This window comes from Uloborus diversus, unplaced genomic scaffold (assembly GCF_026930045.1).
Source record: "Uloborus diversus isolate 005 unplaced genomic scaffold, Udiv.v.3.1 scaffold_465, whole genome shotgun sequence".
Taxonomy (NCBI): domain Eukaryota; kingdom Metazoa; phylum Arthropoda; class Arachnida; order Araneae; family Uloboridae; genus Uloborus; species Uloborus diversus.
Window position 1 is genome coordinate 68,585 of NW_026558643.1, and position 72,089 is coordinate 140,673.

Genomic DNA, 72,089 nt, shown 5'->3' on the forward strand with positions numbered 1-72,089 from the left:
ACTTCTAAGTCCTGCACCCTCACACAAGAACACCTTCACCGTCCTGATTAACTGATCCCAACTAAGTTCTTTAGATTTAATTTTTCATTTTTTTTAATTTACAATTATGCAACAATTTAACTCAAAATGTTGAATTAATTTTTATCTTTAAGTAAGACGTTGTTCCAAAATGTTTTGAGCTTATTTATCATTGATTTTAGGGCTAAAAACGTAAGCTTTCTGCTTTTCGTACGAACAAGAAAATTTCTGCAGGAAGAGGTACCATTTAATCCAGGTAATCAGAGAACTTGGCGAATAATTTTAGGGGAAAATTAAACGAAAATGTTTCATTCAATTCTGCAGAAAATTTTTCATCACTCAAAGATGTATTTTTCATAATTTTTTTTAACTGTAAATCTCCGATTACGTTTTGTTATCTTTGCATTTGACATTTTCTTATACCTTGTTTTCGATCCGATTCTTGTCTTTAAAGCATTTTATCAAGCACTTCACTATAGAATGGTATAAATTAACTAATTTAGAGACATTTCAAACCAATTTACGGCTACTGAGAGAGAAAAAACATCAAATTTCGAATTGTGTTTTTGGTTTATGCGCATAGCTGCCATTTTAAAATAATAAGCAGAATATTAGGTCATAAATTAACAAAAAATTAAAGCCAACTGACTTTACAGTGTGTCATCACAATGCAAAAATAATAAAAAAACAACTTATGATAATTTTAATCATGAATTTATTCGATAATATTTCAGTGTGCGATGACTTTTGTGGCGTATTTTTTTCTCTGACCCTTCGTCTTTTGACAAATTTCAAAAATAAAATCAGGCAATATTTTTTTAAAAAAACTACTGGGTGTTATTCAGAATGGCATAGGAATGGTGTGAAAAAAAAGGACTTCATATTCAAATTCAGTTTTGCGTTATTTTGATTTTACTACAAAATTTCAAGGTGTACGAACACTTTTGGGAGCCATTGTATCTCATTTTTAAGTTATCTGACCCCTCAGATTATACTTTACAAAGTTACAGTTATTCTTGTTTTCTGAGCAATCACGATTGCTTATTGCTTTCATTTGACTGTTTTGATGTGCTATCATTTTATTTTCCAGCCAGCCTCCTCTGCAGCACCACCGTCGACCGGATCCTCACGGTGCTGCTCCTCTAGCGAAAACCATCTCCAAGTAGCGTCAATATCCTACACTTACGCGCATACATACACGCACGTACAAACAAACACATACACACACACATACATACAACTACACACATACACAAACACATACACACACACGCATACATACGGACATATACACACACACCTACACTCAACTACTCACACACTCATGCCTGCACACAGACCCAAACACATATGCCTACACACATACACATCCCCCCTACCACAAACACTCATACACACAACTACCACACACTCATACCTGCACACAGACACAAACACACACGCCTACATACACACACACACTCGTGATTGCGAAAAACATAATTTGAATTCCAGATGTCAAAATTCAAATATATTTTTTTTCTCAAAATTACGATTTTTTCATCACTTACAGATATATTTTTATGCCAAAATTGTTACCTTTCATCTATTATTGCAGAAAAAAAGCCAGCAATATTTTATAGTTTCTATCAAAGACTCAAAGACTTTAAACTAAAAATGTATCTGAACACAGGGTCGGACTGGGTCCTCAAAAAGGCGCATACCCCAATTTTTCTGAAGGCGCATGCCAATGGGGGGGGGGGGGGCACGGAAAGGATATAGACGATCATTTTAGGGGAGCAATCAGTGGCGGATCCAGACGATCCTGTTGAGAGGTGCGATTGAGTAATTTATTAAGGGGGGGAGGGGGGACTAATGAATAAATTTTTTAAAAAGTTTAAGAACTGAAACATGTTTTTTTTTTTTTTTTTTTTTTTCGAATAAGGTGCTTCGTTCAAAGAGTTTGAATGAAAGTTATAAGTGTTTCGAGTATTACACACACAAGAATAAAAAATTGAAAAAAGAATTTTTACTAATATTCTAGATCTATTATCTAAGTTACACCCTTTAACTTTTGATTCGTTTGAAAACTTGTGAAGTTTTTTCAGTTGTTATTCAGGTCCTCAACTGTACTTTTTTCCTTATAAAAGAAAGGTTGCAGCACCAAAATGGCATCTCTTTTTAACAGTTTGCGTACCGAACATAATGAAATACTAAAATTGAATTTGTAAGTAAAATTTGAAGATCGTTTTGAATTTATTTGTTGATTGAGTTTTGTTTAATATTCGCCCAAAGGAAGGCGTGTTTGCAGGTTTTCTCCCGAAAAGTTTTGTTCGGAACGCATTTTTAGACTATTTGGAGGTTAACAAGTGAAAGGGAGGTTTGGGGGTCCCGTTCCGGATTTTTTTTTTTTTTTTTTTTGACATTTAAGGGTATATTTATGAAAACACAATAATTTGCTATCTTTGTGTTCTTGAAGGGAAAGATGAGAGACATGAGTTCACCCCAGTCGTTTTATGATAACTTCAAAAACGCAAGTATTGCTAAAAAGGTTTTTAGTATTGGGGGGGGGGGGGTTCCCCCGGAAAAATTTTTGGAATTGAAGTCCTAAAAACGCAATTGTAGGCCATCTTTGATGAAGTAGCAGAAGACATGGGGTTCAGAACTTTTCAACAGAAACTTTTCGATGTAGGAGTTCCAAAAACCTGTTTTAGACGATTTTGAATGATGTTGAAAGATGAGGAAAAAAAGACATGGGGGCTCCTCTCCGGAAATTTTTTGAAATTGAAGTCTCAAAAACGCAGTTGTAAGCCATCTTTTATGGCGTAGGGGGAAGAAACGGGGTTTGGAACTTTCCATTGGAAATTTTTGGAAATTGGAGCTTTGAAATACAATGGTTAGCCATCTTTGGTAGCGTAAAGGGAAGGGATGGAGTCAGGAGTAAACCGACAAATTTTCAATATTGAAACTTCAAAAACATAATGTTAGTGGGTCTTCATTAACGTTAGGAGAAGGACTCGAGATCGAGGGCTGTCCCCCGGAATTTTTTCGGAATTAAAGTTAAAAACGTAATTGAAAGCCGACGACATTTTCGAAACGATTTCGATTAACGACATTTTCGAAAAAAATTTCGATTCTGGCGATTTTTTTCGAAATTAAAGCTCCAAAAATTCAAAAGTTTTGACAATCTTCGATGGCATTGGAGAGAGGGGGTTGCGGGACTCTCCCCTGCAAAATTTTTGGAATTAAAGTCATAAAAACACAGTTGTAGACGATTTTTTGTGATGTGTTGGGGGTGGGGGGGGGGAGAGTTTGGTGATCTTTTCCTGGAATTTTTTAACACAACTTTTGACAATTTTTGTTTATTTTGGGGAGGAGAGATTTTGTGGACTTCCCATTGAAATTGTAAAATCTTGACTGTAGGCCATCTTTGTTAACTTTTAGGAGAAGGCACGTTTCACTAGTTTTTTCAATCATGTGCCAAAAACGGCAATTTACAAGAAATAATGAATAAGTACATTCGGAATTTCGGAAGTCGCCCAGTGATTTGATTTCGCATCTTCTGAGTGATATTTTTTCCACTAGGCGACATTGATGTCAAGTGAACATTATGTTATAAAATGCGCACTGCTCCATATCTATACGAAATTCAACTTTTCCACTATGAAATTCATTAAAAATAAGAGTAGAAAAACTCACTGACAAACGCCTAGACAACTGTATTCAAACGGCAACCACTACCGACTCTACCAATAATAATAAACTTGTTCATGTAATTCAAAAATGCAGTTTTAGACTAACTTCGATGATGCTAGAAGATAAAGAGAGAAGGTCTAGTGGCCTCCACCTCCAGAAATTTTTTTCAATTTTAATCCTAAAACGCTATTGCCGTCCGTCTCTAATGACGTTAAGGGAAAAAATGTGATTCGAAACTTTCTTCCAGAACGTTTTCGAAATCGAGGTTCTAGAATAGGCAGTCTTTTTGATTGAAGATTCGAAGGTCTCTCCCTTTTCTTTTTTTTTTTTTTTGAAATAAGAGTCTTAAAAAACGCTCTTGTTAGTCATCTTTGGAAACATTACGGGAAGGGAGGGGAGGGGATAGAAGGAACTTTTCCCGGCCATTTTTCGAAATTGAAATTCAAAAAACGGAAAAGTTTTAGACGATAACATTAGGGAAAGCGGGCTTGGAGGAAAATTTTCGAAACTTCAAAATGAGGGGAAGGTATAAGAGCTTTCGAATCAATTAGAAAACTTTCGTTCTGAATTTGCAAGACAAGTTTTTATTTTTGTTTTTCAGCGAAGGCGTTTGCATTGCATTTCATCTTAAAAAGTAGGAAGGGCGCACCTGCCCTCGGGCAGGTTGGCAGGCGGGCCAGTCCGAGCCTGTCTGAACAATATAATATATAGTGAACAATTCATTTTAACACATATCCAACGTTCTGTTTTTCCACCCTCCTGTTTCATCTATTCCCCTTTTTCTAGTTCTCATAAAATAAGAAAGTCTTCTAAATGCTACGCTGTCGAAGCCTCCCCTTTCCTCCAAAATTATTACAGAGCGCCTCAAATTTTGTTTTCAAGGCTCAATTCCCTGAAAATTTCCGGAAGAGAGTCCTTTGAATACCTTGCCCTCCAACAACATAGGAGATTATGTAATATTCCGTTTTTGGGACTTCAATTTCAAAAAAATTGCTGGACCCCCAACGCCAACAAATATGATTCACAGTCGCGTTTTTCAGCAACTACAATTTTCGAAAAAATTAAGAAGAAACCTCTGAACTTTTTCTGATTACATCATCTGATTATTTCATGAAAAACGTTCTCTATTAGGACTTCAATTTTGAAAAATTTCCAGAGTAGAGCCCTAGTACAGCCTTTTCCCCTGCCATCATTGAAGGTTGTCTACAATTACGTTTTTAGAACTTCTAATTCGAAATATTGGGACAGAGATGTAAATCGTTCGAAAAATCGATCGAGGACAATCTTTCGAGTCATATTTTCACTAAAGGCAACACATATGGTATATAATCGCGTTTTAAGACATTAATTTTGAAAAAATTTCAGGGAGGGTATTCGAACCTTTTCTCCCCTTAACATTATCAAAGATCACCTATAAGTTTTAGAACAAGAATTTTGAAAATTTTCTGGGAGAGACCCAAAACACCTCTTTTTCTACGTGCTCATCTTCGAGTACTAACCGATTCCTTTTCAAAACCAGAAGTTTAATCTCCTCATTCTCTCCATAAACAATTGTATATACCATATTCAATAAGAGATGGAAGCTTCGAAGCCAATTTTTTATGGGGAAAAACGTTTAAAAGCCTCCCCCCCCCCAAAAAAAAAAAAAAAAATATTTTCTGGTTGCGCCTCTGCTTCTGCCCCTTAGATTCCAGACACTTCTTATGCTGTGTCCCAGCTCCCCCTACTTCTACAAAGTTCCTACGCCTCTGTCCTTTTAACTCCCCATAAGGGATCGTTGCCACTTCTTATCCTAATGACCATTGTAGGAAAAGACGGGACGAGAAGAGATGGCCCTGGGGCAGAGGATCTCACTCCCCTGAACACCACACCACGTAACTCACATTACAACGTAGATCTTTTACAAGCAAATGAGCCGCATCTGTTTTTTGTTCATCAGGCAGGAGCAACCCTGAAGTTTGCCCCGATTTAGCTGATAATGATGTAGTACAATGTACAGTACTCAACTGTCAGCTCACATAGAACATCTTAACCGTTTTTATTTCCATAAGTGCTTCGAAGCCCCGTCCTGTCTATGTCGGAAGATTTCCAAGTTTTATTGAACTTATTGCTTAGGGGCCTTCCGCAGGATTGTAATTATTTATTATAATGATTTATTTTGTACTATCTTGTAAACAGAATGCTTTGCTTAGATTTGTTAGCGATCAATTTTTCTTGTTGGTATTGTAAAAACGGTCCGTTCACTAAAACGCTTCGCAAAAAAATATTTATTGCGGTTTATAATTATTACACAGTAGGGCATGCAGTGGCGTACGCAGGGGTAGATTGACAGAGCTTCAGCCTCTTAAATTAATTTCTGGGTAAGCCACTGGAACATGCAACATGCTATTTATTTAACTTATTTTCTTTGGCTGGTGTTCATTTCCAATGTTACGGGGTATTGGATATTGGATGCCTCCAAATTATAAGAACATTCTTGACTCATTTCATAACTCTAGGTAAAAAAAAAGGGGAGCGAAATTGCAAAACTGCATCAAATAAGGAGTCTTGTGATTAAACTAAATAATAAAATATGCTAACTAGTTAATGCTATCTATTTTTTTAAACTTTTTATATTTTAATATATGTCTTCCCTAACAGAAAAGAAAAATTTCATAAATATTCCTGAGTTGAATAATGTTCATGTGCAGGGAAAGAGGGGTCTTTAAAATAGAATTTAAAAAAAATCAGTTGAAGTATGAGTTATTCTGCAAAGGTTATTTTTGTGTTAAACTACTTGTCTCATGCATGCGATCGAGCTCGATTCCCATTATGGGAAGAATTAAAATCGTTTAAATTCGTTTTTTTTTTTAAATATATGTGTATGTGTATAATATACAGAAAGAGAGATAAGAGGAGGAGGATTCAGCTTATGGTTTAAGATGGATTGATTAGTCATTACTAAATCTAAGTATTCACTCTGAAATAAAAAGTTCGGGGGGTTCTCCATTTTCTATTTTGCAGCCATAAAAATGCATTTTAGACGAACTTTGGTAATGGCTATGAGAAGAAAAGGTTGGACTGTACCCCCCCCCCTTTCATTTTTCAAAATTGAAACTTTACAAAAGTAGTTGGTGTCTGATTATGTTAGAGAGGGGGTTTGAAGGCTCTTCCCGGAAATGTTCGAAATTGTAGCTCTAAAAAGGCAGTTTTGGAAGATCTTTGGTAATGTTAGAAGAGAGAGAAAAATTCGTGGCCCATTTGGCCACTTACGGAAATTTTTTGAGTTTGTAGTCTTAAAACCGCCTTATAGGCGATCTTTGGTAAAATTAGAAAACGAATTTCAATAGAAAACCTGAATTTTGATGAAATTTTAAAAAACTTAGCAAGAAAAAAATACTGCCAAAATCTCTCCTTATTGTTTAATGTGCTGACCCTTTTGTCCCCCTTTACTTCCTAAAAATCATTAATATTGTAAGCAAATGTAGCAATTTTGCACATATTAAGCTACATTTTTACTTAATTTTCATATGGACGAATTTATCACTGTTCGTTTACTATATTATCATTAATTATATTTTAACTTGAAATAGCAAAACCGCTTTGAAAATTAGTAACATGGAGTTTTTTTTCTTATTTGCTCTATACCAGGGCTTTCTAAACTTTATAGCCAGCGGACTCCTTTCACAGACCAATATTTAGGGCGGACCCCCCTGCCATTAAGGTGTATATATATTTGTAGTTACTAGTTAAATAGCGTGTCGAAAATCATACATAACACAAAGAAAAGAAACAAAACCATTCCAGGTAATTTTATTATCAATTTCTCACTAACATGAGACTAATGGAACATCTGAAGTTTCGTTTCCAGATCTTCGATTTCGCAAAATTTCCAGGTGAAGCCCCCAAATACTCAGCGACATCGAAAATTGCTTAAAAGTGCGTTTTTGGAGCCTTAATATTTGAATATTACTGGCCCTACTAATATTACAAAATATGGTCTTACATCGCGATTTTAAGACTTGGATTTCAAAAAATATTGTACCTATACTGCTTTTTTCCAATATCAAACACAATTTGGTTTTTTAAACCATACTTACAAAAAAAATTAAGTGGAATAGCTCCTGAATATAAATTATTGCTTACGTTTTTAGGACAAAAAATTTTGAACATTTTTCCAGGGCACAGCATCAAAACCTTCTTTCCGTAAATTTTTCAAAGATTGTCTACAACTGAATTTTTTAAACTTCAATTTCGAAAACTTGCAGAGGGAGGAGGAATTGATTTTGATCTATTAAAAAGAAATCGATCGGGACAGTCCCTGAGTTCCATCACTTACCCTAACGTCAATAAATGTGGTCTATAATCGCGTTTGTGGGCTTCAATCTCTAGAAATTTCCGCTGAGATCGCTGTACTCCCCCCCCCCCCCGCCAATATCAGCAAAGAAAGTCTAAAATTGCGTTTTTAAGACCACAAATTTTAAAAAAAAATTCCGAGGGAGAACATCCGAACCTTCCTCTCCTGTCAGATAAAAAAGATTTTCAGACAAGATTTTTTCCAATGTGTCCCGCTCCCCACTCCAAAAAAAAAAAATTATTTCTGATTGTGCCACTGTACATAGGTGCTTCTCAAACACATCCTGCTCCCGCAAAATGATTTATAAAAAAAAAATTTGTTCCTTTTTTTTTCAGTAAAATGCTATTTATAGATTTTAATAAATATTAGCTGATTATTTAAATCAATATTTGGTTATTTATTTTTTCTAATTAATTGATTAGTTATTCAGCTTAAAATTAAAATATGAAATATTTTTTATAATTTATGTTTCTGAATATTAATTAAATATTTAATTTAATAATGAATGTGAGGTTTTATATATATATATATATATATATATATATATAAATTGTAGAGCGCCGGTCTTTTCTGGATGCCCGAAAAGAATTTCATTCCCAGTTCGACCCTGTTTACCAGACATAAGCAGAGGCGTAGGAACTTTGTAGAAGTAGGGGGAGCTGGGACACATTATGAGAAGTGTCTGGTATGTAAGGGGCAGAAGCAGTGGCCCCTTAAAATAATTGGTGGAGGGGGACTTTAATTTTTTTTTCTACATATGAAATTAGATTCGAAGCTTCCATCTCTTTTTTATCTTGTATCAATTGTTTGTGGAGAGAATGAGGTGATAAAACTTCTGGTTTTGAAAGAAGGTCAGTCAGTACTCAATGATGAGCACGTAGAAATAGAGGAGTTTCGGGGATCCTCCCCCGGAAATTTTTCAGAATTCTTGTTCTAAAAACGAATTTTTAGGCGATCTTTGGTAATGTTAAGGGGAGAAAAGTTTTGAATACCTTCCCTGAAAATTTTTCGAAATTAATGTCTTAAAAACGCGATTGTATACCATATTTGTTGACTTTAGTGAAAGGATTGTCCTCGGTCGATTTTTCGAATCGATTTACATCTCCCGTCCAATATTTCGATTTTGAAGTCTTAAACGTAATTGTAGACAACCTTCAATGATGTCAGAGGAAAAGACTGTACTAGGGCTCTACTTTGGAAACTTTTAAACTTGAAGTCCTACTAGAGAGCGTTTTTCAATGGTGTTATCAGAAAAGGTTCAGAGGTTCCTTCTAGTTAATTTTTTCGAAATTCTAATCGCTAAAACACGCGACTGTGGATCATATTTGTTGGTGTTAGGGGCCCAGCAATTTTTTTTTAATTGAAGTCCCAAAAACGGAACATTACATAATCTCCCATGTTGTTGGATGGCAAGATATCCAGGGACTCTCTTCCGGTAATTTTCAGTTAATCGGAGCCTTGAAAACAAAATTTGAGGTGCTCTGTAATAATTTTGGAGGAAAGGGGAGGCTTCGACAGCGTAGCACTTAGAAGAATTTCTTATTTTCTGAGAACTAGAAAAAGGCGAATAGATGAAACAGGAGGGCGGAGAAACGGAACGTTGGAAATGTGTTAAAATGAAGTGTTCGTTATATATTATATTGTTCAGATAAGTTTTTGTAAAAGTCTTTGATAGAAACTATAAAATATTAATATAATAATATTGTTGGGCGTTTTTTTTCCACAATACAGTCGAGTCCCGACTTACGCGAGGGATGCGTTCCAAGACACCTCGCGTAAGTCGGAATTTCGCGTTGTGGAACAAGGTATGCTTGGTTATTTTTTTATAAGCATACCCAATTGTTTCAGACGTTTGTAAAAAACCTTCATATTGTTTCAAACCATTTATTAACTATATATTGGAGTATCTTTTACAAAGAACAGACTTTTTCTGTATTTTAGAAAAAGCGTTATTATTTGACATAAAATTCTGTAATTCAGCACAAAATCAATGATTAATGGGGGAGAGAAACTTAAAATAAAGCAGTATGGTACTTACAGTGTGTACACTACAGCATTATTATAGCACTTAACAATATCGATATACTAAATATATTTGTAATTTAAAAAATGAAGAAGGTTTATGCAGCGCGATCAGACTGTTATCAACGTTCAACGTATTTTATCAACGTTCACATGTAAAATGAAAAAGAAAAAAAGTTAAGAATCGGAGTGGTTATTTGTATAAACTAAAGCAAAGCGTTGTTTAGACTAATACAGTGGGTGAACTTCCGCTTTCAGTGATGCTAAAGGGATGAAAGTCCATTAACAAAACCAATATTTAGTGTCAACGAAGCCCATTCTAACTCTCTGCCGCTCTTTTCCGGAAAATTTCATGTTGCAGGCGAGTAATTTGAGTCCGCATTAAAAAAATCATTACTCATGAAAAACTCGCGTGATAGCCGTTTCGCGTAAGTCAAATCGCGTTGTAGCGGGATCCGACTGTAGTAGATGAAAAGTAACAATTTTGTCATGAAAATATATCTGTAAGTGACGAAAAAACCGTAATTTAGAAAGCAAAAAAACAAGAATAATTGTAACTTCGTGAAGTATAATCTGAGGGGTCAGATAACTTAAAATGAGATAAGTTTTTGGAAAGTTGAAATTATTTGAACAAGTACAAACAACCTTAGCAATCTTTTTTAGTTATGTCTGGAGCATCCATGCTACTCATATTTAAATGCCAAACTGACTCATCACCCCCATCTTGCTAGACACTTAATCTTTTGTTCCAGAATTATAAAGAAATTAGCCCAAAAATCAAAAATAGGATGTTTTTTCTAATTTGTGTGGTCATAAAAATGTATTCTAGATGATCTTTGTTAATGCTAGGGTGGAAAAGTGGCCTGGGAGCGTTTTCCTCGGCATTTTTTGAAATTGAAACTTGACAAATTTTATATTTTTTCTCTAATTACGTTAAGGAGGTTGGTATTTTAGGGTTCTTCCTGGAAATTTTTCAAAATTGTTGTTCTGAAAACGCAGTTTTAGACATGATTCGGAGATGTTAATTAGAGGAGAAATCCGGGGCCCCCCTCCCAGAAATTTGTCGAACATGAACAATCTAAGAAACGCAGCTGTGTGCCATCTTTGGTATCGTTATGAAGATTGGAAATTTTTCCAAATTGGAGCTCCAAAAACAATTTTATTTGACTTTTAATGATGTAATGGATGAGTTTTCGGGTGCTTTATCCCACTAATTATTTGAAAGGTAAGACCTTAAACGAAATTTAAGATTATTTTAAATTATATTGGCGGAGGTGGAGGGGCTGAAGCTCATTAATAAAATTTTCGAAGTTAGTTGTCAAAATGCAGTTTTAGATGATAGTTGGCTATGTTACTGGGAGAAGAGGTTCGGGATCCGTCTTCAGCAATTTGACGATAGTGAAATTCCAGAAACGCAATTTTAGATGACTAGTTGACCCACGCGAAGCATTCGAGTTCAAAGGAAGAATTTTCTGATTTCAATGCAACCTCGAGATGCTATAGACCAAAGCAATGCGTAGTAAAGCAGCATAATAAATTGAAATTTATCCTTCTGCAAAGTCAAACTTCGATTTACCCTCTTAAAATCAATGTTTTGTTTCCTGATTTTAACAACAACAGATATTCAGCTTAGAAATTTGCATATTAGAAGAAACTTGGATTAAAATTCTGCTGAAAAACAAAAACCCATTACAACGATATTTTTAGGCCCAGATTTGAACTCCCACCCTTTCCCTCATTAGCACGCTGCTTTGTCTAACCAAGCCAATCTGTCTTCGCTCTCAGTTGCTATTTATTTCCAAAATTATTTGAGTGGTTTGGTTCTTCCATAATGAAATTTTCAATTTCTAGCCTTATATTTTTATTTGTTTGAAATACAAGCGTTTGCGGCCCCCGTCAATAAAGAAAAAAAAAAAAAAAATTTGAATTTTTTGGTAGTTCAGACTTATCTTAGTTTTTACACTTTCTTTTGTTTTAGATGTCATGTCTCCAGAACATCGCGATAAAATTTTCGTTTAATTTCGCCTTTTGTATTTAAACACTTAGAACTAGCAAACCAGCAGTGGTGTGACTACTCATGACATTTTTAAATCTCGGCTTACTCTGTTTCAATTTTTTCTCTAATTAAAATGTATTTTGGTGGCACATATATTTTTCTCTACTTAATCACTATTTTCATGATGATATTTTTACAAAAAAAAAGAAAAGAAAAAGAAAAAAAGAAATTTAAAAATGCCGGCAGCCCCTATGAAGTTATGCTTATTTACGTATTCATTTTTTACTTGACTGACGCTTGTCATAGAGTTGTACTAAACACTGAATACTTTCTTTTCGTTAAAAAATGTTCGAAACGTTCGTTTCAGCGCTCCTCGGAGTTAAATCATAATGCATAACCTTGCTTGGATGTTCCTAAATAATATTCAGAGATTGCATTTGCTTTCAAATTTTGCAGAAAAAACTCTTTTCGACACTTTTATTCTATTTGTTCACTTATCATTTCTATTACATGTTCTTAAAATCGTGAAGGTTTCCTTTCTGCTTTTTTTTTTTTTCATTACTGATATGAAATTGGTGACGCCATTTCTGAAAAACTGGGCGGGGGGGGGGGGGCAGCAAAACCTTTCTTGGTGATGGCTCTGGTGCCCCCCCCCCAAAAAAAAATGTTTGGTTATGCTACGCCTCTGACTGGTACTGATTTTCGCAGGTCGTGGAGTAGAGTCCACTTTCCCGCATTTCGGCAATCAAGAGTGTTTAAACAGTGAAAAAAAAAGGTGAAGGTGAATTCAAGTGCACTGACCTTTCCGTCTGCTCACTGCTTTTGTTGCTCATTGGGTAGAAATTCCGAAATTCCCAAAAAAGGCAGATCACATTTTTGAAATCATGTTTGAGGTAAGCAATGTACGGCAAAAAGCAGCAGTGCAAGAATTTTCCGGGGGAGCTAAGCCGGTCTGAAAGATTCCAGGGGGAGCTCAAGCTCCCTCAGCTCCCCCCGTTCCGACGCCTATGGACATAAGAATTGAAACAGAATTTGGTTTTACTTATGTAAGAACAAAACAGTACGAAAATACTGGTAGCAAAGATAACTTATTAGTTATAAAAATTCGTAATAAAGACATATATGATAATTATGCCTATGTCACTCAGTAAAAATACGCATTTCATGTAGTGAAGGAATGTTTCAAGTAGGTGCAGTGGTTTCGGAGATTACCCGGAACATATAAACATACAAGATGGGTTCTCTGCTCGGTAAAATGTTCTTAAAATTGGAATAGAAAAAGAACAAAATCGAATTTTTGAAATATCGCTTCGAGGTGCAAAACCCCCATGCTACAAACTAATTTTGTGCCAAATTTCTTAAAAATCGGCCGAGCTAAAATTTTTACACATACGATGAGCTCGTGAAAATCGCGAAAATTAAAGCCTTCCGAAAATAAGTGCTTTTTTACAACGTTAAATTTCCAAAAGTGGCTCATAATTTTAAGTTTGGGAACCTGGCATTACTTCATAGTTACATAACGATGATTGCTTGTGGATGGAAAGAAAATTATGCGAAATTGAGAGAAACAGCATTATCTTCCCTTCTTTACCTTCCTTATCTTAGATCTAGGATAAAAATTTTATCTTTTTGATAAACTGAAGCGTTAAGGTACACCGGTATTTTTTCTGTATGAAATAGGACGGGAAAGTTATTTTTTCCCCCCTGAGCATTCTGTTGGCAGTGGAAGCAAAACTGGTTTCTTCATCACTTTCACTAGGTTGTGGAATACATTTTTCCAGCATTTTTCTTTTTTTGAATTTGAATTGTACTCTTTGCTTGCACAAGTAAGTAGCATTTAGTCGATGTTTTTTCATGAAAAATAAATTATTTGAACCATATCGATTTAAAACAAATTAATGGTAGAAAATGCTTTACTGGACAAATAAGAATTTAGGGGAACATTCATCTCTAACATAATCTATCGCGTTTGATTCAATCGAATTCTGAAATCAAACTTGTTCCCTTCTAAACTGTTCCCATTTGATATGTGTTGCTTTCCGCAGTTGTTCTTTAAGTCAAATAAAACAAACGTCTTGGCGTTAGTACTAAAAATATAGAACAATTGCTATCTATCGAAAAAAGAGAGAGAGGATGCCTTTTTATCCATAGGTTCTTTTTTTTTTTTTTGCATTGAAAAAGGTATTCCTTGTACGCCGAAACACGTCACGTGTCTGGAGTAATCTGCAATTTGTGCAGATTACTCCAGACGTTACGCTCTTTTTGACGTTGTTATTTCTTACTTTACTTTTCAGCACAAAGGTAAATACTTATCTAAAATTTTTGGTTGCGGCGGATAAGCTTCAATCTGAATTCTGCTGGGTCAAAACTTGCTGCAAGCGCAAGTGCAGTAAAAACTTTAGCATTAGGCAGTTTTGTTGCAATGTGCATAGAATCAGGATCAGGGACCGATAAAATGATCTTGCAATTTTAGCCATTTTATCGCCTCTAAAAAGCGGGAGCCCTAGACCACGGCCTAGTTAGCCTATTCAATAATATCAAGCCCTGTCTTCAAGATAATCTCATTTATGACAAAGAAAACTGTTAATAAATTAACCTTTGGAAGAATTCATACTACGTGCAGTGTAAATGCATACTTTTTAATATTTAAGTCTTTTCACTTTTTTGCAGAAAATGCTTTCCGACGCATCATTATACAGCAAGCATCGCAGCATGCAAATCTGTGACACCGAGACCTTCATAGATTCCCTCCTTCCTAAGATGCGCTGGGGCAGGTGTGAGCAGGAGATAGTCATGGATGTTGGATGTGGACCAGGGAATTCTATCAACCACTTGTTTCTTCCGAAACTTCCAAAAGCAAATAAGGTGGTGGCAATCGACGTCCTTCCAGACATGATTGAGTTTGCTAAGAAAAATAACGCTCACCCCAAAATTGAGTATTTTCAAGCGAATGTGGAAGACAGGTACGTCAGAGTAATTGCATATCAGCATAAAATGGAAATTCTGTACATCTTTTTTTTTTTTTTACCTATTTTTATTTATTTATTTTTAAGTTTCAATCATATAGCTATCCTTATTTTTTATGTTACTCTTTCGAGTTCCTTCTGATCTACTTAAATTAACGGCAAGTTGACGAAGGCTACATCCCTATTTACTAATTATTTGGAAAATTATCGGGTAAATTTAACCCTATCGATTACCCCACTTGTGGCGTCAGCAGCGAAAATGAAAACAGAGTCTGAACGTCTTTTAAGATTATTTTTATAAGAGAGAGAATAAGTCAACATTAAAAAACAAATTAACTCACCCCATGTTTTCGACCATGCTCTTTCAGAAAACACATTTTTGGAAAATGGGAAAAAAGCAATCCAACAACTTTTAGTCTAAGTTTAAAAACATTTTTCTAAAATTTTAGAACTTTATTCATTAATACATGCTGCTTTCAAAGGGGAAAGATCGCGTTTAATGCTGGCTTTTACACAAAGATGACTGAAATTTTGAGATCGAGAAAATTTAAAGAGGTCTAAATTTAAATTTTGACTCATAAAATTGCTGTTTACTACACATTTATGGGAAATTTTAATCGTTTTTTTTTTTTTTTTTTTGGCTTGTTTGCTGAACATGCGTCACTGGACACAATTTTCACTTTTGAGGTAGACCGTGCAACGCCGGACAATTCAGCTAGTATTTATATAAATATGAGAGAATACTATTTCGAAAATTCGACACATGACTACACCAATCAACTTTTGTTTCCGAAATTGATGCAAATATTAATTGCATTTCAATTGAATAAATAATTAAATAAAATAAGAACATTGCAATATCAATTTATTTCTTAACTAAGCAAATAATAAGAATTGATTTTTTTTTTCAATTATTCGAAATAGTTAATTATCAACTTAAAGAAAAAAAATATAATAGAATACAGTTTAAAAGCAACAATCTTAGTTTAAAATAAAAATTTATACAACTATTCTCAATATCATGCAGCATATATTTTTTTTAAAAATTACCATGGAGAAAGGAAATTAATTTCGGTTCCCCTCCCCCTGTAACAAAATATGTAGGGCCCCTCCCCAGAGGCCAGCATTGTACTCTTAGTGCTATGTTTTGTTTTTTTTCTTTTAATTTTTTGGGCCGTTGGGCCCTCTGCACTGCCGGGTCTGTGGTACGCAGAACCGGGCCTGTGTGTATGAAATTTAGTGTGATATTTTAAATATTTTTCTTGGAAAATCTTTCCCAAGCAGTTTTTAATGTTTTCCTTTAGATCAACACTTCTCCAATGGGAAAATGGTATCACAAAAATCATCTCTATATATTGTTTCAACTGGCTGAAGGACCACAAAAAGGCTTTTGAAAATATTTTCTACGTCTTGAAACCTGGAGGTGAAGCAGCATTACTTTTTGTTCTCGCTACTCCATTTTGGGACAGCTATAAAGAGCACGTTGAAAATCCTAAATGGAACAAATATTTAGAGGTAAGTTCATATACACGGGCCCACACAGAGTAGGGGGGGGGGGGGGGGATTTTTGCGCAAGTTTTGGCATCAAAATTTTTGAGGGAGATTTTTTTTTGCTTCGGGAGCTTTTTTTTAACAAGAAATTTTTGGAAGAAAAAACATATTTTAACTTAGTCAACAAGAAATAAATGCATAATTAATATTTTTCGACACATACTTGTATCAAAATTTAGTAACCGTACCTCTGTTTTAATGAAGACAACCTCAAAAACCAGATGTAGTCAGTGACCGTTCCAAACAAGTTTCAAACGATTTGAAGGTTTTTAATTGTTTTTCTCTTCTTTATTTATTGTTTGTAAGAATTATGACCAATATGCTCTAGCTTTTCATGGATTCATTTGCACCGAGAAAATCGTTAAGCACTAGTTTGCACAAATCATATTTTTTAGCCTTCCACTCTGTAGTTAATATATATTTTTCATAAATTGACTTAAATATGCGTAGAATTTTTCATTTTACTCCATCCCGTTTTTCTGCCATTTTTAAATTGACTGTTCTTTTAATTAATCAGTAGAGGATGTTAATGAAACTTTCAATGATGTTGGATTCCACTGAAGGAAGTAGAACATTCTGCTCTCACAGTATTTTAATTATTTGTTTTTGAAATCGCTTTCACCATCTTTTTGAATTTCGATGTGTATTCCTGAATCCATATTTATGATTTTCAGAAAATACCTGTTGCGCGTGGCAAATCTTTTGTGGCTATGCGATCTCAATTTTGAAAAACTTCCAGTAGAGCACCCCCGTAACCAAAAACCTTATTGAATCAGTTTTGGAATGTAATGAAAATAATGATTAATGATGACGTTGGAAGAGTTGTTGAAATTTTGGATGAAAATTCTCTCTTCTCCCAAACATTTCTAAAAATCGTCTAAAACTGCCGTTTTGCAACTATTATTTCGAAAATTTTCGGGGGAGTGCCCTCGAACCATTCTTTTTATAGAATAACATGTGATAATCGACAATTGTATTTTAAAAGATTCAATTTCATAAAAGGAGGGGAAAGGCCTCCTCCCTTTACATTATCAAAAATTGTCTAAAATGCATTTTTAAAACTAAATTAAGAAATTTTCTGGGGTTGAGCCTTTGAATCTCTCCTTTTCATCACCAAAAATCTTCGAAAACTGCATTTTTAGCGTTACAATTAAAAAAAATTTCGTTGGTGAGCTCCCGAATCGCCCTTCGATTAACATAATTAGAGGATATATAACAATTGCGGTTTTACAATTGCAATTTCGAAAAATGGGTGGTGGAGCACCCTCAAACCTCTTTTTTCCCAGCATTACCGAAGATCGTCAAAAATGCATTTTTAAAACCAAAAATCCCCAAACTTTCCGGGGGAGAAGCGTATTTAATGCGGAAAAAAACGACACCTTTGATTTGGTACACCTCCTTACTTTTTTGGCCTCGGAATAGCCATTTGCGATAAAAACACCGCTGATCCAAAAGAAAGTTTTAACCAGGGCTGTGGAGTCGGAGTCGAAGAGTCGGAGTCGGACTGATTTTGGAGTAAAGGAGTTGGAGTCGGAGTCGTTAGAAAACATGCCGACTCCGACTCCGGGCTTCTTTTTTTTCTTTCCTTTTCACTGACTCTCCTTACATTTTTTAAAAACTGACTACCAATTGGTTCGATTACATGTATAAAAAGATACTAATGAGAAAATAACTGCCATTATGGCAATCAGCCAGCTTGAGTGCTTACCGAACTTTCTGTAGCCGTCCCCTATTTTGCTTGCTTTTTAACGGAACTAATAGCAATTGTCAGCAAACGGTTTTGTTGCCTAACATTTTCAAGTAATCACTTTCAAATAAAAATAGAAATATAGTGTTTTGTTCGATCTCAGTTATAAAATAGTAAAAGAAACGCAACAAATTAGTAAGTCGAGGCCCGTAGCTAAGATTGAAACGTTTAAGGGTGATCGACAAATTCAAAGAAGTTCTAGTGCGAAAGCACGAATCCAAAAGATTCGATGAAATATTCTAATGTTTTTTTCTTTATTAAGACTTTCTATAAGCTTGGTTCTCACTAAAAAGTATGGAACAAAATAAGTGTAAATGATTTCTTGATTACAACACTCAATAATTGCAGTTAATCTTAAAATCTTCATATTAAGGTTAATTCTAATGCAGCCAATAAAGTTTAAATTAAAAATTTAGCGAAGTGGAAATATAGGTATAGTAAAAGCTATTCGTACAAATTTGTATACCGCCGCATTTCGTGTAAAATTAGCTCCTGACGTATATGTGCCCTATTTTCGTTGAAATTTTATTGATAAAATATAATTTAAAATATATTCACGAAAATTTTCAGAATTAAAATGCTTATATTTTTTATAAACTCTGAAATTAACTTTGGGTGTCATCTACCAGATGGGTGTCACCCGGGGCAAACCACCCCCTCTCAAGAACTTGGATTTAGAAAAAAAGCTTTTTTTCTCTCAAACTACAGTTTTCAAAAATTGAAAGCACACGATTTGATCAATATCTATTTGTTAAACATTAAAGGGGGGCAAATTACAGATAATTCTTTTCAAATTTTTTAAAGGGATTTTTAAGTCATCTCACTTTTTAACTCGTAACTATTGGAAAATGTGATTTTTAAATTGAAATTCTAACGTAGTATGCGTCTTGGGTTCACAATAAAAAACAAAAAAATTTTATAAAAAGGAATTAATATTTCAATCTTTGCTTAGAGGTTTTCCCCCTTCCCCTGAAGGGAGAGGGAGTTGAAAAAATACAATTAATTTTCTTTAAAAAAATCCGGAGTTGGAGTCGGAGTCGGGCGTTTAAAAATCCAGGAGTCGGAGTCAGGGTCGGAGTCGGAAATTTTCCTTCCGACTCCGCAGCCCTGGTTTTAACCCCTTTGACAAGATCAAAGAGAGACAAAATCGCGTTTTTGGGCCCTTAATTTTGGAAAACGTTCGGGTCAGAGTCCTCGATCCCTTCCATCCTCCTTAATATCACTAAAGGTAACTTAAAATTGCATTTTCAGAATTTTGATTTCAAAAATTTATGGGAGGACAGCTACCGATAACCCACCCCTTATGCTGTCGTACCAAATGTAATCAAAAATCATATTTCTTGGACTTCGATTGCAAACAATTTTCTCTAGCGTACCTCTTTCCCTTGTCTAACGTTGTCGAAGAGAACTTTAGAATGTGTTTTACGAAGGGAAAGCTCCTAATTTTCCATCTCCTTCTCGTAAACTCACTCGAAGAAAATTTGTAATAGCGTTTTTAAAGTCTTATTGTCAAAAATTTGAGAACCTGCTCAAACCTTCTCGTCTCCCCCAGCGTCATCAAGCATAAGCCTATTATAAATAAAAAAAAATTTCCGAGTTTGAAGCTACCCACCTCATACTACCCACTCCCCTAACATGTTAGCATGCATCCCAAAATTAGGTTTTTAAAACTTCAATAACAAAATTTTCCAGGGACAGTCCCAAACGCGTTTTCAAAGCTTCAAAAATTTATAAGAGCTCATGAAAAGTTATTGGTGGTACATATTATATTTCATGATAAACTAGAGGGCAAATTCTTCATGTGATTGGTATCTTTGGCAATTGCGACATTTACAACACCACACATCGTTTTCTGAACCAACAAAACTTGTACATTACTGAATGTTGATTAGATGATATTATGGTAATAAATTGAATTATCTGAGAAAATATTTGCTAACATTTTGATAAAGTAACTTTAACTCTTGGTAATTCAGTAAAATTACTGTTCAAAAGAAAAAAATCAAAACAACCCATAGTGTCGCCTGCCGCCCCCTCCCGTCTTCTTCTTATTTTCCCCCCTTCCCTATTGCCATATGTCTACCAATGCGCAATATGCTTCAAATACAATAGCAACTGGTGACGTTTTGTCGAATATGTGTGCTCCCCCCTCCCCGAAACAAAATCCTGGCTACGGTCTTGGTGGGGCAAAGCATCTATGAATCCTCGAAATTCCGCCAGTAGAACAACCAGAAATTACCCTCTGGGGTGATGTTTTTTTATAGTCATAATCACCCTTACACAGTGGTTGGAAAAACTATTTTTTTTTTTGTAGCGAACTACAGCTACAACTACTTTAGTACAAATGTAGTTAACTACCACTACAACTACTTTTTTCAAAATGTAGCAACTACAAACTACTTTTGAAATGTAGTCACTACTTCGCTACATTTAAAAAAAATAAATAAATAAAAAGCATACACATACACAGTTTGAAGATTGAATGAAAATGGTTGAGATTAATATATTGGTTCATTTGAACATGGAAATATTACTAAAAATTATTATTCTTTCTTTCCTTTACAGAGCCGATTCTTCAATTCAAACATTTTTTTACGATTTTTGCGATTATTCCCTGCAAGAAAGGATTTAAAAGTGGAAGGAATTCAATCTTCAAATTTTTAATCCTTTAATGACAGTAAATATTTGATTCAAGAAGTGCAACTCGGCTATTTGAAAATTTAGATAGATGCAGTCAAAATTTGATAAAAATTTTACATAGACATACATTTATAAAATTGATTTAGATGATCAAAAGCATCTTTTAAACGAAAGGAATTTTTTTTCTCATTATAGGAGTTATTTTTCTATTAACTTATATTTTGTAGAATTAATTAATTGATTTTGAGCTTTAAGCTAGGGGTGGACACCATCTCTTTTCTTACGCCCCTGATAAAATGAAATAAAAGCATTTTTTAGTTTTACCGAATAACCTCAAAAACTTACAACATTTAATAATTGACTTTTATTACTTTAATATATCAACACTCAATCAGTAAAAAAGAAAAAAAAAGAAATAGGAAAAATATTCCAAACGGTACTACTATTTTTTAAAATTAAATATTAATAATTTTCCGAAATATGAAACAAAACTAAAAATGCTTACTTTACTTCAATGTGCAATTTTTAAATACCCATTAAAATTATAACTATGCTTCCTTGACGAGGGGCATAATTATGCTTTGCATAGAAAAAACATTAGTTTCAATACCCAATAGGTTGTTGGGGAACTAAGATGTAGTATTTTGGTAACGGAAGGACATCAAATTGTCTTTTTCCTTAGTAATGGAAAAATTTCATGGTTGAAAAAAAAAAGAAATTTTAAATTACCTACCAAAAGTTTAACTAGACATTCAAAAGATAAAAGTTAACCTAAATATTATATGCTGATAACGAATTTATTGAAATTCTAGTGTGTCACAAAAAAAGAGATTACAGAGCAAAAGCTCTGTAAAAATATAAAGAGAAAACTTGATTTTGTCCTTTATTATTTGGAAGTCATAAAACTGTTTGGGAAAAACATATTAAATCCAAGAAGTTCATTTATTTCTGAAGAGAATGGCATATGGCAAGTGACAGAATCTTAAGTTTTAAAATTCATGTGTCATGTCGCCTTTTTCCTGGAATTCACCCATTGTTATAAATCGGCGTAAATATTTCGTTTCACGATTTTTCTGGTCCCCATTAAGAGGACTCATCAGACAGAAAATTTCTAGCTTTCGGAAGAGAGAGAGAGAAAGCTGTAGCGTTTTCCTTCCCCTCCACGTGGAGCGGCTGAGGGTGGGACCGTGTCTTTGATCTTTCAGTTTTTCCGCTTCGTGGCTAAAGGAGGGGTGAAACGGCCGTCTCTGACGTCATCCTGGAAGCACTGACTTGCGTATTTCCATAGCTCAATACTGGTTTGCATCTTCGATTTTAATTTTTCTGCTCGCACTGTTTATCGCACGGGCTCCCTTTGCCCGTGCCCTGGGCATGACATTTCCAAGAAACAGGCCCCCTTTGTTTACTTCATCTGTCGGCTCTCGCTGATTGGGTTTAGCAACCTTTTCCTCAAGAATCCAACATTAGAAGGTGGGAGGGCAATGGGAGGGCAATTTTTCATACTTCATTTAAATTATTTTTAAAAAACTATCCCAGTGCTTTGAAATAAATTCTTTAATTCTTAGTATTCCTTCCTATATTGTTTTCCCTTTTTCGTTCGGTGAGGGGGGGGTGTAGTTTATAATGAATTTAAAACACAGAAGCAAAAATAAAATAACTAATGACTAAAATTAAGAGCAGCTGCAACATAGGTTTTGGTATAATTGGAAAAAAAGGGGTCAGACAGTGATAGGGGTGGACGGGCCCGTCGGCCGATGCGCCCTCAATGCACCTTCGTTATTATTATTTTATTTTTTGCACCCTCAAATTTGTGTGACTTCGTTTTTTTTTTTTTTTTTTTTTTTTTTTTTTGCACCTCTTCAATTCTGAGCCTCTTCTTTTTCTTTTTTTTTCTTGCTTCCTCAAACCTAAGCTCAGTTTTTCTTTCATCCCTTGAACCTGTGTACCTTCGGTTTATTTATTTTATTTTACTTAATTTTTTACGGACTAAAACCTGTGCGCTTTAGGGGTGTCCCCCTCCTTAAACCTGTGGACTTTCGAGGTTTTTTTTTTTTGAAACCTTTGGGAGTCAAGGTTGGTTCTATCTTGGGGAATCCTGTTCGCCCATGAATAGTTATGGATTTCAGAGTGGTTTTTTAAAAATTACTTATGAATTCAAAACATTATGCATTTTTTTGTTATTTCATAATCAGTGATGTTTATTGAATGAAATTATTTAAGAATGTAAATTAATTGGAGATTAATAAAAAATATGCATATATTTGATGACTTGTGCATCTTTTAATTCGTATTAATTCGTATAGCTTCATAATTATTTCCGTTTTATACTTGCGTACCTGAGTGGTTATTCTTTATTTTATTTTTTTCGAGTTTAAAATCTTCTTATGAAACATACTTACCTGTACACAAGAATCAAAATATTTAACAAAAATTGCTTAACATAAGTTCGAAATTTCTTCAATTGAGCATCAAGTCGAAAACATGAAAGGGTTGGCGGTGCATATCTTTGATGTTCAGTTTCGTATAACGCATATTTTTCCATCTAGAGTTGCGCATATATTCTACAAATGCAATTATTTCAGTATATGTATTTATTGCAGCTTATTTCATTTATTTGAATCAACATCAGTAATTACATAGTTGATCATACTTTGAATGTTCATCAGTGGTATCCATTTGAAAAGTCACAGCCAATAGTTCTTGGAAATATCAGTTTAAAGTAAAGGTTTGGTCTTAAAAATATTTCATCGGATAATATTTTTGGGGGGTTATTAAAGAAACGTTATGTATCAACCAGCTTCTGATATTCCGTACTTATTCCTCTATAGTTATTTTAGTATTCTGCAAAAATAATATTTTAATATATGTATTTATTGTAGTCATTTATGTACACAGCTATATGCATTTTGAATCAACATAGTAGTTACAAAATCTTTCCATTATACACGAGTAACAGTACTTGGGAAATATCTGCTTGTAATAACAGTAATTGCTTTAAAAATGCTTCATGAGATATTTAATTTTTTTCATAAAAGACGTATAAATGAAATATTACCATGTGGTAATCAGTTTCTGAGTATTTGTATTTTTCCCTCTATGTTGTTGTATATATTTTATAAATGTAAATATATAACTATTTTGAACTAATATAGTTGCTATATATTATTAAATTCAATCATTGTTCATTGAAAAATTCGTTTTTTACTTCTTAGAATTAATATTAATTTATTATATTATTAATATTAATCATGATTCTTTCTCTCTTCTACAATTTTTTGAAGACAAATTTTAAAGTAAATGAATAACAGTAATTTCTCTTTCAAATCAGGAAAAGATTTTTTGTAGTAGTTTACGAATTTAATGACTGAAATAGATTACCATTTTCTTCTAATAAAATTATTTTAAGTTGTAGTCAAACTTGGTTTAGTTTCATAATAATTATCGTTTGAAATCACTCATGATCAAGTTTTGTTTTTCCATTTTATTCGAATTCAAAATAATTCTCGTAAAATATGGGTGAGACACTAGTATCAAAAAAGGTAAATTAAGACACGAAGACTTATTTTTTTTATTTTTTTCCAAATTATGCTTTTATGTCCAAAAATAGGAGCAGAAAATTTCTAGCTTTCGGAAGAGAGAGAGAGAAAGCTGTAGCGTTTTCCTTCCCCTCTACGTGGAGCGGCTGACAGGTTTTGGGGGACGTCTTCCCCTCTATGCTGTCACCGCTCAAAATTTATTGGCAGGGGAAGAGGGTCCGTGTATAGTATTGGATGACCACATACAATTTTTGCAATGACTCTTTTATAGCGCATTTTAGTTTCGACCGAAATCTTCTACACAATCGGTGTTTTGTGCCTAAATTTCCTTTCCTTATGCACTGAAACTCGAAATTTTGTTAATTTTATATTCGTTATTTGTTTTCTAAATTTGATTTATTAAAATGCTTTCACATGCTACTTTTTATGCACAAGAAGGATATGCAGTAGGATCATTAACATTTCGTTTTCCTTCGAAACGCAGCATTATCAATCTGCAAATCAAAAGCATTTGCAGGATTGATAAAACAAATTATGGATCACGTTGCGATTCGAATTTGGCGCTCTTGTTCATCAAATATTACCGCATCATTACCGCCAGCACCAGGCAAATGGGCGCGAAATTCCTGCAGTCTGGCTGAACTCACCAAAATGAAACAATTATTCAAAATTTGAGGAATGTGCCAAAACAAGGCCCCCACCCCCCTCCCAATTTTAAAGAAACGACTTAGACTTGAAATGATATTTTCGAATAAAAGCAAAACTGTTACTTTTGTAAACAGTTATATTCCAGTACTAGCTCTTACCCGCGGCTTCGCTCACATTGATGTAGTTTTTTTCAATTGATTTAAGTTAATGGTCATTACAGGCAGAGGTCAAATAGTTACCAAAAAATTGTTTGTCTCTAGTTTCGTCGACATTTCAAATTGTCTGTCCCCTTAAATGTATCAAAAGGTATGATTAAAACTGAAAATTAGGGGGAAGGGGAGTAAATGAAATGTCGGCAAAACTGAGAAGACACCCTAAAAATCACAAAGAATAAATCACGAAAACGTTCAGGAGTTGCAAAGAAGTCATGGGTAATTCCCAAAACAAAACCTATTCGAGTGAGGTCAACTATTCTTAAATAAAGTGAAACAGTTCCCTTTCCCGATCTCCATCAAATGCATAATATCCAGCGCTACACCGGCAATCTAAATTATTGTATAACGTATAACTTCTTACCGTAGAAATCGTCCCAAAATGGGATCAACAATGATGCTACCCGAAATGTTTCCAATAAACAGTAAAAATTTGGCAATTGTATGAAATTGTGTGCAAAGACAAAGTAATGGAAGTTTTTGCGCTGTTTATGAATTTGCGAATTAGTTGGCGAATTATTTTACGTGTTAACAAATTTAAAGAAATATTAAAGAAATGGCGATATTCGGTTACATGGTGAAAACCGAGAAACACAGTACTACGTAGTCTTTAACTTCAAAAACAGCGACAGTTAAAAAAAATGCCAAATGCCTTAGCTATTGAAATGATTCCAGAAAAAAAGTTTGGCTAGATTCCAGCTGATCGATTAAATATACCCAGTCAATACAAATAAATAAAAAAAAAACCATTAATTGCCTCAAAGTTGCATTAAAATGGGAAAAAAAAATCAGCCAAATCCATGTATTATTTACCAATCTTGTGCAAAAATCTTACTTCAAGATTTGACTTGAGAAAAGCCTTGAACAGTCACGAAAAGCAAAGATAGTCAACAATACAATAGTCCCTATCGACAAGCTGTATGGGAATGACAGAATCCTTACCCCCCCCCCCCCCCCACACGCTACTTATCGAATTATCAGGGAACGTATTTTTCAGACTTGAAACATACTGTTTTAATTCATAGGGTAAATTTTAGAATTAGTAAAGCGTTCGAAAAAGAAAATCAAATTTGTTTCTGAAGTTTTTTAATCAAAGATTGCAATCTTGAATCATTACTTACCTTTTTTTTTTTTCAATGTCCTTTTTTTCTCTTTTCGAATTTGTGCGTAGTCGTTGATTTATGTATGTTTTTAAAAGCAAGAGTTTTGAATAAATTTCAGGTTTTCTTTTCAGATTTTTTGTTTACGCTAAATGTTTCACGAAAAGAATACTAATGAATCGAAACAGTGTAAAAGTTATACCATAAGAACAGTGGCACCCAACCTACGGCTCGAGGGACACATACGATCTGTGAAGTTGATACGTGTGGCTCGTGGTCTTCTTTAAACTCAACAAATCGAAAAGCACGTTTAATGAGAACGTCAAAAATTGAGCTAAATATTCAGAATTGGTTTCTGATAAACTGATGCAATTAAAAAAAAAGATGCATCAAGTAATGATTACATCAATCATTGGTTTTTAATTTTCATTCCTTTTTTCTCGTTTTCACATGTAATTTAAAAAAATGTTGAACATTTTCAAATTTTAGTTATTTTCTGAACCGCTAGAATCATTTTAATGTGAGGTGTGGTCTCAAGTAGAAAAATGTTTGGCACCACTGCCATAAGAGATCAAAAAATCATAAAAAATATTTTTTATTTCAGTATGAAGTATGAGTTTAATAACTTTATTTCTGGAAACACTTCTGAAAACAATTGCAAAAAAATGTCCCCTGTGGCCCAAGCTCGCTTATTATAACTCCAGTTTATTACGTTTTATCTGAAGTTTGGATTTTTAAAGATTGGAAAGTTTTGTGTATTTGCATGAAATGAAATTACATACCTTTCCTAGCATCCGTTTTATTTCTACCTACATTCGTAGCATAAGATGGGAAAACGCAGAACTTCGAGGCTGTTAAGAAACCTCTCTCTAAATGTTAAAATTATGTGCTCAAACTTCACAATCATTATTTTTTACATAGGTGAAACCAAATGGGAGAGTAAAACCAATAAAATAAAAAATAATAAAAAGGCTTATTTTGGACCACTCTAATTTACCATGCTGTTTCGTATAAGCTGAAAAAATGCCATCATAAACAGGGGCGGATACAGAAAAATCTTTTGGAGGAGACCCGAAAATTGAATCCCCTCCACCCGCCTTTTCGATGTTTAACAACCGAGTTTTGATGACTTTATTTTTAATGGTTTTGCGGTCAATGAATCTACTTCTAAATATAGGAATATTATGCACTAATATATTTTGAATGTGGACGGAAAACATCTTCAACGTTCAAGCCAATTAAATACTAAACCCAATTTAATATCACCGAGATGCTATACAATGAGCGGCTTTAATTAGGAACATTGAGGGAAATGTTATTAAATAAACCCATCTCTCATTTGAGTTTTATAAATTAATTTATATTTTAACTACAAAATATTATTTTAGTAAGAAAATCATGACTTCATAAAACATAAGTTTTATTGAAGAATTCAGAAACTATTTCTGTGTGAATTTCAAAGCAGTTACTGATTGTTTTTAAAGTTATGACACAGTTGAGATAACATATTGTATTCTACATGCCGTTTCCATTAATAATCATGATTTTTCCAAGAAACTACCATCATGTGATTTCTATCATTTTGCATTTTTTATGAGCTGAAAATGAAATCTATTATTTGGCAAATAACTGCCTGGATCAAAATGACTTTTTTAGGCGAACCTGCACATTTTTTTTTAATGTTAATTATTGATTCCATAAAAGAAGAATTAGTAGATGAATGGTGATAAACATTCCCTAGAATTCGAAACCAGTGAGTTAAATGTATTCTGCCACTCTGGACCTCTGACTCTAGTATTACTTCTTTAGCAAACAAGAATGCTTTTATTCGAAATATGCTGTGTGTGTTTTGTGCCAATAACCTATATAAAAAATGCAAAAAAGAATTCAATTAAAAATAATTAATAAAATAGTTAAATTAATTCATCCCTTTGGGGGGGGGGGGCACCCCTAAAGTTCGCTACTGATCATAAACTTATGATTTGCTTTCTGACCCGCCATAACTCTTCTAGGTAAGCATATACATATGTATTTTTTTTAATGTTAATTACTAATTCAATGAAAAAAGAAGTATTAGACAAATCGCGATAATATATAACCCTAGGGTTTAAAACCATTGAGTTACATATCTTTTTTCTTACTATCCTTAAATTCCAATAATACTCGAAAAGCAAACAAAAGTGATAAGGGTAAGTTCAAATTTTCTTCTAGGTATATTCAAATATTCTTTCCTTTTTATATAATGTAATAATTTAAAAAAATATATAGTTACATTGTGACAAAATTAATTGAAAATTATTTAATGGGTGAGTTCAATTAATTTTATCCCTTCGAGAGAAGCACGTAAACTCTCAATCTCCTCCCCCCCCCCCCCGAAGATTTGCAACTGCAATTAAATCGTGATGTAAATACTTTTAAAGCTTAAATTTTGTGTTTATATACATAATTTTACAAAAAAAAAAAAAAACCCGCAATTATTTATTAAAAAATAAGCAAAATCAAATTTATGTAAGAGCGTCATTTTTGCCAGGATCCAGGGCTTTACTCTTTAGGACAGTCGATCTGTGGAGAAGCAGGTGGAGAAGAAACACGCCCACAAGTGGGATGCTGACCGTTTCCCCGAAAAGGTCATAAATCACTTGCGTAGAGGCGAATCTCGTACCTTCGTAAAGGGGGATGGAAATTTTTAGTTTGTGAATTGGAATAGGCTCACCATTTATTTGATTACTGTTGTTCTATTAAAGCTATCGAAAATATTTTAACATCTTTAGAAAGCTGAGATTATACGCTATGCTTCTATTTTTTTAAAAATCCGAATACTCCTCCTGGTTCGTCAAAAATTCACCTTTTCTCAAAGTTCAACTTCTTCAAGTTTGTATAAAAAAAATTTGAATTATTTTAATGAAAAACCGCAAAAATAGAAGCACTCTATAGTCGTCACAGATTAAGTCAAAAAAAGAAAAGTTTGAAAATCTCAATTTCCCGATGAGCTATCGCAAGAATGAGAAGACATTCTGCCCCGTAGGTTTACATAGGGATTCGAAAACCGGGAATCTGTCTGATGCGGCCTCTTAAGGAGCATCGAATGGATTTGGGCTACAACGCGATTCGACTAATGCGAAATTGACTGTCTTGCGAGTTTTTCTCGAGCAACGAATTTTGCAGCTGACCCCACATAGTACAAATCGAAACATCGGATTGTTAGTGTACAAATCGTCACTTCGCATCTTTTTCATTCTTAATATGAAGTTGATGAGACACAATTTCATAAAAGCGGGCTGTTTATCTTCAGTTTGAAAATGGAAGGAAATACAAAGTTTCTGACAAATGAAAAAATGTACAGATTTTTGATGTGCTTGAACTAAAAGGTGCCTCGAATAAAATTACTGTATCTACTGTGCAGTACTATTGTATTGCTGCATTTTATTATTGCTACATACTATACGTGCCATGCGTACTGTTTCATTTTATGTCATTTTCTTCTATTGCTTTTGTGCATCCAAACAGTATTTTTATTCAATAACACAGCTTTTTTTAATGCAGTAAAATTTCAGCTCTTTATGTTTCAATTCGCTAATGTGAAGTTAAGAAATGGGCTAAAACAGTTTGAAGGGTGTTTTCAAGGGTCTAAAATAATTGCTATGTTCATTAAAAAAATCGTTTAGATGCCCTTTTCCACAACGCGAAATATTAATCTACGCGAGGAGTTTTGGTATGCATCTGTAAATTGAGATTCCACTGCATGTGCGGCATTGACACCGAAAGCTTTTTGCTTAACGGGCAAAGTTTACATGAAATACAAATTTTTCAGTTATCATACGTTTCAATAACACTATAATATTTATTTTTAGCCGGCCAGGGCAGTTCAATATCATTCTCTTCTATAACATTTGCAGTAGCGTCCATATTAGGTGGATATCGGCACAATAATCTCTTTGACATCTAAAATGTTCATACACGGAACATTCTTTGCTGCCAGAAAAGAAGACAAATGCGGTACTAAATTGGCAGTTATCGCTTATACTTTTATTTCTAAGTCATGCTCTATTCAAGACGAATATTGGAGAAATGTGAATATTTCGATGCCAAACAAACTAATGGCGTCAAACAGATAGAACGTATGGCGTCAAAATAACATGTCTGAGGTCAGCTCGTATTTTTCAGAGTCTTACGAATCTGATTAGTGCAAGTTTTACTCGCGTAAGACTAGTCAAATTCGTTTGAAAACTCGTTTTTTTTTTTTTTTTTTTTTAAACTTTATTTAAAAGTAGTTTTTTGAAATCGCTACAAACTACCCTTTTTTTGTATCGAACTACTCGCTACTCTACTTTTTTCAAAATGTAGTGCGCTACACTACAAATTACTAAAAAATGTAGCTACTACAGTAGCGTCGCTACTTGTAGCGCGCTACTTCTAACCACTGCCCTTACATGCATGTAAACTACCTTATTAGGATTGACAATATGTGTTAAAACCAAGAGTTTTGCGAGGGGGTTTTGAACCCAAAACCTGCCCCCTGATTGCGCCACTGAACTTCACAAAACATCTACAAGAACATGGCTCAGAATTCAGCTGTGTTGCAAGATGGATGGTGTTGTACCGATGTTTCTGACTCTTAAGACTTCAAAGTAATTCTATATAACAAACATTCAACCATAACTAATATAATGTTGAAAATAAAAGGGGGAGGGGCAGTAGCGTAACTTCAAATTTTCGCCCCCCCCCCCACTAAAAATCATATTAATATACATTTTTATTAACATTTTTGAGTTTTTCAGCCCCACAATTTTTTTAAACAATATGTATTGTTACATTATTGCTTTAGGACGGTAACTTACTACAAAATATGTATTGTTTCAAACAATATGCGATTGTAAGCCTTTTTTTTTTTTTTTTTGCAACGCAATGGGAAGGGGTCAGTGATTCTCTTACTGCAATTTTTCGGTATTGAAGTTCGAAAAACGCAGTTTCAAAAGATCTTCGGAGATGTTAAACAACGGAGTTGGGGGGGGGGGGGGGGTGATATCCCTAGAAATTTTGCGAAATTGAACTTCTAAAAATGTAACAGGTCACTTTTGATGACGCTAGATGAATGAATGAGATTTGGAACTCTGAACCGGAGTTTTTTGAATTTCTAAAATACCGAATTTAAACCATCTTCAGTGACGTTAGGAGGATGTAAGGTTCGGAGGCCCTACCCGTAAATTATTCGAATTTAAAAAAACTAACACATGTGATTGTGAGCAACCGTTGGAGAAAGAGTCAGAGACTCTTCCGAAAATCTGTCGATATTAAAGTTCCAAAAACATAATGTTAGACAATCTTCGTTAATATTAAGGAAAGAAGGGAGGGGAGGGTTCGAGGGCCTGCCCGGAAATTTTTTGAAATGAAATTCGTAAAAACGCAATTATAGGCCACCTTTGAGGATGTTTGGGGAAGGGATTGAATTGGGGCTCTGTCCAGAAGTTTTTCGAAATTTAAGTTCCAAAAACGCAATTTTAGGCGACCTTTAATGATAATACGAAAAGAAAACATTTTGGGGACATTCTCTGTAAATTTTTCGAAATTGAAGTTTAAAAAATGTGAATAAGGCATCTTTAAATTGTTTTTTTGGAACTTTAATATCGAAAATTTCCGAGCCATATCGTCATCTCTTACCCTAACTTTAGCGAAAGTGTTCAACAAATGCGTTTTTATGTTGTGCAAGGAAAAGGGGGTCAAAGATGAGACATTCGGAAATTTTTTGATATTTTAGTTTCCATAGCGCAATTTTAGATGCTTTTCAGTAATTTTAAAGGAATGAGGGTTCAGGGTCTCTCCCCCCGAAATTTCCTGAAATGGAATTTTGAAAACACAATTGTAGAACAACCTTTCATGACTTGACGAGAAGGAATGAGGACCTGGTGTTCTTCCGACATTTCTTCAAAATCAAAGTTTTAAAACCGCAAATTTAAGGCGATGTTCGATGATATTGTGTTGACGAAGGGACTCTCCTCCGTAAATTCTTCTAATTTATGTCCTGCAAAAGCAATCGTAAGCCATATTTAAAAATGATAAGAAGAGACATTTTTTGGAGACTCTACGCCAGAAATTTTATGAAATTATTTCAAAAACGCAGTTTTAAACGTTCTTGAATCATAATATGTGGGAAATATTTGGGGAATCTTCCCGAAAAATTTTCGAAATTAAACTAAAACTAAAAACGCATTTGTTAGACCACTTTCGTTGTTAATGAGTCCCGGAATTTTTTCGAAATCGAAGTTCCAAAAAAGCAACTTTAAGCGGTCTTTGGATATATTAGGGAGAAGGAGATTTGCGGACTTTCTCGCAGAATGTTTACGAAATTGAAGTTTCAAAACCCTATTCTAGGCTGTCTTTGTGGAAATAAAAGAAACTTGTTTAGTTTTATTATCCCCTGATTCCCACCTTCTTGACTACATCCTTATCTTCTTTTATTTATTTTGAAAAAAAGAAAAATTGCAAGAAATCTTCTCCCTATGTCAGTTATGTGGTAGATCAGAGTGGACACTCCTACCCCGATTTTAGACACAATAATTGTGCAGTTTATGTAATCTGTTGTTTTTACCTCATAAATGTAATGAATATTGCATCCGCTTCGAAATGACAGGTCTGTTTCCCCAGCTTTCTTAAATAGAAAACAATATGTTTTTCATGATGAAATTTTCGATATCGACACTTTGACCCTAATATTTTAATGTGTTTGAAATACATGCGTCTGTAACACCTGTAAAAATATGCTTAACGTTCTAGACTGAACTGGTACTTTCAGTTAGTTACCGCCCTATAGCCAGGGCGAAGGCAGAACGCAGAAATACATGAAATACATCGCCAGCTCAGTCTATTCCAGCCGAGGACTGCAGTTTTGTGCTTATTAGCACTCATCAGCCCGGCATAGGTAGTGACTGAGCTGGAGTTGGAAAACCTCTTAAAGAAGCCAAGAGTGCCAAACAAGGTGGTAGCTAATATAGAGTTAGCACTGACCAGACGAGTGACCGAAGCACTCGTCTGGTCAGTCTGGTTGTCCTTGGCCCCCTATAGGGCGCTGAATATACCATGCCTTGCCTTCAATCTTCGAGTTGAACCGAACCATTGCTTCGGTCACTCGTCTGGTCACTGCTAATTCTGTATTAGCTACCAGTTTGTTTGGCACTCTAGGCTTTCTTAAAAGGTTTTCCACCTCCAGCTCAGTCACTTCCTATGCCGGGCTGATAGTGCTAATAAGCACGAAACTGCAGTCCTCGGCTAGAGTTGACTGAGCTGGCGGTAGTATTTCATGAATTGGTATTGTCCATTTTCTTCGAGAAGGCACTTGACTCCTCCATCGTCACGTGGTATCCGATGATTCTATTTCGCTGTTTTCGACAGAAATTATATTCGGATCATAGCATTTTGTTGTAAAAGCAGCAGTTCTTGAAATGTAAGAATAACTAAAATGACAACAGACAAGTGAAGCAAGTGATGTAAAAGTCTAAGACTTTTTTGCACATTAAAATGCACGCCCAAGTTAAGGATGTCTTGTTTTGTCTCCTTTAGAAGCACGTGGATTGCTCACCGATCACCCCCGCGTAAAATGGAACTCTACGTTCAAGGAGGCGTGGCGAAGTGCCTTCTCCTGAAAAACGGACAATACGTGGGGTATTTTTTCCACTTTGTTTGGTGTTACCCCAATAGCAATTGAATTTACTAATTATAAAAGGAAGAAAATTGTAATAAAAGATGAAAAACAAAAACAATCAATTTTCATAGCCTCGATTTATTTTATGTTTTATATTTTCATTTTATCAATTTCTTTATATTTGTTATCTTACTTATTTATTCGCAGACTTTTTTTTTATTTCAAATTTACTTTTCTATACTAGTTTGTTTATTCCTTTAAATGTAACTTTGTAGTATTCATTGCTTTTACAAAATATAATAGAACATAGTCTCATATCTTCTTAAGTTAGCATGTACATACATCTACCGTTGATATCACGTTTTATGTTTAGAAAATTTTCAACAAACAAATGAGCAAAATAATTTTAAAAAACTACTTACGATTTTACAGAGATTTGTTCTGGGACGATTTTTTGAAAAAGAAAAAACCTACAGCACAGTTAATGTACGAATATCGTTTCAAACTCTTTTAAAATTATCAGTTCTTTTGCTTACACGCACGAGACAGAATTTAGAATATCTTGAATGATATTCTAAATGAGAATAGGTACTTACCGGTCACTTTTGATGCATTCAAGGTTCCTAACAAAGGAAAGAATTCTTGCGTGTTGTCCATTCATCTAAAATGCGGTAAATATAATTTATCTTGGGGTGGGAGCCGAAATCAGTTGCTTAACCATGGGAAATTTTTTAAAAGGTACGGGATCATAAAGGATAAAAACTGAATAGCATTTCGGCAGTTACAGAAAGCAGTCAATAAACTTTCTGTCACTCGAGTTCGAGCAACTAAAATCCTCCTCCCCCTCCCAGGATATGGTCCTGTAGATGATAGATTTATCTTCCGTGGTCCAGTCCCCCTTCACTGCTGATCTCTAAAAGGTGCATCCCAAAGGAGCAAGAGCAAGAAAAATAAATTATTTTCAAATAAAAAAAGAACCGACTTCAAAAAACAAAGAGGAACTTAAAAGTAAAAAATAATTGGTCATACTTACATACGATTTCCTACTCAAACGTATAAATCAAATTTATTTTACAATTCCAGTACAAAAATCAACTAAACTAAACACCCAATTATAAAATAAACACTGATTTCAATTACTATACGATGAATTATTTTAATACCTAACTAATTATAAACGATCTCTTAATTTTTAATAACCATTTGAATTCGGTGCCTCCTATAAACTACTACCTAACGTAACCGAGTAGGTTTAGTTTTAAAGACTTGCGCGTTTTGTTAAATTAGTGTTTAACTCAGGATTTGGTGGGTTGTCAGTTACGCTAGGTAGTAGTTTATAGGAGGCCCCGACTTCAAACGGTTGTTATTAAAAATTAAGAGATTGTATATGATTAGTTAGGTTTTAAAATAATTCATCGTATAGTAATTAAAATCAGTGTTTATTTTATAATTGGGTGATTAGTTGATTTTTGTACTGGAATTGTAAAATAAATTTGAGTTATACGTTTGAGTAGGAAATCGTATGTAAGTATGACCAATTATTTTTTACGTTTTAGTTCCTCTTTGTTTTTTGAAGTCGGTTCTTTTTTTATTTGAAAATAATTTATTTTTCTGCTTTTTAGTGGTGTAAATATAAAATAAGTACGTAGGGCAGAGTATGTGGTACACTCCATCCTCCTTAGCAGGCAGCTCCGTGAAAATCAAACATCCCGATGCGAGAGAATTAAATATTGTTCAAGACAAGATTCCTCCGTTGAAAAAAAATGCAACGTTCAAGCCAAAACCACGTGACCTGTGATGTGCGCGAAGCTGACAAAAGCTGGTCTACGTAACCACAACGTATGAAATTTAAAGTTTCTTAAGATTTCTCCGGGACAGCTCATCAGATCTAGACAAAATTAACATGGGACCATCTGGAAAGTATACCCTTCCAAACAAAATAAGAATTTTTCAAATCGGTTTAGTGTTCTTGGAGTAATACGAAAACATACATAAAAAGTAGCAAGACGAAATCATAACCTCCTATTTTGAAGTCTGTGTTAAAAAGGAAAAGACGAAAGAGGCGGTGCCGCATCCCAGGGGAGCTTTTCGGAGAAAAAACTCGCCGTCCGACTTACTTTAGAACAAGAAAAGAAGAAGAAAAAATTTTCCTATTATTTTCGAAGGGAATAAAATGTCAGGACCGGTCCTGGTAAAAGTATTCTGCTGCGACGTTTGGTGCATTGTGACACCACAAAAAAATAACACAGAAAACTCTCTTCGCTCGTCGATCCCTTTACCTTAACTTCTGGTAATTTACTGCCCATTCTGAGTCCAGGGATATAAGTTGCTCAAGCATTCGAAATATTTGAAAGATAAGTGATTACAAAAGATCAAAACTTACGGCTAAACGTTAATGGGTTAAAACTTCGCGGCCGAAACTTCGCCAGACAATACTTCGCGGCCAAAACTTCGCATGGACAAAACTTCGCGCGGTCAAAACTTCGCTTGGACAAAACTTCGCGTGGACAAAACTTTGCGTCGACAAAACTTCGCTCAGTCAAAATTTCGTGCGTACAAAACTTTGCACAAACAAAACTATGTACGTGCATTACTTTTCGCATCCAAATAAAACTTCTTAAAAATAAATTATTTTAGTTTTAATTGAAAAAAATCTTTCAATTACATTTACAGTCGACGCTCGTTATAACGATCACACATTTTAAAAATCATTCCATTATAATGACTAGTGGTAAAAGTCCCAACTATTTTCCTATATACTCTATGTTTTTGAAAAAGTTTTGAAAAACTAGCTTTAAAATAGGACTAGGAATAAAGGATGAAAATAATTAAAATGAAACGCAAAATTTTCAATCATCAAAAATTTTTCAGTTAGTTAGCTATAGAACATTAAATTGTTACATTGAGTAAGGGTGGATAAGAATAGAAGTTCTCTAAAGGATTGCTTCTTGGAATTTCTTGGTTACTACGGGTGGAACGGTCCAATCCTAGGTCATTAGAGTGAACAAAATCTACAGCTCATTCGAATAGCTAAAGTATTGGTTTCAGTGTTGCATTGGATCTGCATTTGATCAACATCGCAGTAAAAATGTCGAAAAAGCGAGTTGATCTCACGCTCGAGAAACGTATTGATGTTACACATTTAATGAAGGTGATGAAAACGCGGGGTTGACGGATGCTGTACGACCAAGGCTGTCAGCTCAACTAACTCTAACAGAGATAGATAATCTTATGTTGCACTCAGATTGCACTAATGATGAGGACATTAATAACTTATTTTTACAGCTAAAAGCTAAGTTAGAATCTAAAGTTGTTTCAGACGAAACTAAAAGCCTGAAGCAGGCAAATCTCTTTACATATTTTAACGCTACTAAATAGTGTTTAACTGTAAAAATCATGTAAAAATTATATTTTTGGGGCCGTGGTAGCCTGATCGGTAAGGCATTGGACTCGGGACCGGAGGGCCTCGGGTTCGATCCTTGCTGGTCGAAAACCCACCGTCGTCATTAAAGGGGACTGGGCGACGTTAAATATGCTCGTGGTCTCAATGTCCTCCAAGTGAAACGATACCTCTGGGGGTGCTAGTACCAGGTAGCTATTAGCTCTTGGACTAGTTCTAAATTCTCATTAACTGCTCGATCCGGTGATGGTGCTGCCATCTATCGGTATATAAAAACAATGGAGGCAAGGCACTTAGTATGCAGTCCTCGACATAAATGCAGTTGAAGTCAGTTGTGACTCTTGAATAGAATAGGATTATATTTTACATTAAAAATTTCAAAAAAAAAAAAGAAGAAGTTTCTTTGTTTAAACGTTCTTATTCTATTGCTTTTGATTACCCTGAAGGAAGAATATGAATAATTTCCATAGGTGCTATATTACCTTTGCATGTTAAAAAATGACCTAATGACCTCTAAGAGCGACCAACCTCCATTAACGATCACTTTTTTCAGGAACGGAGAGTGGTCGCTCCTGAGAGGTTTCACTGTATTATAAAACCAATTCCTCGTTTTCGAAAAAGTGATAAATTAATCTTTATTTAAACTTCAAATCTGTATCAATTTATTACTTCAATAACTTGCTATACTTACATTCATTTAGGATTAACACAATTAACTCGCAATTAAGTAATTTATTATAAACAATTAAGTTCTTTATATAGAGTGTGTCTAATACGTTCCTGGAAATCAGGAAACGATAATACCCCCCCCCCCCCCCACAAAAAAGATACATTTTTACTTTTTAGCTAAGTTTATATGATATGTTTATTGAAGTTCATTGTTATGAATGCGCGAAGTTCTACACACGCGAAGTTCTGGATAGGCGAAGTCACGAAGTTATGAATCAGCGAAGTTGACCGCGCGAAGTTTTGTCCAAGCGAAGTTTTGACCGCGAGAAGTTTTGTCCACGCGAAGTTTTGACACATTGAACTTTGTTCTTTGGAGCGGCTTTCGCAAACTATCCCTTCCTTATGAGTCTTTTACCTCAACATAATTGAAATAGGAAAGGAATGTAAAAGCAAGCTTTTACTACTGCTATATTTCGAAGCCCTTGATATACTTCAAAAAAAAAAAAAAAAAAAGGGGGGGGGGAGGAGAGAAAGAAAACTTGTGAAACCAGTCAAAATATTTAAAACAAGCTTTGATAAAGTTTGTTCATTTTTACATTTTAATATTCGTATTTTTTTCTTTAAATATTCCAAAAAATATTATTCCAAAACTCAGACGCTTTCATAATAGATAACATGACGACTTGAACATTAGCATATAGCGCAAAGCTCCGCATGCAAGTTTTTAAACCCTCCCCGAAATTATTTTCTGGTTACGGCCCTGAAAGATATCATTTCATTTGTATTTTAATGTACTTCTGTTTTTCACGATCAACTTTTATCGACAATCAACTCTATCAGGGCCGCCAAGAATCAGAATCAAGGAGGGCCCCCGAAGGTCGCCACAACTTTTTTTTTTTTGCTTCAAAACTAATTTTCAGCTCCTTGATTTAAAAACTTGGAATAGCCATGTTCTCCTTATCGGCTCTACGCTGGCAGCTAAATAATTTGTTAACTGACATTAATCCAACTTATAGCAGCGTTCATTTTTTAAATGAAATTTTAGCAATAACTATTAATTGTTGAAATTCACTAAGTTTGAGCCGGGCCCGTGTCATTTTAAAGTTTTCCGGGAGGTGGGGGAGGGTATGGATTTAATGCGCTTTATTGGAGAAAAACATCAAAATACAAGCAAAAATGCATAACTGCATATTATCTTAATTCCTTGATTGCCCAGATGACGGGTCTGGTTTGGGCCCCTTTCACTCGTTAAGCGGGCCCTATTTTAACCTTGACAAACTTCCGCAAGCATAAATATCTCTGATAGTTGTGAGAATTTTCTTAACATGTGACGTGCAGGAGGCTGGGGCATAATGCTGACAGAGTCCCAATCCAGATCTTACCCAAAAATGTCTCTTGGCTTTCCTTTTCCGGACACAGGTGCAGTTAGAATTCATATTTTTCCTTCTCTCCGGGCAGGTGACCTGGAGGGGGGGGGGGGGGTTCATTATGATACTTTTTCCCCCGGGCTAAGGTTTGGTTTTCGTGCATGGAAGTTGGGGCGGGTCAAGTTTTGGCTTTTGTGCATGGAGGTTGATGGCCTCTCTAATACACAGGGTGTTATTACCGAATAAGCCAACTGATGGACCGTGGCTAAGGTCTCCTACTATTTGAGGCCCCCCAAATGGCTAAAACTGCATAAGCAAATGGTAAAAATTGTGATGTTTGACAACAAGGACGCCCCAAAAAAAAGTGTTCCGCCTGAGGCCCCCGATACTAACTTACATTGGAAAGAAGTGCAAAGTTTTGGTACTCAAGAAACAAATAAGTTTCTCAAACTAAGTGTGATTTACGAAAAAATGTAATAAAATTGAATGAAAATGGAGGTCAAAAGTTTTCAAGCCCTTTCTGATTCCGGGCCGCGGGGTCGTGCGGCACGTGTTTACGCCACTGGAGGAGGGGGGGGGGGGGGCGTCCACTTTCACACCACTCTGTACTTTAGTGACTTCACGTTATGTCAGTTTCCATGTGGTACGATGATGTTATACATTAACATTTTTTTTTATGCTAGGGTGTTGAACAACATATTCCCGAGTCACATTTTACCAAATATGATGCTTCACATTACAAGAAAATGCTTGAAAACATAGGATTCAAAGTAAAAGTTTGCGAAGACGAAATGAGAATCCATACTTATCCGAACGAAGAAGATTGTAAAGGTAAATAAATAAGTGTATTCTACATTTATATGCTGTGAAGTCTAAACACCGCAAGCTGCGAATCAGCCGTAAGGTTGATTCGCAGCTATTTTATGCTGTTTAAAAAAAAAAATGCTTCTTTTTCATTCACTCGTTTAATTGTTACTGTTGCAGTGTATAGTTCACAAACACGATGAAGAGATGGGGTGCAATTGCGGCAACGTGTTTTTAGGTCGTTCGAAACCTTTTCTTTTCTTACTCTCCCCCCCCCTTCTTTTTGTGTCTTCCTATTACCATATTTTTATTAACTTGGTCTTTGTGTACATCAGTTCGGGTGGAATCTTTTAAGTAAATTTTCACCCATTTCCTGTAATCAGATTCTTTTGAAATTAGGTATGTAACCTCAGACTCGATGACAATGCAAAATTCTATAATCAAATAGATTAATTAACTATTAATTATTAGGTTATGTCAATTTTAATCAACATTTTTGCATAAGTCGTCTGATATCAGAACGAAAAAATGCTCGCACAAATAATTAAATATTTATAGAAACCTCTGTTTTTTCAGAATCAGATAAAATTTGTTCCTATGTTCCAAGGTAATTAGGACGTGAATTATAATTGTTTTCAACTAATTTAATGCTAAAATGTAGGTGAGCCTTCCATTGAAAATTCCTTTTTGAACAATGGTTTTATTAAAATGTATCTCAAAATTTTAAAGTAATATAAATATGGCAATTAATATATGCAGTAGACTAATGTATAGAGCTTAAGCATCTACATGAAGCTTAGAGAAATTAATTTATACTTTTTAGTTCCTTTTAAAAACATGATACATTAAAACGTTTTTATATCATTAATTATTTGTAAATACGATGTCCATATCCACTACACTTAAAATGACTTCTCCGGCAAATGTCATAAACGCATTTTGCAAAACTTATTTTGGTGTGTGGCAAATATAATGTGAATGTGCTTACGCAAAGAATACAGCTCAAGAAATTCCATTGTATTGGCCTGAAAATTAAATTCAATGAAATTTGTATATAATCTTTGAATGAAAATGTATGTTTTACCCTATGCATACAGCTAATTATTTGCTAACAATTTATGCCAAAAGATTCTTTTCTTTGTTCTTTAACAGTTGCTGCAATGTCAAGATGTGCTCTAACACAGCACATTCCAGAATCAATGAGAGCAGAATTCAAGGAAGACTTATTTCGAGGATTTATGAAATACAATAGCCGAAACAGTGAAGGAAAGCCAGTACTGCGCTACACTACTCTGACTCTTCTGATTGAAAAACCAGAAGAAAAGGAGTCTTCATTCTGAAGTCGAGTATCTTTTCGTGCAGGGGTTCTCATCAACCGGGGAACGCTCCTTCCTTGGGGTGCATAGAAGAATTTCAAAGGGGGCCTGAATGTATTCGAGAAATTAAGTTAAAATGTATAACTATAATTTACTCAATTTTTAGGTCATGTGTAAATCTTTTCCGACATTACCGCCGTTTTTGAAGTTTTTACTTCAGCTTTTATCTGCATATACTTGTGGATCTGTATGTGCAGCATGAGCAGGGATAAAGTCAAAATATCAAGCAAGGATGGACATTAAAAGTGACCTTTTTCATAAGTTACAACCTAACATTCAGAAATCTATCAACACTAAATCGTGGTAATCCTCCTATTGATGTTGGGCAAGTGACTGGTGTAACATGACAACCTTACTTAGATCCTAGATAGCTTCAAATCTATTTGTATTAAGGCGTTCTAATGAGAATATGTTCAAAATAATGCTATGTGTAGCAACACTAAATTTTGTTTCCGAAATAATCTTGTATTTTAATTTAATAACCAGTTTCAGGTTTCAACTATCGCAACTGGCTTCAGTTTCAAATTTTGATTGTACTCTTGTATTGATCCCATATTTTGGTCTGATGAAGGGGGGGGGGGGGGGGGGGGGCAAGCTCATATCAGTGTCCAAAGGGGAACACAGAGTCTGAAAGAAATTGAACTGCTTGTTAAATTCACGTTCCACACAAGTAATATCAATATTTGTTGCTGCTGCTACAAAACACTTGAGTGTCTAAACTTGATGCTCTTTTGATATTCAATAAGAAACTTTGTGTACTATTTGTAGAATTTTGCAATAAGTTATTTTTACATCCTTTTACAAAAGAGGAAATATTGTATTCTCGAAAAAAGTTTTCACTCAAAAATCGACCTTGATTTTCATTTTGCTCACCCCCGAATGAATGTTGAGTTTTTTTTTTTTCAACTCGACCTCCCACGGATAAGTGACTAAGAACGTATAGACAGGCGAAATATCCATTTCGACGATTCCCGAGTTAATTACGACACAAGTTTTCTCATGATGGTTGTATGTACGTATGTATGTCGCATAACTCAAGAACGGTATGTTCTAGAAAGTTGAAATTTGGTGTGTAGACTCCTATGGGGTCTAGTTGTGCACCTCCCCTTTTTGTTGCTTCTGGTTGTTTCTAAAGGGCTCTTTTGCCTCTTTTTGGGGGGAAATCATTGTTAATTTCGATGTGAACTCAAGTGATGTTACAATTTGGTGGACACTTGGGGAATTACCGCCAGTCTTTTGGTCGCCAACTTAGCGATTTTTCTTTTTTTTTAAAAATCTGGTTTCAATTTGGCCACTTTGGTGATGTTTAGAGAGTAAACTATTGAATCACATTAAAATTGCCAATAATGGGAAAATGACATTAAATTGGAGCAAAAGGAAGTCATCAGCTAGTTTCTACAAGTCAGACGTTTATGAGTAATTTAATGACGGTCAGACTGTTTCACACAGATTTTCTGCACACATTGTTTAATTCGTTTAAGTTAATCCAGTGTGGTAAAACCACAGCAAGCTGCATCAGCCCCACTTTTTCATTTTTGTTGGCTCTTACTCTTCCTACTGGAAAAAATACCTTTCATAAAAACTTTCAAAATAACTTCACTAAAATTAATCTTCCTGTACTAAAATAAAGTAAAAAACAGAAAAAATTCAGAATACATGTATATGGGGCAGCTGAGTTTCAGGAAATTTTCAGAAATGTTTTGGAGTATTTTCGAATACTCTTTCAGTAATTCTTAAAAACATTTCCGAGTATTACGGAATCCGCTCTGTAATTTTCAAAAATGTTTTCGAATCAGTTTTTAGTTTTTTTCTCAAAGTAATCAAGAATTGTTTATTCTGCTGTGCTAAGTAGAAAAGTGGTATCTGCACTTTTTGTCAGCCATTTAATAATACTGATTTATAAACTTCTGAAATTATGAAGTATGGCATCAAAATCAGGACGGATGGCCACCCAAGACTTTCCTCTTCCATTTTAAAGTTTCACTGTTATGAAATAAGATGAAGAAAGCCCATTTACTTGGATTTTTTTAAAAACTTTTGTAAAATAAATCAATCCATCCCATAAAAAATCATTTTTCAATCAATCATTAATTTTTAACTCTGAAAAGTTAGGGGGCAAGGCCTTTTTACTGGGCAGTTGCTTCCCCCCCCCCCTCCCACTTGTAGGAATCGCCTATGGTCAAATCAATTTCAAAGGTTGATACTGGAAGAACCAATTGAAATTAATATAGTTAACACTACCAGTTAAGCTTTATTCAATAAGCATTCATATAATCTGCAATGGGTAGCAATTGAAATTCTAATGACAGAATGATTAACAATATAATGCATGCCAATATTCAATACATTGAAATTAAATTTGTAAACAAGGGTCCCAAAAAAATCAAAAGAAAGAAAACTTACATAAACATATCAGCACTATGATGTCTACAGCACATTTTTAAAAACATTTGGCTTCAGACTGTCTAATTCCAATTTGGAGGGTAAATTAGGCAAAATTTGAGTTTAAAAAAATATATCAACTCCCCTCACCCTCCCCTATATACTATCATTTTTATTTGTGTATTTTTTAAGTGTTAGGCAGCTTTACTTGCTTTTCCTTCAAAGAATATAACAAAACCAATGCAACATTTTTCAATGTACGTAAATATGTCTTGCATAGCAAGGGCGGATTCAGGGGAGGGTCAAAGGGTCAGCTGACCCCCCTGTGACAATAATTTTTTTAACGACAATTATAAAATTTCAGTTTTTGAAGCCGAAAAAATAGTTCTGGGAATCAATATTAACTTTTTTTCCAACTAGTTTATAGCTGAAATCTCACATATTTCAAAGTTTACCATAATGTGACCAGTTTGTCTGCCTAAACAAGTGGGCAGTTGAGTTTTGATGAAAATTTAAGAGAATGTGATCCATGGCGCAGGTTGCATCATTAAAATTTAGGATGGGGGGGGGGGAGGTTGTGCTCCTATCGAGAGGGGGGGGGGGGGTAACCATCAACCTTGTAGGCGAGACATCCCTGCTTAACTAATATTTTTTGCGTTGGCCATTGGACTTTGACCCCCCTTACAAAACTGTCTGGATCCGCCCCAGTTGCAGAGAGACTACCTGCAACCTTTTTAAATGAACGAGTTCAGCAAATAGGTCAAAAGAATGAACGATTCTCTCATTAAAAAGAACAACATTGCTCATCTCTATTTTTCAATGAAGTTCACTTGATATGCATTTGTAATTATTACTTTTTTCATAATAAAAATGCAGTAACTTATATACTTGAATTATTAATCTTCATTCAAAAACATAAAAAGCAATATTTATTCAATATTTACAGTTTGATATGTATATTTATGCATTTTGTAATATACAAGAAATAAACTCTAGCAATTAGACATTGAACAATTGATTATTTTTTCAAAAAATACACGTCTAGAGGCAGATTTCAATGTGTGAGAAATAAACTTTGAATGAAAAATTAATTTCTTTACTGTTATAGGAGTCAACATTCATTAACCGGTAGTAGCAGTATTACAAAACAGCATAAACTCCTACAGCTGTAATAGTGACATAAAAATAGAGTCATCTCAAATTAGTCATTAAACTAAAAAATGTGTGACATTTCATAATTTTTTAATTATAACTTAAAGAACAAATTAACACTTCTGAAAATAAACAAACTTTTAAGAAATACAAGTAATAAAAATATGCACCAATAAAAATATGATTAAGTTAATTAAAACTGCTAAACAAAAAGCATAAACAGTTATGTGTACACTACAGTGTAGTATACACATTGTTTACTAATTTTTACACTACACTACAATGCAGTTAAATTTTTTTATATATTCTCATTTTAAAAAGCACTTGCTTCTCATTCAAACAAAAATTTTCAACGGGGGCCAAATGTCCGGATATCTTACACCACAAAATGTTATAACATAGTTGACGCCTTGTCATTCTTTCAAGTTTGAAAAAAGATAAAAACTGAGTGGCTCACAAAATATTTTATTAATGTCATAAGTGTGAGTCACAAAGCTAACCGCTTATCTCAAAAAACACTAAGTTTTGATAAATGACAAAAGAAAACATTTTGGTCCATAAAAATGTATAGAAGTTATTAAATGTATAATAATCTACAACATAGGTTTTCACAAACTTCTCTCTAACAGTTGTTTTGTCGTGATTTTATGTCATCAAAATAGTTAAAACGTTTTTGAAAGATAAAAAATGTTCCAAGAATGTCTGAATGCAAGAATAAAATTTTAATTTTGTGGCTAAAAAATCTTACATATAAGTGAGTTAGTGCATGCTTATGAAATTTTCTAATATTATGTGTCATTTATCCCATTTCCAAAAGGAGACAAAAAGAAAAAAAAATCAAATTTTACTTAAAACCCAAGTGACAGGTTTTTTCTGTTAGTATTATATATCATTTTTACAAATAAATGAAGTTTTGTTAGGGATAACGCACAGGGGAAAAAAAACTTTTATATACATATTTATTAAATTTATATAGCAGCATAAGATTTTTGTTGTGTATGTTATAAAGTCTTTGGTTTTAAGAAAAGAATTTAAATAACAAATTGACAAGAAAACAGGAAAAGCTATTATCCATTCGGAGCGATTTTTTTTTCATTACAACTTCAAAGCACATTAAAAGAAAATGCTCAGGCCAAAATAATATCAAATAACATTTCAAGTTGTAAGATACATATTATATGACTCTTAAGTTTGACTAGTAAAATATGCCAATATAGCTTTCTTTCAGAATTTTTTTTCCATTATTCATAAGTTATATTAGTAAATTACAATTGTAGGAAAATATTCTTGATAAATAAACAAATTTGCAGAAGAATCATCATTTAACAATGCCATAAAAAGCAATAAACTCATTTTGTTGATCAAATACATTTAAAAATGACTAGATAGAGTGTAATTTCAAGTTTGTTGTTTGTAAAATCTTTAAGTTTTGACACACCTTCTTCTTTAAGTATTTTTCTACAATCACTCTCCTTTACACTCCTGAGGAAAACATGAATGTAAAATGTTAATTTATCTAAAGAAGTTAACTAAGAATTAATAAACATTTCATAGTTGAAACAATTTTTATAATTGTTCAACATAATTTAATTAATGACCTCCTTTTCATACTTTTTGAAAACAAACATTAATAAAAATTTCAAAGAAAAATAATTATAAAAACAATATAAGTGTGTTCTCTAATCTAAAACAAGGAAAGTTTGAAAGGTGCTGGGTAAAAATTTTGAAAATTTAATCTAGTTAGTTTTATAGCTGAGGTGAATTGACAAAATTTTTTATACAATAATGCAACTAAATAGGTGAATGTTAAACAAAGGAAAAAATCAAATTTAAAAATAAAAATTAATAGTTATCATGTGTACGCCGAATATTTTCTCAATGCATCAATTTACTTTTTCAAATACAAATGTATATACAGTGCCAAATTACCTAATAGCCAGATGATGCATATAATTACAGGCTCCAGCAGCTAAGGCACGAGCCCCTACGGTATGTATTTATAAAATATAAAAAGCAAGAATTTTTTTTTTTAGTTACAGCAAATACACAGAAATAATAAATAAAAGAAAAGTCGACTGATGTTCAATTTTATGCAAGCAAAGAATTTTATGTATGCAAACTAGAGTGGTCATTATATATGGGTGGGGGGGGGGGGGTATTTTCATGCAGGACACCTAGATTTAGTATGATATTGTTAAGAAATAGTTTTCTAACTTTTCTTTCAAACAATAAAAAATCATCATGTTCATTGTTCCCTCAAACAAAACTGTTAAAGAAAAGCCTGACATGATATCATATCTATTTTTGAAATACCATTCTTTTCCAATGAAAATTGAAAACTCAAGTCCTAAACAAGTATTTCATGCTGCAAGTAATTATTTTACGCACATTTTTAAATATTACTTGGAATGAAATATGGGATGCTTAAAATGAATGCAAGGATGGATACAAGGGAGGGGCAATCACCCCCTCATTGAGCAGAGATGCAGAACCCCCCCCCCCCTGGCATACTTTACTGAAATGCCAAAGACATAGTTTTAATTTAATGATGTTACAAAAACAAGGGCTCTTTGGGATTCTTTCAGAATGGGGTCGTTTTCAAAATTTTAAAAGAATTTTTTTCTGAAAGAGCATGCTTAAAAACATAGGATCTAACCATTTTTTACATAATTTGACTAAGTTTAATATTTTTAAAAAATTACTTTAATTGGTGCGCTTTTATTGTTTACGTTTCTGCCGATAACATCACAAATAATGAAATGCCATTCACTGTTGCCATTTGCAGAACATAATATTTAATTTGCTTCTTTACTGATGTGTACTGGAAACGATATGGTTGATAGGAAGCATAGAGCGCAATATTTAACTTGCTTCTTGATTATCATAATGTGGAATCGAGGCAGACAGATGCACCAAAAGTACATCATTTGTGGCGTCATAAAGACCATGCCTTGTTTGAAAAATCGGACATTTTAAAAAATTAATAAAAAATTCATTGTTGGGAAAATTTAAGTATTTTCTGGGTCCATGTTATTATTATTATTATTATTATTTTTTTTTTTTGCTTATTCTATCAATTCCAGTGACTTAAGTGGTACTTTTGACTGAAGGAAACAACCCCATTGTAGTCTTGAAAACACAATTGTATCACATCTCTCAACACCTTAGTGATTCAAATCGGAAATTTTTACAGGTAGTTTTTCGAAGTTCCCCAACTCCACCCAAGACAATGTTAGATCGGATTTGGGGGCTCTCGCCTAGTAAGCTTTTCGAATTGAAATAAAAAATAAAAAAAAAATTATTGGACACCTTTGGATCTAAAATAAATAAATGAATAAATAATAATAATAATTTTGGATGATCTTCCATGATGTTAGGGGGAGAGGCTTGGGAATTTAAAAGAGGTAAGTATTTGTGAAATCAATCGCCCCCTCCTTGAATACTTTCTGGAAATCCTTGAAATCCTCCTCGAATTAATGCAATGCTTATCATAATATTTTCACTGGATAATGAATTAATGCAATGTTTATCATAATATTTTCTCTGGATAGTAAGTCTCAAACAAATCTGTATTGCTTCAACTGAATTGCATTTGCAAAGAATATAATAAAATACAAACCATACCAGAAAGATATTAGTTGTGTTTATTGGTACAGCTTCATTTGCTCTTCTACTTCTGACAAGCTGATGCTTCCAAATTTATCACTTTGCTTCAACATGAGTTCATAAATCTGTGCTAATTGTTTCTGTCGAACTCTGTTCAAAGAGAAAAAATGTTTGCACAAGTAAAGCTATAAAATCAAATTAACAAATTTTACACAAGTTTCAGTTTCAAGCAATTTAAAAACTAGTATGTTGTGGCCATCACGAAACTTTCTTCTATATTTTTCCTTTTTCTGATCCCTCCCCATGCTTGACGAGGAAGCAATATTCCTAACAAAAACAAAATTACACATGCAAAAACTTGACCACCATCCCAATGTCTGAATTATTGTAAAAACAAAACAAAGAGCGAAAATTGAAAGTTACTTTAAAAGCCTTACTTGAATTAATTACAAATATTTTATTTATTAACAAACATAAGATGGCAACAGTTAAAAATTTTTAAATGATTGAGATAATATTTCCGATCATTTCCATACAATTAAAATCACGAGAAATACGCAGACGACAATCTATTACGATTTATCTTTCTTATTGTTGCATTAATAAAACTATTTTTATTCGCAAAAAAAAAAAAAAAAATCAACACCTCTTGGAGCGATTGGAGTCAAAATTGAACCAAAGCCTGTTTACGTATGGATTCACATATATTCCAAATTTCAACCAGAACGTAGCATTACTTCTTGAGATAGGGCACTCACAATGGAAAAAAAGAACGGGCGATTGCGCTACCCCCTTTTTAGCTGTTGACACCAAAATAAAATCAGCTCTTATACCCACTAAGGGCTACTTGTCAAAAATTTTTTGTTTGATTCCGTTCGTTATTTCTTGAGATACAGCAGTCACAATTCACGACAAAAAACGTTCTATAACTCAACCCCCGTTTGAGCTATTGACACCAAAATTGAATCAACACCTGCTCCTGTTAGGGGCAACATATGGACCAAATTTTGTTTGATTCCGCCAGTTACTTCCTGAGGAATAGCAAGCACGCGTAACTCAAAAAACGTCCCATTGCTCCACCCCCCTTGGAGGAATTCGCGCCAAAAACCAATGGGCACAAGTTCACATTAGGGACACATATGTGTACCAAATTTCGTTCAATTTCATGCGGTAGTTTTTGCTGTAGAGCGGCCACAAAAAACTGGTCACTCACAGACGTGACACACATACACACACACACACACAGACAGACAGACATTTTCCAAAAATAGTCGAAATGGACTCAGCACACCTCAAAACGTTCGAATCCGTCAAAATTTGAAATTCGAAAATTTGCACGAATCCAATACTTTCTTCTATATATTAGATATAGAAGAAAGTAAAAAAATGTTTTCAGAGGAATTCAAATGTTTTCATGGAAAATTATTAAGTACAAATGTCTAAAAATTACAATTTATAATACAGTATAACCTCGATTTAACGATTGTCAAGTGGACAGGGGAAATAAAACGTTAAATCAAAAGAATCGTTCAATCGAGGGGCATAGACAATGAATGCAGTCTAATCTGGTCCAGTAAAATGTATCATTCAATTGAGGAAATCTTTAAATCGGGTATGGTTAAATCGAAGTTATACTGTATTTAAAATTATACTGCCGTGCTTAGAGCAAAAGTTGCATCTGCAGCCGAGTTTAAAACGAGAAATTGCTATTTAAAGTTTTGCGCCTCCACGTATTTGATGCAAATGCAACTTAAATTTTTTTTTTTTTTTTTACAAATATTTGCCATTGACAAATGACCATAAAACATTGTATTTAAGTGAAATTGTGGCTAAGAACCAGCTGGAAATGTAATGTAAATTAGTTTCAAACCACCTTCTCTTTTGGCAAATTCCTCTGAAACATTTTTTCCCAACTATAGCACCGACAGCACACAGCAGTTTTTAAGCTACTCGGAGCCTTTTTGGCAGTAAAAAGGGTCATAAGCAAAACTCATTATAAAATTAAAATTATCTTACTGATGTTCAAGTAATTTTTGTTCCTCAGTCATGTTGGCCTGAATTACTTTTTCTGCAACCAAAGCCGGTGATCGTTTCATATTTACAGTAGGTACTTCAGTTGTATCTTCTTCCTGAAAAATTGCAACATTATGAGTTTAAGCAATAAACCTTAAACATAAAGAATATTAAACAAAGTTGTTTACAAAAAAACAAATTTAATCATTTTGTTCTTTAAGCAACAAAAATATATTTGGGATTTATATCACATTTTTTTCCTTCTTGCTTAGTACACTGTACTATTTTCATTTATTTATTTGCAAAAAAAAAATTAGCGGTGAATCGGTCTATCGAAAATAAATAAAAAAAATTCCGCATTACAGCAATAAAGATTTACTTCGGCTTGTCGAAGTCTTCAAATTATTGAAGTTTCACTGTAGTATAAAAGGTCAGGGTTCAGTTATAACAGAAAATATTCAGATAATAAACAACTTAGAATATAGAGAGATACATCATTAAACAAATGTTAGAGACTGATAAACTGACTAGAGCCAGCCTCGTTCGGTCCAGATTGTCACTTTTGTATTTGCATACATTCGTAAATATTGTTGAATGTCCTTATTACAACTACCTAGCATCAACTTATGGTTCATTTGATTTTCTTACAAAAACCTACTAGATAAGAGAAAAGTTTTAGTGAAACCCATGCCCATCAATTAGAGAGTCATAAGAAGAAGTGATTGTTTTTGAGATATTAGTGCATTTGTATACAGATGTGGGTGAACCATGGTGGCCTAATCACTACATGGAGAGTTCCCGTTTGATGCCAGCCGGTAAAAGATCCTCTGTTTTTGTTAATGGTGACGAAAGTACATTTAATATGTTTCTGATGTTGTAAAAAGTTCTCCATGGTCTCATTCTAAATCAATACCACTGGGGGGTGCTGGACCAGGAGTTGCTTCGGCTTCTGGTCTGGAGAAAAAAAAAAAAGGCCTGTCTTTGGAGCCCATCCAACTGGGGAGCCTGGAATGTGGGTGAGTTTTTCAAGCATTATATAAATTGAACAAAAACCCAATTGCCCTCTCCCAGCCTCAGAAAAATTTGAAAAGAGGGTCCTGCTGAAACCGGTTTAGGACAAAAGTATTTCTCATACTAACAGGATTCACCTGCTTGAATAAAAAATTCTGCTGTAATTACTTCATATAATGTGTTTTGTTATCTATACTAATATTATAAAGAGACAGGGCGGATTTTTGTATGTTTATATGTTTGAGGTAATCTCCGGAACCATTGCAGCTATTTGAAAAATTCTTTCACTATATGAAAGGAGCATTCTTGCTAAGTGACATAGGCTATAATTTATGCATATATGTACTTAAATTAATTTTTTAAACCAATAGTTTGTCTTCGCTACCAGTTTATGTTTCGTACTGATCTATTGTTATAGATCTAAACATAAGTGCTGATTGTCTTGCACTTGCATTGATAAAATAGTTGAAGGTTCCCTTTGAACTGAATGCTAAAAGGAGTTGAAAAAAAATGAAAAATAATAACGACGACTGCATTAGAAATGCCATAACCTAAACATATATTTGAGGCTGCAGAGGATAAGGTAAATAGCATTCTAATAGCCTTGGACATCGCGAAACATTTAGACTCGCAGAATGTTACTGCATCAAAATTTATTCAAATGAATTATAACTGGGATTTGCTTCGAGCAAATTAATTTTTGAATTCACGTATTGCAGATAGATGATATTAATCCATGATTCTAAAAGCTGTAATTTTGCATGCAGTTCGGGGGCTACCCTTTGAGGTTTTTTATCTATACTGATATTATAAAGAAAGAGGGGTTGTTTTGTATGTTTATATGCTCCGAACAAGATTAATACATGATTGCAACCTACTGAATAAGTACGTTTCCAATCAAACAATTAAATTAGTGTAACTGATCAGCAACTCGCCTATGATACCAGAACACAAATTAATGTTTATCGGCATACCATGTGAAACTGAGAAAAGTTTAATAAATTTAACAAAAATCAACAGGCAGACTGAGGATGTGTGTGTAGTTATTTTTTTTTTAACTTAATTGCAGCTAATTTTACTTAGTGGTCAAAAAACTGACCACTCCAGGTTTAAACTACTTTGAGTGGCTCTCTTCAGAAAGAGACTCCGTATGTTTCATAAGAAAAAAATGGGCCATTTAGATAGCGTCTTCAAAAGGTATGCGCGCACTTTAAATTACAGGGGAAAAAACTGCTTCACTTGCTAAACAGCAGGGTTATCGTGGATCCTTGGCGCGTTAAGTGATGAACAATGTAATTGAAGGATTACTTTGAGCTTTAAAGCTACTGTTAATATTTTTATGTGTTTTGGTGAATAGTTTCACTTCCAAAGATACTTTAATAGGTCTTTTGAAAAGGTGTGTATGCATGTTAGTTGGAAGAAAAATGATCATTTCACATCAGAAGGGGAGCAGGGGCATCTAGTTTTTTTGTGCAGTGGACTTCTTTTGACTTCTTAGCATGGGCATCGCCGTGCGGGTACTGCTAGTGTAGAATAAAAGAATTTATAAGAACAAAAGTATAAGTAAATGTGATATCTTGCTCAATTATTTTACTTTTAAGCTAAAATAGGAAACCCACACTTGTTTCATTTACGAACATCTTGGCATTTTTTACAAAACATTAATTTTTTGGACTAAAATTGTAAACAACTTACAAGTGCAAAGAAAAATACAGTTTTAGTACCTACAAAGGAAAAAATAAGGGAAAATATATATTACCGCTTCATCCATTGAAGTTTTCTCTTCAACTTGTGGAGATACTTCAATTTTGTCTTTTATAGTTGCCAGGAAGTTTGCTTTTCTTGAGACAATAAAAGTTACAACAACTGCAAGTACACTAATCAACAATGATAAAATGTAATACTCGTGCAAAATCGAGTTCCATGTGTTATACTCAAAAGTGAACATTCTGCTGAGTTACCTCATCCAAACTAATAAATTTTTTGTTATAAAAACCTACAGCTATAAACATTAATGCATACATTACAACGAGCAATAAATTTGGATTATTATTATTTTGAGTTAGCAAAGGCAAAACAAAAGCATGCGAAGTAAAAAAGCTGGCTACACGAATCTATAGCGAATCCTCGAATGCTAGGCCTTTTTTAGTGCTGCCATCTATTGAACACTTTTGCTCTCCGTCATTAAATCGAAATAAAATATTTAATCTTAATGCCTGTTGATTAATACTGCCGTGTGACCATTGGAGGGTAAAGGGCAGTATCTGCAGTCTGCAGAAATGAAGTTTCCGAGATGAAACTTCGGTAAGTGGAACTTCTCTGAGCCGAAAACTTCGATAAGTTCAAGTGAATATTAATTCCCGTCTAACTTAATAGAGAATTAATGTTATTTAATTTCGATAAGCCGAATTTCGTTGAGTAGAAATATTTGATATGTCGAATTTTATTTCATGACTGTCGTCAAAGTTTCCTTGCTAACGTAACTTTTACTTATTATTTTATTTTATTTCTATTTATTTATTTATTTATTTTTGCTCCCCGAAAAGAATGAATAAAAAGAAATAAATCAGCGCCATTGCATTGCATCAAACGGTGTCTAGACAAAGTGGATCAAATAAATCTCTGAAGTCAAATTTAAATTAATGTTTAATTCATTTCCTTCGACAGAAAAGAAAAACCTGCTTTTATGGGGGAAACCAGAACCTAAATAGCATAGAAAAAATTACGGGAGTGCGTATATTCGGGTTTATTTTTCGATTATAGCGTATCAAAAACGTAGGAAATTACATTGAAAATGAATGTGCTTCCAAGTTTTCAACAATTTTGAAAAATCGGAAATCGTCTCGATTAGCGGTGAAAAAAAATGTACGAAAAGCAGCAGATGCATTGCATGTTTTAATAGAATTCCATCCGAATGTGTCTCAACTCCTCCATTGATGCTTTAAAAGTATCCGAGGATTACTTAATGAAAGAACAGATTTCTGCTTAATGCAAAGTTTCATAACAGGGTTTTTTTTTTTTCAATATATCTTTTTTTACTGGTTGGTAAAAGTTGTTATATCTTATTATTTTACGAGGCGTATCCGGAAAGTAAGTACCGTTTTGAAAAAAAATCTATAAAATTTTTTTTTAAAGATTATTTAATGTTTACATGAAAGATCATACCTTAAATTATTTTTCAACATAGTTTTCACCATTGTTGAGGCACTTGTCGTAGCGGCTCACCAGCTTATTTATACCTGCCTCAAAGAAACTTGCCGCCAATGAAGAGAGCCATAAATTTACAGCGTTTTTTGCGTCGTCATCACAAGCAAAGCGCCTACCTCCAAGTTCTCGTTTCATGTGCAGGAACAAGTGGAAATCAGACGGTGCCAAGTCTGGGCTGTACGACGGGTGATTAAACTGCTCCCAACCGAACTGTTCAATTAGTCTTTGAGTGTCACGAGCAGTATTGGGCCTAGCATTGTCATGCAGCAACACAATTCCTTCACTGAGCATTCCTCTACGTTTGTTTTGAATAGCTCGCCGAAGATTCCTCAAAGTCACACGGTAACGTTCCGCATTGATGGTTTGACCTCTGGGACAATATTCAACAAGCAAATCTACAAGCATTGTCATTGTGACTCGTCTGTTCGCTTTAATTTTCTCATCCACTCTGTTAACCAAATCATTACCCAGTAAGCAAAATATCTTGCCTCAGTATTGCATAAAGGTTGACATGCAAGAAAAATCATCTTGCATTAATGCTGCCTCAATATTGTTATGTTACTCCCTTTATGCTGTCAGCAGGCTGCCACAATATTGACTGACAAAGGTGTATGCAGCATAATATCAGGAAAATATCAAGGTAGGCTGCTTTTGTAATATTGCATACGTATTGATATGACAGGATAATATCAAGATGTTGTCATGACAGCATGAAATCAAGGTCTAGGCAAGATGATCTTGCTTTTGTAATATTGCATACGTATTGGATTGATATGACATGAAAATGTCAGGATACATTGACATGACAGTATGAAATCAGCACGTTTGCAAGTTGTTTTATCCATTCATTTATTTGTATTATTTTCACTTTAAACTCGAGAAATTTCATTCTTTAATTATTTCTGTTATTCTTCAAGATAGTTTTCTAGCTTGAGAATATTTTCTTAAAGCTGACATCTGATCGGAAATCCATACAAAGATATTAATAGTACTCGCAATTTAATTTAAAAAATGAAAGTTTCTTCGTTTTGCGTAATACTTGACTTATTTTTTAAATTCATGCTTTCTAATTGTATTATAAAGACATAAAATGCCTAGTTAGGAATAATTGTGTAAATTTTTATATAGCATATTTAAGAGTAAAGATAGCAAAATAATAAATAAATAAATAAATACAATAAAGTACATTTTCAAATGGATGTCAGCATTGAAAATATCCCATGAAAAAAACATATGGATTTATCTTGAAGAATAACATAAATAACCATTGAATAAAATTAATCTTGCGTGAGATTGAAGTGATAATACGAAATTCTGGGCTTCGATGTCCTTTGTTTCAAAGTCTAGGGACGAAAAAAGTTATTTTCGGCCATTTCTAACATTGATCGCACATCGTCTGCGATATGACTTGTTTAGTACTATATTAATAAACAAATGCAGTTATCAGTCATTCATAAGTTTTTCCTAAAACAATACTATTCCACACTAATAATTAAGCAACCTACTTAATGAAGCATAAAAGAATGCAACGCCACGTGCAACTCCTCGCTGAACCGACTGAATCAAAGGTCGAAGCAGGAAGATGTGCCAGCAATGCGAGGCATGCTGGGTAGAAAGAACTGTGCACATGCGCAAGTAACGAAGGTCCACCTGTTCTATTGTGTACTAATTACCTTGACGGCGACAGCATGAAATCAATATCATCTTGACGGCGTCAACATGTATGCAATGTTATTATTGTAAGGTAATATCAATATTGATATTTTAAGATGAATGCAATGTTGCATACGGGTTGTTATTGTAATATTGCTTTTTAATCTTTATGCAAGCTTTATGCAGTATGAAACACATCAATATTGACGCCGTCAGTATAATATCAAGATCTGTCAAGGTTTTTTTCTAGTAGGGTAGTCGCAAGAGAAGGCCGCCCACTTCGTGTTGCGTCGTGGACATTTGTCCGTCCTTCATTGAATTGTCTTACCCACTTCCGCACTATTCCATCAGTCATTGCACTTTAGAGGCCATGGTAGCCTGATCGGTACTGCATTGGACTCGGGGCCGGAGGGCCTCGGGTTCGATCCCCGCTGGTCGAAGACCCACCGTCGTCATTAAAGGGGACTGGGCGAAGTTAAATATGCTCGTGGTCTCAATGTCCTCCAAGTGAAACGATACCTCTGGGGGTGCTAGCACCAGGTAGCTATTAGCTCTTGGACTAGTTCTAAATTCTCATTAACTGTTCGATCCGGTGATGGTGCTGCCATCTATCGGTATATAAAATAATGGAGGCAAGGCACTTAGTATGCAGTCCTCGACATAAATACAGTTGTAGTCAGTTGTGACTCTTGAATAGAATAGAATAGAACATTGCACTTTCACCGTAAAATCTGACGATGGATTTCGGATGGCTTAACGTTCCTTGCATTCAAAAACCGGATCACAGAACGAATTTCACAGTCGGCGGGATCATCGATTTTTTTTAAACATTATATACGGCCACAGTAAACGCAAAACACAAGACAAATCAACCGTAATGGCGCGAGTTTGAACAGAGGAAACAAGTACGCATGCACTGAGTGCCGACAGCAGCGCTGCAGCGGCATTAGAACGAAACGGTACTTACTTTCCGGATACGCCTCGTACATAAAATAAAAATAATGTTTTCCAAACTATACAAACTCGTAAATAAAAAGAATTATGTATGTGCAATTATTAAGTATGTGCAAGTATATATCGTCGCCTCAGAGCAACAGTAATTAGACATCTAATTCCAGGAATAACTGAGTAAGACACTCTACTGTTGCTTTGCGATATTATCTTTGATACATTACTCTATAACTTTTTCGCTCACATAAAAATTTAATGAGCGTCAGTGGTGGTAATTCTATGGTTTTGTTTTCGTATTCGGTAAACCGAATTTTCGCATTCCCTACAACTTCGACTTATCGAACTTTCACTGTACTTGAAGAAATGAAACGCGTTCTGGATTCAAGGGCGGACTGGCCCGCCGTACCATCGTCCCGCGGACCGATGCGCTCTCCCGCCGGTCCTGTGCGCCCTCGAACGTCCTCTCTGCGACTTCGTTAATTTTTTCACCCTCAAACCTGTGCTTCTTCGTTTTTTTTTTTCCCCTGCATCCTTGAACCTGTGCGCCCTCATTTTTTCTGCGCCTTCGAACCTGCGCACCTTTGCTTTTTTTTCCTCACCCTCAAACCTATGCACCATTAGGGTTTTTTTTTTTTTTTTTTGCACTTTTGGACTTTGAACTTTATTCCTTTGATTTTGAAATTTTGAATGCATCCTCATTCTTTAAGCCTGTGAAACTTCGTTTTTTTTTTCTTCACCGCACTCGAACCCTTTTTTTTTTATTTTATTTTATAAGGACCCTCGAGCGTGTGCGCCTTTGTTTCTTTCTTCTTCTTTTTTTTTTTTTAACCCTCAAGTCTGCGTGCCTTCTGTTTTTTTTTTTTTTTTGCTCCGCCAAACTTGTGCGCGATTGTTTTTCTTTATATTTATTTATTTTTTTTTTCTTCTTTTCTCCCTCAAATCTATGTCCTTTCGTTCTTTTTAGCACCCTGAAACATGTGAGGTTCTGTTTCCTTTTTTCTTTTTTTTTTTTTTTGCGCCCTCAAATCATAAGCCCCCCCCCCCCTTTTTCTTGCGCCCTTTAGGAGTCAAGGTTGGCGCTCACTTGGGGAACCCAGTCCGCTCTTGGTCTGGATTCCGAACGAAAAACAGAGAAATGTTGAAATTTGCTGTTTTTTTCGTGTTTTAAAGCTTGGTACAGTAACGCTAAAGTACAAAAGATGACAAAAATGTAAAAAAGGAAAAGAAGAAGAAAAGAAGAGAAAAAGAAAAAAAAAAAGAAAATTTTTGCAGATATGGCCCTTTACCTTTCCACGCCCCCCCCCCCCCCGCTTTCAAAAATCAATATCGGGTGTAGGTTTTGTTGTTTTCCAACAAAATTTGCATTGAGTATTGAGTTATTTGCCCCTTTCCCCCCGCCTAAAAAATTCGAAATGACAGGCTGCTAATCTCGCTGAAAAAGAAATGCTAATGAAGTTTAAAAAAATGATTTGACGAAATATCTGGAACTTTTACTTTTCGCTGAATACTGAATATTTTTGGCTAGTGGCAGAAGGATAGCAGATATTTTCTATAGAACCTAATATTCACGTCTCTAAAACAATTTAAAACTATACAATGATTTTTCAAATAAAATGACAGCTCTTAGCGGAGACATAATAAAAAAATAATAAATTCTGTCTGAATGTTTTCATAAGCTAATAGGGGGAAAAAACACTCTTTAACAAAGTAGAATGAAAGCCCACAAAATTTTCTGCAAAAAAAGAAAAAAAAAAGGCTGCAATTCATGTATTTAAGATTTAACTAACCTAAATGTGTCTGTTTTTGCAATAACAACTTTGTTGTAAAGAAAACCGTTTTACAGTATCTAGTCCAATGATGTTCCAACTTTTTTTCTTTTTCTTTTTTTTTCTTTTTTGTAGACCTGCATAGCTGAGCATTTGGAATTTTTTGAATATTTCCCAACGGAATATATGGATGTAGAAAGGTTGTCTGAATTTCCAGTCTAAAAGGAGTTCACAAAGTTAAATTTATTTAAGATTAAATTATCCTAAGTTTTGAAATAAACGACTTTGCTGTAAAGAAAGCCGTTTTACTGTCTCTAGCTCAAAAAAGTTCTAAGCCGCCTTTCTCTGTCTTAGACCCGCACAGCTGAGCTCAACGTGTAAAAAAAATTAATAACTTTTCTGCCCATACAAATACAATTCTCAAAAAAGGATAACATTCTGAAATTTTTCATATATTTATTTGTTTTTAACAAAGTATTATCCCTTCACAATAAGCATTAAAACGTTTAACACAAAATTTACTCCACTTGGTAGAAAACTGTCATTGAAATTCAATTCCCTTATTTTCGAAGGCTTTCCTCCATTCAAATCATCATTCAGTACTTCATCTCAACTTTTGGTCGATAGCGAAATATAAATTTGATATTGTTTTTATTTCTCACGTGATTCTTCTAGGCTTTTCTCAAGTCAAATCATAATATTTCTGTCTATTGCTTTCATTTTTTCAAAACTAGAAACGAAGTTTTTAAGAACATCATCACAGGCGGACTATCCTTTTGAATTAAGAAGAGTGCAGTTTCCTGTTAAAGTTTGCTTTGCAATAACCATTAATAAGTCACAAGGACAGACACTAAAAGTAGCGGGGATCGATTTCAGAGAAGACTTTTTTACACGCGGCCAATGTTATGTAGCTTGCTCCAAAGTCAGTTCACCAAGCAGCTTAATAATTTTAGCACCAGAAAAAAAAAATTAAAAATGTTGTATACAAAGAAGTTCTTGCTTAAACATAGGTATATCAATAAAATGTGGATGGCCTGTGTTTGCAAAGATAATCAATACTTTAAAAGGATCGTTAATAACAGTTAAAGATCGGTTAAGGACAAGGGCATGTATGTCCAGGGGCCCCGGGATCCTCCCCAAATTAGAAAAAGGTATATAGTAATATATTATAGGTAATAAGTAATTATTATAGGGGATTTTCGAAAATAGGTGCACCAAACACTGTTAACCCCTGCTAATTCCATTACCCGATCAATGCCGGGTACGGGAATGCTAGTATTGAATAAGAATGAAATAGTGCTTTAGAAACTTTACTTTAATCGTATGCTTTTCTCAATGTATCTCAATCGTGTACATTTTTTCCCGATAGTCTTGGACTGTCTTTAAAGTACTAAATTGCTTTTGTGACTCATATTTGGTAAGTTAATTTTGAAATTCTTCTATTAATTGTGCTCCTCTTTCAGATGCATCGTTCACAACTTTCAGCATTTCAACGGTATCTCTTCCCTTTAAATAGCTTCCTTCATTTTGCAATGAATCAGTATCAAATAGGAAAACCATCTTTTGATGTTTGTAACTATCAAACAGTTTTATTTACTTGCAATTGATTTTAAAAAGAGGAAGATCTTTACTAAGAACGTATTCCAAATCATCTACTGTTCTATTCTATTCTATTCTATTCAAGAGTCAGAACTGACTACAACTGTATTTATGTCGAGGACTGCATACTAGTGCCTTGCCTCCATTATTTTATATACCGATAGATGGCAGCACCATCACCGGATCGAACAGTTAATGAGAATTTAGAACTAGTCCGAGAGCTAATAGCTACCTGGTACTAAGCACCCCCAGAGGTATCGTTTCACTTGGAGGACATTGAGACCACGAGCATATTTAACGTCGCCCAGTCCCCCATCTACTGTTATCTGAATTTTTTTATACAGTCAACAGACACATCTTCCTTTTCAGCAAGCATTTTTTTGGAGTAGTGTTTTCCTATCTTCAAAGTTAATTTCTTCATCTAATTCGGATAAAGCTAATAGTTCATCCCCTAAATACCATAAGTGATTCATGAATTTTCCAATTACTGCTTCTGCTGCATGTTTGTCATCATTTTGTACGCTGCTAGTTTTTTAGACACATTATATTATTTTAAAGGGCCTATATTGGGTTGCTGCGAAAAACCATATCTTCATAGAACATTTAACTGTAACACAAAATTTACGGGCATTCTCTTCATGTAAAGTAAATTTAAATTGTTTCCTAAATATATCAATATTCAAGCAATAAATTCCTTTTGCCACCCATCTGGCTCAGGGTTACGCTCCAGGTTGCTGAAACTATATCACTGTAGGATGGACGATTTCACCAAGAAATATTATTACAAGTTATGAGAATTCTCTGCAATATTTCTCAATTCCGCTTTCTATGAACAATAATATGTCATCAACTTCGTCTTTTAGAATTTAAGTGTTATGTGTACTTGATTGAAATGTTATAAGTTCTGAATGATGGAGATGTTTCCTCAAAATTTTGAAGCGCTTAAATAATGGAATATCGAGTCTAGAACTAAGAAAGGCAAGATTATCGTTAAAGACACTCTGCAGTACGATTTCAAGTGCATGATGATGGCAATCCAAATGTAATATATCACCGTTCAGCTTTTGCTCTAAAAAATTACATGCACAATTTATATGGCCCGTATTGTAAGCCGTTGTATCAAACACTTCAGCTTGAACAGTTAGCAATAAAAAGAAATCATCTAAAATATCATATAAAACTGAAGAAATATCTCAGGAATTCTGAGTGCTGTTCAACATTGGGACATGAAGCTATCACGGTAAGCCTATAGGCGTTTTTCTCAGTTACATCTGGATGTAGCTTTGTATCTCAGTAAATAACTAAAAAATCTAACTTTAAATTCATGAAATCTGATTTTACCTCTCGAAGATTTTCTCTTGCTCTCTTAAGGGATGTACGATTGATCATAAGATCATTTGGATTTAAATTTACTGCATCTACGTAAGCTGTTAATAAATGAACAGCATCTTTGTCCCTAATATGGCATTTGTCTAACACTGATGAAATGCGAGCAGATATCAATAGTTGTCAAGCTTTTTTGCGTTTGTGGTAAACTAGATATAGAAAAAAAAGTTCAACAGGTTAGGATAGATACCCCATTTCGGTTTCTAAATCTTGTGAATTGCAAGAAGAATTTGATGATAATAAAGGGACTATGTACTGAAATAGAAAACAATTTAAAGTACAGGTTTTTACATTATTCCGATCTGGAATTTTTTTAAATTTATATTTTAAATATGGAAAATAGAGTATATTTTTATGGTAGAGTAATCGAGGATTTTTCAAACTTTACATTTTAAGAATGCATAAACATTTAAGCATATTTATAGCTAAAGAACAGCGAATTAAAATACAATTGCCATTACTTATATTTATAGCATTCAAACCTAGCGGACCCCTATTTGCCGCACCCTATTACATACACGGAAAATTTTCTAAATCAACATCCCCCAAAGCCTGGAGGAAACAATTTGCTGTTGTCAAAGATCATTCATTAATGGCCTTGGCCATTCATTAATGACTTTTAGAATCCCTTTTGTCCATCTTGTTGGAAAGAAATGTTCCCCTGCCGCTTGGTTTGAAACGAGCGCGAATAGCGGTATGCTTGTCCTAAGGCCAATTGGTGTACATGTACCCTCTGCAATATGTAAAATTTTACAGAATGAAAGTGAGAGAATGGTTGGTCTGGAAGTAGCAACATCTGTTGAGATTCAAAATTATTTTTAATGTAAAAACGTAAGAATATTTTTACATAAAAATGAGAACATTTCGCAATTTTTCTTCGAAACTCAAAAAGAGGGCCCTATGTGCACGGGTTAATATTCATGGATTGACTTAAAATTTTGCATGGATGATTTATTTGTATAATGGAACAAATTGAAGGGGCGTCGCGTAAAAATATCTACAACTTAAAAAATAAGGACCACCCTACTATATATATATTATATATATATTATATATATAATATATATATATATATTATATATATATATATATATATATACACACACACACACACACACACAAAGAGGTACATATCTTTCCAATTTTCCAATTATAGATTAGGAGTCACTTGTAAATAATTGCTTACAAGTTGCTTCCAAAAATGATTTGATGAAATCTCTGAAGCCTTTAATTTTAGGCTAGTGGCAGATGGATAAAAGAACTTTCCTCTAGAAAAATTTAAAATTATACACAGATTTTTCGAATAAAACGAGAGCTGTTTGACACTGATATGTCTTTGCTGAGTTATTTTTAAAAATAATATTTTCTATCTGAATCTTCTCATAAGCTTTTAGGGACAAAAACACTTCATAACAAGTGAAATGAAAGCCCAGAAATTTTTCTGCGAAGAAAGTCTGCAAAAAAATTCAGGTAATGTAAGATTTAAATAACCTAATTCTGGTTGTTTTTTTGCAGTAACGACCTTGCTGTAAAGAAAACCGTTTTACAGTATCTAGTCCAAAGATGTTTCAACTCTTTTTTTTTTCTGTCGTAGAAGTGCATACCTGAGAATTTGGAATATTTAGAGTATTTCACAACGCAATATATGATGGAGTAAGGGTTTGTATGAATTTTCAGTCTAAAAGAAGTTTGCAAAATTAAATTTATTTAAGATTAAATTATCCTAAGTTTTTTGAAATAAACGACTTTGCTATGAAGAAAGCCGTTTTACTGTTTCTAGCTCAAAAAAGTTCTAAGCCTTTCTCTGTCGTAGACCCGCACAGCTGAGCTTTTCATATGGAATTTGAAGAATGTTTCCCGGAGCAAGTGTGATGCATGGAAAGAGGTTTTCTAAAGTTCCAGTGTAAAAGAACTCGGCAAAATTCAATTTACGTAATGGTTTAATAACCTGAATGTGGGTGTTTTTGCAATAACGACTTTGTTGTAAAGAAAACCGTTTTTACAGTCTCTAACCCGAAAAAGTTCCAACCGTTTCTCTGTCGTAGACTCGCACCAGCTAATTTTTTCATATAGAAATTTAAGAATATTTCCTGCAACAATGCAAGAAAGGGTAAAAGGTTTTAGGATTTTCATTTAAAAACAATTCCGAAAATCTTATGTAAAGATTTCAACAACCTGAATATGGGAGGGGTTTTTTTTTGCAATTACATTTTCCTGTAAGGGAAACTATTTTACAGTATCTATAGCTCAAAGAAGTTCGAACGGTTATTCTTTTGTGTAATCACCAATTATTTTTTTTGGGAGCAAGAAAGTTTTTCACCTAATCTCTCTTCATCGTCCTCCATTTCTTTTGTAGCAATAATTTACGACAGTAAAATTGTCTGCCTTACTTATCTTGTTTTTGGAAAACTCTACTAAAAGCTTTCTATACTTATATATAAACTTTACTCTACACATAACTTTCCAATTATTGATTAGGAGTCACTTGTAAGTGCTTGCACATTGTTTTCAAAAAATGATTTAATGAAATCTCTGAAGCTTTTACTTTTAGCTGAATATTTTAGGTTAGTGGCAGAAGAATTAACGAAATTTACTTTAGAACTTAATATTCATGTTTCTAGAACAATTTAAAAGTATACAAATATTTTTCAAATCAATCCTTTCCCTAACATCATCAAACATGGCTTACGAAAGCGTATTTAGAAGTCCAATTTCAAAAAAATTCTGCGGGTACGCCCTCGACTCGATCTCTCCCTCCCTCCAACTTATTAAAAAACAGACAAATGTTTTTATTTTTATTACTTTTAATTTTCAGAGGAGAACGCCTGGGTGAGCATCCCACCCATACCCCGACATTCCCCCTTTCTAACATCACTGAAGGAACATAAAAGATTTTAAACTTTCATTTTGGATGAACGGGAGAGAGAGTACAAAATCTTCAGCTGCAGAGAGCTGAATATCTCTTGCACTCTATCTACTCCTCTGACATCATTAGATAATAAGTCAAGTTTTAACTTAAGCTGGAAGGATGGGGGAGGGGAAGATACGAAAATAGGACAAGTCGTCCGGTCAAGTGTTTTTTCCCGGTATTCCATGACAAATCCTCGAGACCAAAATTATTTTGGTTTTTGAGAACGAGACGCTCAGTCAGTGGCGCAGCCACGGGAGGAGTTCTGGGGTTAAAACCCCTCCCAGAACATAATCACATTCATTTCCTCCGTTAAAATCAAGGGAAAAAAGCATAGTATTTGAGCTTTTCCAAGCGGAATAGGTTTCAACGAAATATCTTACTGCTTTTAATGATCAAGATCGGGAAGCAGTCAGACATTACTTTTCAATTCTTAAAAATAAAAGTTGTATTTCATGATGAGCAACCCACGTCCCCCTTTGGTATAAGATAGCTAAAAAGGTGTCAATAAAGCTCTACAAGGAATCATGCACTTCCATCAACTTCCATCACTTTCCATCAACTCAGCACTTCCATCAACGCACAAATCCTTTTTAGGGACATCTAGAGAGATCAAGCCTACCGCACCGGATTTTCTGAGGCTCTTAACCAATTCTCATCGAAAGATCGAAACCGTTATTAGCTAGTATTTGACATTCATAAAGAAATGAATGTAATTTGAGAAGGAGGTTTTTAAATGATCTAGCGAAAAAAAAAAAAAAAAAAAAAGGGGGAATATAAAATTAAAGTAAAGCTAATAATAAATATTTCTGCGCATTTTCTCACTTTCTTCGTTTCATAGTGATATCAGTTACGAATTATTAATTGTTTTTAAGCAGGTTACTTTTGAATGAATAATTACTAATCTGTAGAAATTATTTGATATTGAATAATTACGCATTGTAAATGAATGGGAAAGAAAAGCAACAATTTTCGATTTTGAAAACTCCTCCCAGAAACATTTTTCTGGCTGCGCCACTGCACTCAGTGATTCTAAAGTCAACTACATTGCTGAGGCCCCATACTCTACACTGTTATAACCAGGGGTTCCAGACGAGTGAAAAATATCCCTCTAAGGTGAAGGCATAGTGCCTGAAGGTGCAATGCAGGCTAGAAAATAGAGCAGGGGAACCGAAAACAGCATGCAATCGCAAAAAGACTTATTGCGCATGCGCTTTTGCCTTAGACATACATTCAAACCCCCTCAATATGGGCGGACAAATGATGATTGCGTTTTGTGTGTCTTTCACATTGAATGAAGTACGCTATTGGATTAAGACACAACTTTTCTAGGATTAATTATCCGAAATTACAAGTAAGTACAGCTTTTGATCACTTTGTAGCTTTTAGGGCTTTCAAACATAGTTTAAGTGTTTTTAAAAGTGCATTCATTGCTTTTCAGTTACCGTTACTGTCTTTTAGTTAGTTTAACCGTTACTATCGTGAAGTTTCCATCATTCAAAATGCTACTAAAATGTCTGTCATTATTTTCTTGAGTACTCGATAAGCAGCTTTTATTAATAATAATTAATAATAATAAAAAAAAAACACCTGCTATAAGATTATCAATAATCAGCAAGTGAGAATCTTAATAAAAATGATTCTTGTGCTTCGAAGATTATAACAGAAAGCTAGCGAAAAAAAAAATCTCTCTCAGTCTAGCTCTTTTTTTTTTTACTTTTTCATTCAAGTGTTAGAATCATTTCTCTGTTAGCGGTTTAATGTTATCGATAGCGTTAGAAATTTCTTTTGGTTTTTTAACTGTCGAAAAACTTCATGTGCATTTTATTTTGTTACTCTTGATTAACGTTTATGAAACGATTTTGTTTTTCCGTAACTGTAATATCCCTGAATACTTTTGGCTCTTCATGTAAATAATCCATAAGTACAGCTATGCTTCATTTTTGGAATGCGTCATGTTTTAGTAAATGTATAATTTCTCACATTATTTAAATAATTACTCGTCTTTAAATTATAACGATTTGTGGCAGATCTTTGATACCAAGTAAAGGGGTAGATATTTATTGTTTTATTAATTCTTAACATTACTTTTTGTAAAAAAAAAAAAAAAAAAACTCATCAGAACTGAATTTTTCACATGTTTTTAACGGGCCCCAGAGTTATTAATATTATTTCTTTTATGAATTTTTTAAGAAAACGATAAAGATTTCACTGGTCCTCAAAGTTTTTTCATTTGCTTTTTACCGCGCCCGTGGGTCAAAAACAGGTTGAGAGACACTGAGTTAGAGCAATGAGCACTTCTTAACTATGTTGAAAACTCTGAAATATGATCAAATGCTGTAATTACATGTTTTTAATCATTTCCAGTATCGAGTTCAATGTGAAAAATGTCCAAAACGTAGAATATCATAAATCAAAACAAAACTTTAAATTAAAAAAAAAATAAAAAAAAAACACAACTGTATTATTCAAAAACGCACACAATACGGGAGAGGGGGGAAGAGGATCTATAGTAAGGGTGCCATTTCTCTCTCCAAAGGTTCCTTTTTTTTCACTCCGGCTGTCTATTTTTTTAAAAGGGTGCCTGTTTTTTCACCCTATTTAGAGGTGCGATTTCGGACCCCCCTTCGGATCTGCACCTGGGGGAAAGCAAATTAACCCTTTGGCTAAGGGCAGGTTAGGAGGAACTGCCCTTCCCTACCCCCTGCCATTTTATTAATTCAGTCGGGTCCTTAGGTCCTGACAAGGGAAATCCCTTTTTTTAGTACAAGAATATGATGTTATGGATGAAAAGACCAGAGTCATCCCGAACAAAATTTTTTTAGAAGAGGGAATATTCTCAATTCGCAGAATGAAATTCCCATTTCACCGAATGATAAAATATGAATATGCACATAGGCATACATACATAACACCTTAATGGGGGAGGAACGTTAGTCATAAATAAAAACAATTAAAAAAAAAAAGAAAAAGAAAAAGAAAAAATAATTTCAACGTTGCAATATTTTCTCCAAATTTTACCGAATCGCTAGAAAATTTTGCAGAAAATTTTTTGGGAGCTCATAGTGACCTCCTGTGACCTCTCATTCAGATGCCCCGGGAAAATACATTAGAAAGAACGCTAGTGGGGGTCCCCTTTCTCAATGCCGATGCAGAAGACGTTGAATTTTATGGAGAGAAAATTCTCTAACGTTCACAAAATCATATTACAGTAAAACCTGTAAAGTTGACCCACCCTTGTAAGTTGACCACCTGTCTATGTTGACCGCTTTTGTCAGGAACGGAATTAGTCCTATCTCATATAATGCAGGAAAAACCTCTGTAACCTCTGTATCTTGACCACACCTGTCTATCTTGACCACTAATGTTAATCAAATTTGGTTTGAACTACTGTAAAAAACCCTTTGTAAGTTGACCACTTGGTTTATTTATTTATTTTTTTTACTTTCTTCAGCAAATTATTTTATTTTATTATTTATTTATTTATTTATTTATTTTTTCATAGCTTTCCAAGAATGTTTTTAATACTTTGATGACAGAAACAGTATTTTTACTAACTAAACAGCAGCATAAAGCTTAATGCTGCTCTTTATTCTCCAAACTTGTTTTTCATTTGTTGTTCTATTTGAGATTGCTTTTTGTACTCTGTTTCAATGAAAATAGGTGTCAGTAGAAAAGTTCAGTCTTTCCTTTCAGTTGCAATATGTTGTGACAAAACAGGAATTGTGCTAAAAAGAGATCTTGTACATTTGGATTCCCCTGCAACAAAAATATGTAGGGCCTCTCCCTAGTGACCAGCAGTGTCTATTAGTAAAGTAAATAAGTCTTAGTGCTAGTTTTTTTTCTATTTTTTTTCTTCAATTTTCTAGGGCCGTTTAGCCCCTTTAAGGACGCGGGCCCTATCGCACTACGGGTACGCAGATCTGGGCTTGCTAATGAGTAAAGTTACATGTTTCTGGTGCAAGGGATAAGAGACAGGATATTTTGATTTTGCCTTTATGAACTGGGAGAGTCGAGCTTGTTGCTCTCTGTGCTATAAGTTTTACATAAAAAAGCTTCAAAAAGAAAGTTAGCTGAACTTGAGATTAATAAAAAGTATGAAATATTAAAAATTAACTGAAAATGGAAAAACCCAGAGAATATTAGCTGGCATATATGGGAATTTCTAAAACTAAAGTGTCTAATATAGTTATGAAACAAGGAAAAAACTAACAAAATTATTTGAATAGTATTTTTTAATTATTGTTTCACTTTCAATAATGTTTAAACAATGAAAGTGAGTTGAACAGAAAGAGTAAGGGTGAATTTCCTCAAAAAAATGAATACATGGTAGCAAGAAATGACCAAAAAAAAAAGTAAAAATAAAATAAATTTATTACCGCCCTTTATAAGTTGACCACCTGTCTAAGTTGACCGCCAAAGTACTGCACCGCGAAGTGGTCAACTTACACAGGTTTCACTGTATTATGATTCGCTGCTTGAACAGACAAGTATTCGGGAATGCAAGTATTCAGCATCCTGGAAAACCACCAAAACAAAAAATTTCGAAAATTCATATCCGCATTCCCGAGAAGAGGTGCCCCCCCCCCCCCAAGTTCAATGGCGCAATTCCCCCCTCCACCCCCTCCCCCCCCCCCCAAAAAATTTCAACCTTCTTTCCTTTTTTTATTTTTTTAGTTCTTTTTTATTGATTTATATATTTTTTTTAAAAAAAAATTTCATCTATTTATTTATTTATTTATAATTAATATTAATTATTATTATTTTTATCAGAAAAGTTCTGTGCTGCGCCAATGAAATACACACAACACAAACCTAAATAAATAAATAAAATAAAATAGAAACCAGCAAAATAAAATAAATAATTTAAATTAAAAATAAATCAATAAATTCATTCAAATAAATAAATTTAAAAAAATGAAAAATCCCCCCCCCCCACCAAAAAAAAATTTTTTTGATGGCGTAACTTGCGCCATAACCCCCCCCCCCCCCTGGGCATCGCTGCTCCCGGGGGAGAAAAAGTAATTGTTTTACAATCTTACCTAATAAAGAAAAAAAATTTTCCCGTGTTTAAAAATAAAACAATACAATCTGCATTTTCTGAAGAGGTGCACTATCTGCCTTTTGTTTCAAGATTTAAAAAAAAAAGAAAAAAGAAACCAATTTAGCGCCACATCCCCCTTAGATGTCGAACAAATCAGAGAGCTGCGTTCCAAGTGACGTGCGGAAAAGGAAGTTTTTTGTTTGCACATTTTTCTTCATTGCATTCTATATGTTCGTAGCGTAAAGACGAATAGCCTTGGGAAGTGTTCACACAAAGCGTCATGATGTTCCGAGCAGTGGGAATATTTTTACTTTTTCTATCTGGATTAATTTTCATCACAAAAACTTTACCCCGACCTGAACTCTTTAGTTTTGACTTTTGGTTGGATAGTTGTGCTTGGATATGCGGCTAACATTTTCACTCGCTGGATACTTTCCACGATACCGAGGCGATTGGTTTTACCTCATGGAAAAGCAGTCCTCTTATAACAGGTGATTTTTATGTTTCTGTTAAGAAAACGCAGCCCCATGTCTTTAAATTTTAACGGTTTTTTTTTTTTTCTTTTTAGTTCTGTGCGGAATTTATGACAGACGATTCCATCCGTTATTCGCAACTGCAGAATCCAGTTGGAAACACTGAAAATCTTGCTGAAATCCAAATTCTTTTTTTAAACGCGAAAGCAGACTTCTTCTGCTATTAAAAATCATGATGATCTTTCAAAAAAAAAAAAAAAAAGGAATGTTAATTTTCTAAACGCCATGTACTAAATTGTATGTAGATGTTAATAGTTTCTTGTGGAAAGAAATAATTTGAAATTCAACATTAAATTAAACCTCTTAAGGATCGTTTTTCATTTTTTAAAAAGATGTTAAATATCAATGTAAAAGAACTAATAGCAAACTAAAACGGTTTGTGCAATGTTTACGCATAGTCATTTAAATTCTTATCAAGTAATAATTAATGTAACCTTAAATCAGTGAGGCCCCACCTATGGCCCACGGGCTAGATGGGGACCCACGAAGCCGATTCATGTGGCCCGTTGATATGTTATGCAACAAATCGCAAAATATGCTCTGGAACCATTAAAAAACAGCAGATAAACTTAATAAGATTGTTGCAAATTCGAAGCTTTAGAAATTGGTTTCTAAAACACAGACAGAAAATTTGTATGAATAAAAAAAGCACGTATACAGCGTTCACGGGAAAGATAGACTAGATGTAAACAAAGAGATGCGACATTTGACAACGTCAATCACGTGTTTGGATTAGACAAGAGCAAATTGGTGGCAAAGAAGAGTTTTGAATACGAATACTATTGGTTGGGCTTTCTTTTCATTCAAGAAAAAATCTCCAAAAGTGGGCACAGTGGCAAATTTTCTTTCAACCTTTTTGTCTGCATCAGGTCTACCTTCTAACGTGAACGCAGTATGGCGACGATAATAACAGTTCTTGTTTTTGTAATTTTCTTTCCTTCTTCTCGTTTTTTTCCATGTTATCTACAAAAAAATAAATATATTTTAACTTTATATGAGTTCTAGCTAGCGAAATTTCACCTTACAAGTAACCCTAGGCCTAGGCAAGTGTGAATCACCGATGTAAATAAAACTTTGCACATCGACAGAACACTTAAAAAATATTGAACTCGGTTTTCTTTTTATCGTCAGCAAAACACTTTTAACGGGGTGAAATTTACCCCTAAATATTAGATAATT

General features: G+C 34.1%; 1 protein-coding gene and 1 long non-coding RNA gene across 2 annotated transcripts; one reads left to right on the top strand and one right to left on the bottom strand.

Moving 5' to 3' along the window:
- Positions 1–13,777: 13,777 nt before the first annotated feature.
- On the top strand, positions 13,778–42,019 carry LOC129233489 (juvenile hormone acid O-methyltransferase-like). The gene is made up of 5 exons (XM_054867510.1): positions 13,778–13,873; positions 14,718–15,010; positions 16,318–16,528; positions 40,203–40,350; positions 41,476–42,019. The coding sequence occupies exons 2-5, from the start codon at positions 14,721–14,723 to the stop codon at positions 41,661–41,663; spliced, it is 837 nt and encodes a 278-aa protein (XP_054723485.1). The 5' UTR covers positions 13,778–13,873; positions 14,718–14,720; the 3' UTR covers positions 41,664–42,019.
- Positions 42,020–46,102: 4,083 nt separating this feature from the next.
- Positions 46,103–53,939, bottom strand: LOC129233491 (uncharacterized). The gene is made up of 4 exons (XR_008581465.1): positions 53,623–53,939; positions 50,856–50,968; positions 48,858–48,989; positions 46,103–46,715 (listed from the first exon to the last, which is right to left on the bottom strand). It is a non-coding gene; the product is annotated as an uncharacterized LOC129233491 (long non-coding RNA).
- Between the last annotated feature and the right edge of the window lie 18,150 nt (positions 53,940–72,089).

Coding starts and splice junctions, on each gene's coding strand:
- LOC129233489 (XM_054867510.1), top strand. CDS start 14,721: ATGCTTTCCGACGCATCATTATACAGCAAGCATCGCAGCATGCAAATC. Junction 16,529..40,202: donor AATGGAACAAATATTTAGAG/GTAAGTTCATAT, acceptor TTTTTATGCTAG/GGTGTTGAACAACATATTCC. Junction 40,351..41,475: donor GAACGAAGAAGATTGTAAAG/GTAAATAAATAA, acceptor GTTCTTTAACAG/TTGCTGCAATGTCAAGATGT.